At 48.1% G+C, this 71,613-nt stretch overlaps 1 protein-coding gene across 1 annotated transcript; it reads right to left on the bottom strand.

Annotated features, from left to right (window-relative positions):
- Positions 1-14,426: 14,426 nt before the first annotated feature.
- DIPK2B (divergent protein kinase domain 2B) lies at positions 14,427-59,475 on the bottom strand. Its single transcript, XM_047076402.1, has 5 exons — positions 59,243-59,475; positions 52,139-52,403; positions 19,908-20,081; positions 16,188-16,476; positions 14,427-14,767 (listed from the first exon to the last, which is right to left on the bottom strand). Exons 1-5 carry the CDS (start codon positions 59,473-59,475, stop codon positions 14,427-14,429), a joined length of 1,302 nt encoding a protein of 433 aa, XP_046932358.1.
- Positions 59,476-71,613: the final 12,138 nt, after the last annotated feature.

The raw sequence follows: 71,613 nt of genomic DNA on the forward strand, positions 1-71,613 counted from the left end.
GTGTCTGAGCCATTTACGTGAGATTTGTCAGGCCAGAGTCTGAGGAAACTCGGCCAAGCATGAAATTTTAATTAAAAATAAAAACTCGAGCCCAGTCATGGCTTCCATTGCGGTTACATTTCGTTGCCGTCAGACACAGCTGCTTTTGGACTGTGCAAAGAAGCATTGGACAGCTTCTCTGATGCCAGGCCTGTGAAGATGAGGCCATCCCTCCACATTCCTGTTGCTTCTCTGGGGAAGGACCCAGAGACATGGTCTCTGGTCTCTCCCCAGAGAAATGGATTCTTCGCTAAAACAGCAGGTCGCGTGAAGACACGTCCAAGAACATTTATAACAGCTTTATTTATAGTAGCTCCAAACTAGCAGCGGCCCAAGGTCCCTGGACGGATGAGTGGATGAAAACAAGACACCTCCACACGATGAAAGTCTACTCGGCGATAAAAAGGAACCGAGTGCGGATACCCACAGCACGGACACATCTCAGAAACGTGTTGGGCCACAGAAGCTGGGGGCAAGGGAGTAAAACGCTGTGTGGTTCCCTTGATGCGAAGTTCAAAACCAGGCAAAACAACTCTGCGGTGAGAGAATCCAGAATTACGGCTCCCTTCCTTGCAGGGGGGAGGGCGCTCGGTACGGAATGGATGTTTCTTGGGGAATGGAAACGTTCTGTATCTCGATGGCGCTCACAGGAGCGGATGTAGCCAGAAACTCCTCCAACCGTGCCCTGGAGATGCGTGCCTTTTTGGTGTGTAAGTTACACCCCGGTTCAAACGGGAAGGAGAACAGCAAGAGGAGAGACGAGACTTCTGGAAATGAAGTCATCAGCAAAGGCAGCAAAGCACAAAATGAGACTCGCAGGAAGTGCCTTGGGGACGTGTCCTCCAACGAGGGGGAGGCCTGTGAATGGAGCCAGTGTTCTGGGCTGCTTCCCAGGGGTGCCTGCTGTGAATCCGGCCCCAGGGGCGAGGCACGATTTGACCTCGGGGGCCAGAGATCTGGCTCCACCGGGCCCGCGCTCCCCAGCCTCCAGAAACGGTTATCGCGCGCTCTTTCTGGGAAGACAGATAATTCTGTAAAACTTACAGGAGCTTCGGGCCAACTCCATTCAGCCTCCTAACCTCCTGGCAGCTGCTTCGAGGGACGTCACAGAGCCAGTTGAGACAGTTTCCAGAGTGCAACAGAGTGGGCATTAATCCCACGGTTTTGCTGCCAAACAGGAAGAGAAATGGCAACTTACAAAAAAAAAAAAAAAAAAAAAAGCCAAGAAATAGTGAAACAGTTGGAGGCCAAGACTGCTTTCCTGGAGGGCCAGAGTGCATCCCAAACTCCCAGCGGAGTTCTGTGCTGGGCTCAGCCTTTCCCTCGACTCAGAGGGCTGGTTCACGTGACACCCAGCCTGTCGCTTGCACGCCCCCATCCGCCAAAAGCTCTATTACAGGCACTTGGGTGGACAATTATTCTTTATACAAGCGTAGCCGCAAATTACGCGTGTGCAACCTAGACAAAAATTTATGTATTAATACCCCCTTTTTCTCCGAGCCCACGAAGCTGCCCCGTACGACCCGGGCCTCTGAGGCCAGTGCACAGCTCGAATGGAAACCGAGAGAAAGAAGACCACGGATTTAGGACAGTAGCAAAGGAAACAAAAGGAATGATAAAGGTGAAAGTGATTTTTTTCCGACGTTCACCGTCGGTCGCCAGGTTTCGGGAATGCTTCTGAAACTTTATGTTGGTTTGTTTGTAATTCCTGGGACTTAACTTGGAAATAATCAGTAAGCCTGGTTCAGATTGTTTTTTTTCTTTTTTCAATAAGTTTTTATCTCAGTTAAAAAAAAAATAGCCATTTTGGTGCCTCAGATGAAGGCTGTCTCCAAGTTAAGGCCAAGGCTCGGAAGCTTGGTCAAGTCACAGTTGGCCGGCCAGACTGTGGAAGGCGAGAAAAATCCCTGTTCTTTAAAAATGTCTGTGGGGCGCCTGGGTGGCTTGGTGGGTTAAACGTCCGACTTCGGCTCAGGTCATGATCTCACGGTCCGTGAGTTCGAGCCCCGCATCGGGCTCTGTGCTGACAGCTTGGAGCCTGGAGCCTGTTTCGGATTCTGTGTCTCCCTCTCTCTGACCCTCCCCTGTTCATGCTCTGTCTCTCCCCATCTCAAAAAATAAACGTTAAAAAAAAAATTAAAAATAAAAAAATAAAAATGCATTTTTTCGTAATGAAAACAATACATCTAGATGATTTCTATTTTCTTCTTGGTCCCCGTTAATATTTTCAATGTTTCTATAATGGGCACATATGTAGTATTGTTATTAAAATTAAAAAAAATTTTTTTTATTTTTTTAATGTTTATTTATTTTTGAAAAAGAGAGAGAGACCGACAGTGAAGAGGAGGGGCAGAAAGGGAGGGAGAGAGAGAATCCCACGCAGGTTCCACACTGTAAGTGCAGAGCCTGATGTGGGGCTCAAACTCATGAACTGTGAGATCATGACCTGAGCCGAAATCAAGAGTTGGACGTTAACTGGCTAAGCTACCCAGGTGCCCCTAAAATATTTTTTTTAAGTTCCCAAAGCATATTTGTTAAACACAGAAAAGTAGAAATGATTTTTAAACAATCCAAAGCCCCATGATCTAAAGCTAATCAACCATGGCTAATATTTTGGTATCTTTACTTCCAGTCTTATTGCTATGCAAAGCTTTATTTAAAAAAAAAGGGAAAAAAATACACACAAAACCAGAATGAGCTCAACACATACAGAGCATTTGGTGATCTGTTAGTTTCACTGAGCATTGGTTCATAGGCATTTTCTTCCGGCATTATAAAGTGTACATAAACAGTATTTCAATTTAGTTACATACATAATCGTGTGGGTCCAACCCCAAATACTTAGCCATTTCTCGGCTCTTGGGGGGCGCCTGGGTGGCTCCGTCGGTTAAGTGTCCAACTTCGGCTCAGGTCATGGTCTCACTTTTCGTGGGTTCGAGCCCCGTGTCGGGCTCTGTGCTGACAGCTCAGAGCCCGGAGCCTGCTTCGGATCCTGTGTCTCCCTCTCTCTCTGCCCCTCCCCCACTCGCCCTCTGTCTCTCTCTGTCTCTCTCAAAAACAAATAATAAGCATTAAGAAAAAAAATCTCTGCTCTTGGGAATTTAAATTATAGACAACTCTCTGCTATTTAAAGTAATGGTGTGATTATAATTTCAGTGCATAAGTCTTCTGTTTCTTTTATTTAACATTTTTTGGTGTTGCATTAAGAAAAAAAACAACTTTGGACAAGTTATAGATTTATGTAGTTTGGAGAGTCATATAGTGCTGCGGGGTTTGTTACAAAACCCAGCTGCTCCCACCCCCGCCTTTCTGTTTGTCTTGGCCCACAGGCGACAACATCTTTTAGCTAATTCTTTTGCCTACTATCGCCTCTCTAGATAAACAGGTTTGAATGGATGCTCTCGACTCTTCTGTTGTAAGCATCATTGAATCTCCACTGTGGAAGATGAGGATTTTTTTCTTGGCTTTAGTTTTCTTCTCCGTCCCATGCACGCTCTTCCCCTGTAGAGATACGTCATCATTCTGGTTAAGTCGGTATTTCGTGTTAAAAGAAAATTTCCCACAGACAGTTCACTGATCTGGTCGGCTTTTCTTCAGCGATTCATGACTTGGGCAGCATCCAGTCTAGCTGACAGAAGGGAACTCCAAAGAGCGGTACGAGGCAAGAGATTGTCGTATAGACCAAAGTGAGCAGGAACAACGGGGTTGTACTGGGCGTTTGCTACTCGGTTATATGGCAAAGAGGGAAGGTCTAGAAGCTTGTGCTGAGCAGGCTAAGTGCTGATTGGTTGATCTAGGCCTTCGTTTTCTGGGAGAGCTGAGCATAGAAACTGAGTTAAGTTTTGGTTTGCTGTCATGGGGCTTAGCATGAGTGACTCCATCTTGGGTGACATTAACAGTGTTTAGATAACGATGCCTATGTAAATGCCATTCAAAGCTGCTCCACGTAGTATACAATGCTCACTTTTCCTTTCCTGGATAACTTAATTTTCTCAGAAAAAAATTTTTTTTAATGTTAATTTATTTATTTTTGAGAGAGTGTGAGCAAGGGAGGGGCAGAGAGAGAAAAAGAGAGAGAATCTCAAGCAGGCTTTGCACTGTCAGCACAGAGCCCGCTGTGGGCTTGAACTCACAAACCACAAGATCATGACCTGAGCTTAAATCAAGGGTCAGACACCTAACCAACTGAGCCACCCAGGCGCCCCTCTATGTATTTATTGTTAATTCAAATCCAAAGTCTTCACCAATGGTCTAAATCTTCTCTCAAAATATTCAGATGCATCAGGTTGGCATGAGTTGCATCTTCCTGACAGAATGATCGAAGCCTTCCGACCTGCTCCCCTGTGGACTGGGTGGCCCCATGCCTCATGCACAGCTGTCTCCTGGGACCACCTTTTGCCATTTTCTGGGGACTCCTTTCCCCTTTCTCCCATGCTGGATCTCTTCTGTCCTACACCTTGGGTCTCCTTTATCTTGGTCTATAGCAGTCTTTGGTAGAACACATCCTCCAACAGCTTCCTAAAATACACTGTTTAGAAATGGAAACTTCTAGAATTCGGATGTCTACAATTGGTAGTTTGGACATAGGAGTGATCGATAGTGTTGTGGGTAGAGAATCGAAGGCGGAAATAATTTTCTTTCAGAAGTTTGAGTTGCTCTCTTCTGGCTTCTAGTGTTGGGGAGAAGTTTGAGACCATTCTAACTTGTGACTCTGTCTACGTGACCATTTGCCCCAGCCCCAGCCTCCTGAAACTTGCAGCGTCTTTTTGTCCCCAGGGCTCTAAACATTCATGCATTGTAAGGGGCACTCCACGAGTCCTTACAATGTAAACACGAATGACCTTTTCCTTCTGGGAAATTTAATTTTCTTGTTGATGATTTCCTCCCGTGTGTGTGTGTGTGTGTGTGTGTGTATCTATTTGTCTCTGTTTCTGTTGGTATGTCTGTGTGTGATTGTGTACATATGTGTGTCTCCACATCTATGTCAGTATCTGTGTTTGGGTACATGTGTCTGTGTGTCCGTGTGTGTCTTTGTGTATGTGTTTGTGTCACTGTGTGCGGTCTATGTTTACGCACGTATTTGTGTCTGTGTGTGTGTGTGTGTGTGTGTGTGTGTTCTCTTTGGGACTCCTGTTATTGGATATTGGACCTCCTGGACTAATTCTGTAATTAATTTTTTTCTCATTTTTAGTCTGACTTTTTGCTCCACCCCCTGGGAATTTTCCTACTGTTCAACCCCGGGAAAATTCGGAGCACCAAAATAAATGATAATCATACATTATAACCTATTGAATAAAATAAGAATCCTCCCCTTGTTACTCGGGACATAAAAGAGATATGAAAGCAAAAAGAAAACAAGAATCCACAAGTCCATATTTATACAAAGTATTAATTTTTATTAATTTTATTTAATTAATTGTATTAATTAATACAAAGCATTAATAGGTAAGTAGGGAAGGGGGGCGCCTGGGTGGCTCCATCGGTTAAGCACCTGAGTTCCGCTCAGGTCATGATCTCGCGGCTCATGAACCAGATCCCCCAATCGGGCTCTGTGCTGACAGCTCGGAGCCTGGAACCTGCTTCAGATTCTGTCTCCCTTTCCCTCCGCCCCTCCCCCGCTCATGCTCTGTCTCTCTCTCAAAAATAAATACACATGAAAAAAATTTTAAAAAGCCCAAGTCAGTAAGGAGGAAGAAAAGTTCTTTTGTTTGACAACAGAATGCCGACTCACACGTGCAAAGGGAAGAGTAGAATTTTTACAAAATCGTCATTTGGCAACCCCGTAGTAAGAGTTATTTGGGCAAAATCACCAACGGATGCTAACGCAAGTGGGTGAAAGTTTGACGAATACAGGATATTTGCATAATCTCAGAGGATGTCTTCTCCAATTCCCGTTTAAACTTACAGGGCAGAAACTTGGTAGACTTCATGTCAGCCACGTGAGTGTCACCAGTGATGAGACAAGTTGACCTCACGTGTTTTCTTATTTTATTTTATTTTTATTTTATTTTATTTTTATTTTTGGGACAGAGCGAGACAGAGCATGAATGGGGGAGGGGCAGAGAGAGAGGGAGACACAGAATCAGAAACAGGCTCCAGGCTCCGAGCCATCAGCCCAGAGCCTGACGCGGGGCTCGAACTCACGGACCGCGAGATCGTGACCTGGCTGAAGTCGGACGCTTAACCGACTGCGCCACCCAGGCGCCCCATCACGTGTTTTCTGATCGGATGCGAAGAAGGGAGCTCAGCCTCACTTCTGAGGCCTCCCTCCCCCAAATGAAGAGGCTAAATTGAATCATTACGGATCAACAGACAAACCCAAATTGAGGGAAATTCTACAACATTCCTTTCCTCTTCAGAGATGTCAAGGCGATCTCTCTCTCTTTCTCTCTCTCTCTCTCTCACACACACACACACACACGGGCTGAGAAAATGTTCCAGATGAAAGGAAGGCAAGAGACATGCCAACTAAATGCAATCTGTGATCCTGAATTGTATCCTGGACCAGAAAAAAATTTCTATGAAGGACCTTACTGGAGAAATTAGAAACATTTGAATAACGGCCATGGTTACGAAATAACGTGGCATCAGGGTTAACCTCCTGGTTTTGAGAACTGTACTCTAGTTATGTGAGCCTTTCTTTGTTTTTAGGATATAAACCCTGAAGTATTTAGAGGCACATCTGTAACCTATTGTAAGATGGTTCAGGAAAAGATGGTTGGGGGGCGCCTGGCTGGCTCAGTCGGTTGAGCATCCGGCTTCGGCTCAGGTCATGATCTCACGGTTCGTGAGTTCAAGCCCCCGAATCGGGGGAAGAGGAGGGGAGAGAAAGAGAGAGAGACATGGAGGAGGAGAGACAGGGAAGGAGGGAGAGAGAGAGAAATGAAGAGGGAGAAAATGATAAAGCAAACATGGAAAAAATTAAATAGTTGAGAATAGCAGTACAGGGTATACGGCAATGATTTGTACGTTCCTTTCAACTTTTCTGAAAGTCTGAAAATATTTCAAAACAATATTAGAAAAAAGGCAGAAAAAAAATGGAGTGGGGAACTAAAAGGATAACTAGGTGCTCTGGACGACCAGTGGGGTTTGCCAGCTGTGACCTTCCCTTAGAGACCTGAGTGGGATGGTTGAGGGGCTTCCGATGTCGGGAGTTTTTAACCTTTTCCCTGGAGGCTCACTGGTCAGTTCTCCTGCCTGGGGTGGGGATGGGTTTCAGCACACGGGACGGCACAGAGCATCTACTGTGCACACATGCCCTTGATCCCCTAGTTTTCAGTGTGACTTACTGTTCTACTCTCCCTGCTGTCCCTGAAGACCCTTTGATTTACTCTTTCCAGGCAAGGAGTTTCCAATATTTTGTTGCGGCTTGGAGGGCCATCACCTGGCAACGAAGGGAGAGGGAGATCGGGTTCCATTTGCTTTTTATTGGTTGATTGATGGATTGATTTACTTTTTAATGTTTATTTGTTTATTTTGAGAGAGAGAGAGAGAGAGAGGACAAGCAGTGGAGGGGCAGAGAGAAAGAGGGAGAGGGAGAATCCCAAGCTGTCATCGCAGAGCCCCATGTAGGGCTCGATCTCACGAACCTGAGCCGGAATCAAGAGTCGGACGCTTAATGGACTGAGCCACCCAGGTGCCTCCATTTGGGTTTTAAAGTGGCCTTTTAAGACTCATCCTTATTTCAGCCTTCCCTCTTACTTCCTGAAGGATCCAGTGCTGCTGATTCCTCAACTTTTTGAGAGGTTTCGTGGTGTAAGTTGGGAGGGTTCTCAGCATTCTTTGCTGCCAGCTCAGGATTCTGTTCTCTGGGTCCTGCTAAGTTATTTGCTTTCCAGCTTTCAAAATTTTGTTTCTATTTTTCTCCTTTCGTTTCCCCCTGTGTGATAGTCTATGCCTATTAAAAATTCCACTTACTCTCATTTTTGTAGAGGTTACAAGTGTTCAATCCGTGATTTTTAACAGTCAGTCTGTGCATAAATCTCTCTGCATTCTTGATTACTTCCTTTGGATAGCATCCCAGAAGTGAAATTATTGGGTAGAGTGTGCAATCTTTTTTGAGGTTCTTGATGAACTTTGCCAAATTACTTTTCAATAGGATTATATTTTCACCAAATTTCCATGACGTGCCTCTTTTCCTGAATTGTTGCCTGCCTTGGGTAGGATCAGTAAAAAAAATAAAATACAAAAATGTTTTTTGACAAGGGGAATATCAGCTCACTTTTGACACAATTCCCCCTCAAGAAGGATTTTTCAGAGAGAAGCTCCAGGTAGGGGTAAGAGGCCGAAAGGTGGATTCAGCCAATTGGGGAGGGGGGTGCAGGGGTGTGAAGGGGGATCTTCATTTGTGCTACATGCTCTCTGTACATGAGGCGCCATGGTTTGTGGGTAGAAGGGAAGGAATCAGGAGTTATGTGAGCCCTAAGTCTCTATTGCTTTCCAGTGTGGTAAGGACAATGAGCATCATTCTAGAGTAAGCCCCAAATGGGAAACTGGAGTCTTCCCTTTTTTTTTTAAGTTCTATTTTCTTTATTTGAGAGAGAAAGAGACAGTGTGAGTTGCGGGGGCGGGTGGGGGGGGGTTGGCGCAGAGAGGCTCTACACTGTCGGCAAGGAGCCCAACACAGGGCTCGGTCTCAGGAACTGTGAGATCATGACCTGAGCCGAATTTAAGAGTCAGACGCTTAACCAACTGAGCCACCCAGGCGCCCCGAGTCTTCTTTTTAACTCGACTCAGTCTCCATGTGTTTTTCAGAGTCAGGACCATCTTATCACACAGGTAATGCCTTCACGTTTTGGGATATGTCTTTCGTTTCATACAGTACAACTCCACTGTGCAAGCCAACTTCCTCACCTGGTGGCCAACCAATTTCTGCCTCATTCACCGAGTTGCTTTTCCCCTTTTTATTTTGGGGGGAATATTTGAGACTTTAGACTAGAAATATTTTAGACTTATTTTAGACTTACAACAAAGTTCCAAACTGGTAGACAGAATTCCCACCCGACATCCCTCAAGCAATGAACACTGATGAGATACTACGCGCTAATCCAAGAGACCTTCTTGGAATTTCATCGACTGTCCCACTGAAAAGCAGCCAAGCAGCCCACAGTAGCTGGGCACTGGCCTGGCATCGCGAAGCCTTCCCCTTGGTGGTGCTCAGAGCCGGCCTGGCCCTCACAGCTGGGCCTCCGTGTTTTCTTTGAACATAAACAATTTCTCACATCGCTAACATCAAACAAGGCCACTCGGTGACCACAATGAGTCAAGACAAACAACAGGATCATTGTTCAACCAAAAAGAACCCAACATGTCCCCTACCCTGGCTACTATGAGTGACTGCTGCTTTGATAACTACGGCGTTAGCCTGCTTCATTCCTCCTGCCCTATAGACGGGATTTATGGAGATGGGCAATCATGGATTTACCCCCACTTCTTGACAGCATCCAATCCAGAGCGAAGCCCCCCTTCCTTGAACCGTCCCCAAACTCACCCAACAAGCTCTAATCCTCTAAGAAGTCCTTTCTGACCCCCTCTTATTGGGACACCTTATGTTGCTCCTCGGGGTGCATTTTCTCCTTGTTCCAAGGAGCAATAGACCCTACTTGTTCAACTTGTGGGTGGGTTCCTGGTAAGTCTTGGCTGGTGGCCATTGACACCACCGATGTCCTTCTTCTGGGTCAGAATCCAGACGAGGATCCCACGTTGCATGTAGTTCTCAGGTCCCGTTAGTTTCCCCCTCCCCACCCCCACCCCCCAATCTGTGACAATTCTCTAGTCCTTCCTTGCCTTTCATGGCCAATTGTAGGACGTCCCTCAACTTGGTAGATGTTATCTCAAGAATTCGATTGAGGTTTTGCATTTGGGGGCAAGAATACCACGGAAGTGATGCTGTGCCCTTCACGGGGCATCATGGTGGGGAGCACACGATGTCTATGTGACTCATCACTGCTAATGTTGACCCTGCTCACCTGGCTAAGGTCGCGTCTGCCAGGTTTTTTCACCATCAAGTTCCTATTTTTCCTTTCACGCTTAATGAGTATGTTGGTGGCAAGATAACTTTGAGATGATGCAAAGGCCCTGTTTCTCATACTTTCATCTACTAGTTTTAGCCCCCACTGGGAATTCTTGCTTACAACTACTATTATTACTTTTTTAAGTCTGTTTATTTATTTTGACAGAGAGAGCGAGCGAGCAGGGGAGGGGCAGAGAGAGACAGACAGAGAAGAGAGAGAATCCCAAGCGGGCTCCGCAGTGTCAGTGCGGAGCCCTGTGCGGGGCTCGATCTCACCACCGTGAGATCATGACCTGAGCCAAAGTCAAGAGTCGGACGCTTAAGCGACTGAGCCACCCATTGCCTGCAACAATTATTGGTGTGGTGTTGGCCAAGTGGTCATTTTCCACTCCCACCCTTCCTTCTACATTCATGAGTTGGAATTCTGTAAGGAAGAGCCCTCGCCTTCCCCGTTTATTTACTTATTCGCGTATTTATTTAGATCAGTATGGTCATGTAAGAATGGATGTCATTTCTGGGTTATGATATGTTGCTAGCATTATTTATTTTGTGGCCCTTTTGGCTGAGAGACCCTCTGTTCGTGCCCTACACTGGCAAACACAGAATGCCTGTATGTGCCAGGCTCTCGAGACACACTCTCTTATTGAAATAAGACAGCAACCCCGAGAAGGTAGATCTCCACCCCCCACCCCCCTGGACTCCGCCCCCGCCATTTTATGGAGACTCAGAGACGTTAAGCAACTTGACCCAGGTCACATAGGAACCAGCAGAATCATTGTTTGAAACCAGGTCTGTCTGATTCCAGGGCTGTAGATCTTTCCAGAAAGAACACAAATCCAACAAAGTATTTATGTTGAACCCTAGAGGAAATGGTCAGGCTCACGGAATCACTTACGGGCGGAAGTCAGATGTTACAGGAGAGGTCTGGAAGGCGAGGGACCTAAAAACTGTCACTCTGAGTGAATTGCCTGAACTAGTTTTCTCATTTGAAAAGTAGGACTCGCCCACCTCATAGCTGCAGCCGGTGGAGTCCTTTCTCGTAGATCAGTTCCTTGGCCATGGTGGTGATGAAGTGTTTTGTATATCACCTCTGATCCCACACCTAGTCCCCTTGGTTGTGGAGGTCGAGACCCCAGTGAATCCCAGGAGCCCTCTACACCAAGGTTAACAATTAGTATTCTCAAGCACCCAGGACCAGCTTCACGGGCCATGCAAACTGTACAGTCTCACAGGGCTTGCACTTAATTTAATGCTCTGTGGTCTCGCAAATCTCAATACCGGGAGGCCCCCCTGTTTCGTTTTCTACTAGCCCCCCCCCAAATTATGTAGCTGGTCCTGCTATAAAATGGCGGTGGCTAGCAAAACTCAGCAATACACTCTGAGGCCTCCAGTAGGATTCCCGAGGACTGAGAATGTACCACAATGATAATCTTTGTGACCCAAGTCTCCTGAGTGCTGACTCAACCCGTCTCCCGGCCGTTGAGGGGAAAGAGCCGTTCTCAAGGAAGCCCCTCTGTCCTGTCTATGGCCAGCATAATGTCGTAGTCTGTTCGGGCTGCTGTAACCAAATACCACAGACTGGGGGAGGCGGGGTGGGCTTGTGAGCAATCGAGAGTCGGTTCTCACAGTTCTCACAGTACTGGAGGCTGGGAAGTCTGAGATCAAGGTGCCGGCAGATCTGGTGTCTGTTGAGGGCCCGCTCTGGTTCGTGGGCGGCCATCTTCTCACTGCGTCCTCATTTGGCACAAGAGACAAGAGGGCTCTCTGGGGTCTCCTTTACAAGGGGACTAATCCCACCCACGAAGGTCCCACCCTCAGGAGCTAACCACCTCCCAAAGGCTCAGTACCAAGCAGCATCACACGGGGGGGGGGGGGGGTAGGATTTCAACGTAGGAATTCTGGGGCGACGCAAACATTTCGTCTAGAGCACACGGTCTGTGACAAACACCAAGCCAGAAGGGCTGGAGAATGCAGTCGTTGTCCTCAGCAAGAGCATTTTCCAAGCACCCGCTCTGTGCCCAGCCCGGTTGCCGTGGGGAACACAAACGGACCCCATGTCACCGCCATGCTGAGGGAGCTCCCAGCTGGATGGCAGGCTGGGACACAGATCTGGAACCATCTGAACCTCAGCCCTGGGTACAGGCGCATACAGTGGGCAGGTCCGGCTTTGGAACCTGTCACTATAGACTGGCGTTGGGGAATACTGCAGGTCGGGTTCTTGAGGAGCAGATGCTAAGACAGAGTGTGGGGCGCGTGTCAGTTTCCTGTGGCCGCTAGAACCAATTACTACAAAATGGGTGGCTTTCAGCAGCTAGAAATGTATCGTCTCGTAGTGCTGAAGGCCAGAAGTCTAGAATCAGTTTCGCTGGGTTGAAAGCAAGGTGTTGGGAAAGGTGGTCAATCCTTGCCCTTCCAGACCAAGCCGGAGGGCAACGGTCTCAAAGACTCTCAGGCAGCCCAACCCTGCCCTTCCAGAAGCTTGGCCCGTCATCCTCACTATTGTCATTGCCCTGGGGATGGGGGGTGGGGTAGTGCCTGGAACAGTCGAAGGGCAAACCCCAAAGACAACCAATCTGGTGGACCACGAATACAACTTTTCTTGGCCCATCTTTAAATGTGAGTGAAGGGACCCAAAGTGGTTAGGACAGGGTGAAAATCAACAGGTGACGGGGAAGGTAGGAGGGGCGTGGACTGGTAGCAGGAGTTCTGGAACTATCTCAGCGAGTCGCTCTTCCTCCTTGGGCCTCAGTTTCCCCGTCTGCCGTGTGAAGCCTGTTAAGTCAGGCATTCTGACCTAAAGGTGGTGATTCAGGGGGAAGAAAGAGGAGGACGACCGGGAGGTCCCTGAGAGGAGAGGGCTGACAGGGAGGCTGGACAAAGGTCCAAAGGGCCCCCCACTGAGGTTTGAGGTGCCGGGGCAAGACTACACACAGGGACCCACATAGTATGATAGTATGTGGCTACATATTTCAAAGGTAGAAAGCAAACTAACAGACTGTCGAATAGAGTATGTTTTGTTGGCTGACCTTGAAAAACTATTTTTTAAATGTTTATTTTTGGGAGAGAGAGAGAGAGAGAGAGAGCACGCGAGCAGGGGGAGGGGCACAGAGGGAGAGGGAAACAGAGAATCCCAAGCAGGCTCTGTGCTGTCAGCACATTCCCCGACGCGGGGCTCGATCTCACGAACTGTGAGATCATGACCTGAGCCGAAGTCAAGAGTCAGACGCTTAATGGACTGAGCCACTCAGGCGCCCCCCTCCCCCCCCAACCACCAAAATTTTTATCACGACCTGTAAGGTCAAGTTGGAATGCACATTCTCAGACTCCTTAGCCTCCCGCACTGGAGGCTGTTGGTGACGACAGAGCTGGCCTGGGGCCCTGGCTGTGGCTGCGATGTCCTCACAGACCTCCCGCTCCAGGGAGAAATCCATCTTGGCGGTTAGGCCAAGGCCACGCTCGCGGCAGCCTGTTTTCCTGCCAGCGACCGAGTGCAGCCGGGATATAAGGGCCGTCTGGCCTGGGGAGACTCGGGGCTCCTCTGACGGCTGGCTTGTCCTCCAGGAAACCCCAGCAGCCCCGCCGAACCTTCCTTTAGATTGTGCAGCTGACCGTCTCTCCCTCACTTGGGCTCAGACTTGAGTTGCTCCTTCTTGCCTTCCACGCGGGCATCTTCTTGAATCCGATTCTCGCCCCTCTCACCCCTGTCCTGACACCTGCTTCTCGGAGCTCCTGGACCGACACATCGCGCCCCCCCCCCCCCAGCCCACCCGTCATCGCTTCTCACCCTTGGCTCACCCGGAGTGTGGCCCTGTCCATGTGTCTCCTCCCCCCGACCCGTGGCAGTGTGGGGAGCACGGCAGGAGGGCCAGTGGGAGCACACGGAGAGCAGGCAGGGGGCCCCTCTCGTTGGAGTCTAACAGGGTCTTGGCCAGAGGGCCTCCCCCTCCCCCTGCCTTCCTTCCCAACGGCCCCCACCTCCACGGCTCTTTCTCATTTGCCCTGCCTGCACACACTTCTGGAACACTCTGTAACCACCGGCAGGTGTCTGTGACCCTTCACATCCCCCTGTCTTCTTTCACGAACTCGTGAGTCTGATGGAGAACAGGGGACACTGAGGCTCCGAGAGGTCCAGGGAGTGTCCACACCCGAGTCTGCCACCGACTGGCCCTGGGACAATCACATCGTGTGACACAAGCCCCCTCTGGCTGTCAGCAGGTTCCTCGGGTCCTGGGAAATGAACGTGCATTTCTCCTAATGTCTGGGGACACAGCCGCCTCTTTGCACCCTGCAGCCACGCGACTGGGGGGGGGGGGTGGGAGGGGGGGAGGAGCCAAGGATGTGGTCCCCCGCCGGGCCACCAAAGGCCCCGGGCCCCTCAGAACTTCTCATTATACTTGCAATCCGGGTAGCGGTAGGCGAATCTGGGGTCGCAGGTTCTCAGGGGCCTCAAGAGGTCCTTCAGGCGGCTGGCGGCCCCGAGGACTTCGGGGTCTGGGCTGGCGTCCTCCCCACATCGAGCAAGGGCGGCGTCTATCTCGTCCTGCACGGGGGAGGGGAACTTGCCCTGGAGAAGCTGAGGCAGCACCCGCCGACACACCAGCACCAGGCTTTGCCTCTCGGGGACGGCGTCGCAGGAGGGCAGCGGGGCCCGGCAGCCGGAAACCAGGCAGCTGAAGATGTCTGGACTCTCTTCTGCCCCGGCGGCTGCCGGGCTGCCTGCAAGAGAGATGGGAGATGTTAGACGCCCTGCAACCGGCCGGGGGCGCCACTGGTTAGACTTGCGGGGTGAATGGTGCGGCCAGCGCCCCGGCGTGTCCCGTCACCAGATGCAGAGCGTCGGGGACACAATGGTCCCGGCTGGGAACAACAGTGGGACGGGCTCTCTGTGCTGCGGTAGGATGAAGCCTGGGCACGGAGCGTGCGCTTGTCCCTGCCACAGGCTGGGTTCGAATCAGAGGGCTCGCATCCACACTGCGATGCTCCCATTATAAGGACTCAATAGGCGAGCCACAGAAATCGCTAGAACGGGATCCGCTGGCCCTTTTTGAGTCCAGAGTTGGGAGAAACAACAGGTGATTCAGAATATGCATTCAGTGCGACCGACAGGCGCAATAGTTTTCGTATCCCCAGTATTACGGAACCAGACTCATTTCTTCTAATTTGATTCTTTTTTTTTTAATGTTTATTTATTTATTATTCTTGAGAGAGAGAGAGAGCACAAGTGGGGAAGGGGCAGAGAGAGAGAGGGAGACAGAATCCGAAGCAGGCTCCAGGCTCTGAGCGGTCAACACAGAGCCCGACGCGGGGCTCGCGCTCATGAACCGTGAGATCACCACCTGAGCCGAAGTCAGACATACAACTGACTGAGCCACCCCGGCGCCCCCTGACTTGATTCTTCTTAATAAAGGCAAATCAGGAAGCAAGTGTGGCTTAACCCGGCCTGTCTTCGTAGGCCTTCTCGTATAAGCAAAATCGGAGATCAGAGAAGAAAATCCTCTGTGCTCTGATTGGGTTCGGAAAATCCGGTCACCGCTAGAAACTGGGATGTTCCAAGAGTTCTAGAACCCTGGATGAGCCGGGGCCCGTGGGGAGAAACATGATTCACTCATACACCTCAATTGATGCCGTGGTTTTTAGTCTGAACATTTTTACAAAGCGAAAAGTGCCGAAATGGATGGCAACGTGTACCAGTGAATCAGCCAGATATGTAAGTTTCAGATAAGGGCTAGAAGCATCTGATGTGCAAGGCTCTGAGAAAATGGATCCGGTGGTGGTGTGTGTGCGAAGAGGGGGCAGGGCGAGTCCCAGTGTGCCCAGACCGAATTGGGTCAACAGCAGCGCCCTGAGGGTGCAGTCGGGGCCGGGCCACGATGCAAAATGCCTCCATGGCCAAGGTCCAGTTCCCCTTTAGAGATAGAGTCGGAGCACAGACTCAAACGGGGGAGAAGGACATTTTACGTGACAGCTGACACCCCCCCCGCCCCCCCGCCGACCGTGGGCTGCTGTCACTGTGACACCCAGAGACTGGAAAGACCCGGGGGTGCGACCTCCCCCTCCCCACTCAGTCACCCCTCCCTGCCTCCTGTCACCCTGACTTCCCCTCTGACAGCTGCTCAGCCGGGCCCACGCTGGGTACCTTCCTGCTTGTCGATGACGCCCAAGGCGCTGGCATCCCGGATGAACAGATGCCCGTTGTTAAAGATGCCAAACGTGCCCGCATCGACGTGGGTGAAGTAGAAAAAGTAGTTCAGATCGTTGCTCCTCAGGGACTCCAGGACCCCGAGGAGCTGGTAGGCCAGGTCGGCCGCCTGGTCCGGGGCCGCGCCGTAGAATTCCCGCAGAGGGCTGGTGCTGGTGCTGACCAGGAATCTGCCGCAGGAGCCCAGGTACTTGGGCAGCGGCCAGCCCTCGGCGCCGGGGAAGATCTGGAAGCGGGAAGGAGGACGCATTAGAGGATGAGAGAGAAAAACTTGCCGGGACACCTGTTCCCCTGCCTCTCACCGGCAGCACCCAGAGGGATCAGCCTTACCGGGCACCCTCCGTCTCCAAACACGTCCGCCACGGGGCCCTCAACCCCCCCTTTTTTTTTAAGAGTTGAAGAGTCGAGAAAATATGACCAGTATTTGGGATTTCACAGACACTAGTGCCTAGGAAGAGGCCATGGGCTTTAAAAAAAAAAAAATAGGCTGATTTAAAAAGAAAAATATTTTTAAATGTTTATTTATTGAGAGAGAGAGAGAGAGAGAGTGGAGAGGGGCAGAGAGAAAAAGAGAGAGAGAGAATCCCAAGCAGGCTCCTCGCTGCCAACGCAGAGCCGACTCGGGGCTTGAACTCACGAACCGTGAGATCACGACCTGAGCCGAAAGCAAGAGTGGGATGCTCACCCAACGGAGCCACCCAGGGGCCCCAGAGAAAAATATTTTTTAAAATGACAGCACAGGCACCAGGTTCTGGGATAGAGCAAAAATCATGAAAGTGGCCCCTGGTGGCACAAGTTTTGGGAACCATGGCACTGACTCTGGGTGAATCTGCCTGGTTTGGGTAACTACCTAATCACAAATGCCCCCCTGCTCCCAAAACTGGAACCTTCCAACAGCCTGACACTGATCTAGGGAAGCATACAGCCCCCAGCGGATGTCCTTTGTGTCCTCACAAGAGCACCGCTTGTGTGGATTTGGGAGATGACAGAGGGAGGCGGGAATCCTGGCTGGTCTTTTCTTGACTCTTGAAGCAGCTGTATCTAGAATAGTTCCTTCCTTCCTTCCTTCCTTCCTTCCTTCCTTCCTTCCTTCCTTTTTATTTATTTTGAGAGAGAGAGTATGAGCCGGGAAGAGTGCGAGGGAGAGAGAGAGAGTTCCAAGCAGGCTCCGCACTGTCAGCACAGAGCCCGACGTGAAGCTCGATCCCACGAACCGTGAGATCGAGACCTGAGCCGAAATCAAGAGGCGGATGCTTAAACGAGCCACCCAGGCGCCCCTAGAATGGTATTTCTTTAAACCAGGGGGAAATGGCAGAAAGGATAAATACCGCTTTTTGTTTCTTATTTTCCTTCTTTAAGAAAAAGAACTGATTCCCCTCTCTGATGATTTTCTGTGGCCTTCTGCCCCTTTTAACCCATCCTCATGTTGTGAGGCTCTCCCACTATTGCCATAGAGGGAGGTCTTGCCCTCCCCTCCCCCAGCCCTGCGTGGATGGAGGGTCCCAGCCCAGGCCTCTTGGGAGTTGGCTGCCACCACTGAGGTTGGGACAACGGGAAAGAAGACCCTCGGGGGTCACTAGGCAGGTTTTAGCGGAAAGAGTCCGGACCCGGCACTGGATTTGGGTCCCAGACGGCTCTGGGTTTGGGTCCCATTGCTGACCTTAGCTAAGTGACTTGTGGTCAGGTCACCTCATATCTCGGAGCCCCACCCACCTCATCTGGAAAGGGGGACAATGATAATATTTCCGTGCAGTTGTCGAGTGGTTGTGATGTAAAGCATTCAACACAATATCCAGTACCTGGCAGGTGCTCAGGAAGTGAGAGCAGCTCATTATATTTCAAAATAGTAATCATGTATGTATTTATAAATATACATTCACGACACAGTAACTTATACAGTAATATATTAATGGTTATATAGCAAATCATATTATGATTATTAATATATTATTATATATGTTATCATAGAATTATAACTCATTTTATATATTTTATATTATATTCTATTATATTTTACAAATTATATTACACATGATGATTAATTTTATATTATAGTCTATTATTATATTTTACAAATTATATTACACATGATTAATTTTATATTATAGTCTATTATATTTTACAAATTATATTACACATGATGATTAATTTTATATTATAGTCTATTATTATATTTTACAAATTATATTACCCATGATGATTAATTTTATATTATAGTCTATTATTATATTTTACAAATTATATTACCCATGATGATTAATTTTATATTATAGTCTATTATTATATTTTACAAATTATATTACCCATGATGATTAATTTTATATTATAGTCTATTATTATATTTTACAAATTATATTACCCATGATGATTAATTTTATATTATAGTCTATTATTATATTTTACAAATTATATTACCCATGATGATTAATTTTATATTATAGTCTATTATTATATTTTACAAATTATATTACCCATGATGATTAATTTTATATTATAGTCTATTATTATATTTTACAAATTATATTACCCATGATGATTAATTTTATATTATAGTCTATTATTATATTTTACAAATTATATTACGCATGATGATTAATTTTATATTATAGTCTATTATATCTTACAAATTATATTATGCATGATGATTAATATATATTAATATATGATATATAATAAATAATTATATATCAAATAATTATAGATGAGAAATATATTAATATATCAATTAGTTACTAATATATGATAGAATATGCAATCTAATTAATATAACAATAATTATTAATTATGCACAATTAACAACAGCATATGATTATATTTAAAGTTACATTAACATGATGAAATTAATAATTATAGAATTAATTGTGATCATAAATATCAAGTGTCTTTGCTGGGGCGTCTTCTTCCTCCACTTGTACCTTCTCCCTTTCCTTCTCTTTTCGTTCTTTTGTTTTTTTAATTGCTTTTTCATGTTCATTTATGTATTTTGAAAGAGAGAGACAGAGCATGAGCGGGAAAGGGGCAGAGGGAGGGGGAGACAGAATCGCAAGCAGGCTCCACACTGTCAGTGCAGAGCCCGACAGCAGGGCTCGAACTCACAACCCACGAGATCATGACCTGAGCCGAAATCAAGAGTCAAGAGTCGGATGCTTAACCGACTGAGCCACCCAGGCGCCCTTCCATGTCTTTTCTGTCCCCCTCCCTCCTCTTTCTCCCTCCTCCTCTCTGTAGCCCTCCTCCTTTTCCTGCTCCTTCCCCTCACTTCCTAGTTTCCTTTGTGCCCATGGTGTGAGCATCCTGATTCTTGGCATTTGGGGGAAATGGGTGCGACGGGGCTCCCCATGTTCTGTGGACGCTTGTTGACTTGCTCGGTGGCTGCCTCCACCACTGGATTGGAAGCTACAAGAAAACGGGGAGCCACCATGACTGCCTTACTGATCAGTGTATCCCCAAGTTCAAGTGCACCCTCATTTATTTGCCCATTCCCCTATTGGTAGACATCTAGGGTACTTCCACGGTTTTGTCCTTTCTAAGCATCGCTCATCTCCAGGAGGTGTGGCCCCAAGGCTTGCTGTAAAGGGGAAGAGAGCTAAGCCCGGGGCTGGCCCCCTTGGAGCCCGACCTGAACCCCCTCCCCAGGGTGGGGGGGTCCCCGCGTACCTGCAGGAGGATGGGATGCGCGTTGACAGCCAGCGTGTAGAGCAGACGTAGCTTGTCGCGGTCCGTGAAGTGGTCCATGAAGATGCTGCCAGCATCGGCCACCTCGGCGTAGCGTCGGACCACACGGTCCAGGAGTCGCTGTGACGGGCAGCGCAGGAAGGGACTGGGCAGGCCCTGTGGGAGGTGGGTGGGAGAGACCCCAGGAGGGGGAAAGGCTGCTGAGGTCTTGTGGGGAGCCATCAGGACGGGACACAGGCAGGCCCTGATGGTGGGAGGAGACACTAGATTTGGAGGATGGAGAGAGTAAGGGGCTGCACGGGCTCAGGCTGGGGGGGGTGCTGGTGGGGAGACCCCGAGGGCCAGGGAGAAAGGATGAGCTGTCCTAGGGGCAGGGTAAGCAGGCGCTGGGCAGGTGGCACAGCCCAGCAGGCAGTGAACGTGTTAGAGATCCTGCATTTGGCCACCGTCACACCCCCACTGTGCCCCTCCACGGAGAGCCAATCTCACACCGAATTAACCAGAGCGGCCCTCACTGACCTTTCCGATTCCTTCCACCGTCTTGTGACACCTACCACGATTGTGGTGTTACACGTGAGCATCTTCTCGGGATCAAATTGGGAGGTCCGGACCTATGCTTACCTTCCGTGACCTGCCACCCCGCCGCCATTTTCTCTTCACGCTGAACCAAGAGAATGAACCCAACCGACTGATAAAAGCGAGTTAAAAATAGCGGCCTGGGGCCCAGCTGGCCACAATTCAGCCCCAGCCCCACACCTACCGGCTAGCTGTGTGACCTTGGACGAGTTACTTCATCTCTCTGTACTTTGGGTTAAGGTCTAAAGCAAGGATGCCAGTAATAAGAGATCGTGAGGATGAAATAAACCAATAGCTGTAAAATACTAGAAGAGCGTCTGGCCAGCAGTAAGCACTCAGTAAACGCTATCGGCTCTTATTACATGAAAGAAGTTTAAACTCCCAGCACAGAGGATAGGGGTGATAGCCAATGATAGCAGCGGGAACAGGAGTCAGGCTTTGTGGCTGAGAACAGGATTTTCAAGCTCTAAGAGCCTGGCTTTGAAGATTGCAAACCAAAGCCTGAAAGGTCCAGGGCCAAAAGTGTCCCACAGGTGTCTGTCGACCGTGTTTCCGGGCTGCACGCCTAGCGGAGGCTCTGGCTGATTGAGCTGTTGGGGTAGGTGGCGAGTGGGGGGGGGTTCTCCAGAGCCCCCAGACACCCTAGCACGGGGCCAGGGCGGCAGCCTGGAGCCCGCCATCTCCACAACCAGAACCCAGGAGGATGGAAGGATCACTGGGAACCTTGAGATGCCTTGAGCGTCTTGGAGGTTGAAGAGGGCACAGATAGACTCAACCATCCCCGTTTGCTTGGGACTGAGAGTTTCCTGGGACATGGAGCTTTCAGAGCTGAAACTGGGAACCCGAGACAGTTGGTCACATTCCCACGTGGCTAGACCACGGCCGAGGCCACGGCATGCTTCTGCCCCCTGATGACGACCAGAACTGACTGGTAGAAGCCAGTGTGGATGGTTGTTGAACTACCATGGACAGTACTATGGTACCATGTTGAACTACCCAGTGAGCCCTTGGACTCCCCAGGGAGGGAGGGGGCTGGTCCAAATTCTGAAGTGACTGGGCATGATGGAATGTGACTGGGGTCATCTGACGGTGTTCAGATGCCCCGGCTTACTCCCCAGAGGGGTGACAGCACAGGAGTTGAGCTCAGAGAGAGAAGATTAAAGACCATTCCATTTTTGCACCTCTGGGTCTGTGAGGGTCCAGTTCATGTGTGTTCCATCCTTCGGGAATGTTCATAGATGGGAGGAGTGGGGACTAACCCACCACCTGCCAGGCAGTGGGCTGGGTATTCCCGGTGTAGTAGTTCATTTCATCCTCCCAGGCACCCACGAGGTAGGTGTCATTATCCATCTTGTTTTGCAACCGAGGAATTGGAAGTCTTCAGAGTGTGGGCAAGGGTTGGATTCAGGATTTGAACCGGGTAGGGACTGCATGTTTGTCCCCCTGCCCCCCCCCCAAATTCATATGTTGAAACCTTCATCCCCAGCGGGATGGTATCAGACGGTGGGGCCTTTGGGAAGTAACTAGGCCACCAGGGTGGAGCCTTCATAAAGGGATTAGATAAGAAGAGACACGTTGGGGCACCTGGGAGGCTCAGTCTTGATTTTCGACTCTTGATTTCGGCTCAGCTCATGATCTCATGGTCGTGAGATCGAGCCCCGATTTGGGCTCTGCATTGGGCGTGGAGCCCGCTTAAGATTCTCTCTCTCTCTCTCTCTCTCTCTGCCTCTCTCGCTCTCTCTCAAAAAAAGAAGAGACACGGGAGCATCACACAAAGAGAGAGCTTTCCCTAGGAGCTGATGGACCGGCACCTTGACCTGGAACTTACCAGCCTCCAGAGGTGTGAGAAATAACCTTCTGTTGTTTAACCCCCCCAGTCTATGCTACTCTGTTACAGTAGCCCGAGCTAAGACAGGACCTGATCCGTTAGATCCTCGCCATTTCCCCTGAATAGGTCCTGTCCCGCTTCTGTCCCCATAAGCTACCCAGGTGGAGTCCACAGAAGATGATTTGAAGCTACAAGAACATCTCTTTGCTTCTGATCTCTGTCCCGGGCAGCCTGAAATTCCATTTTTACAGATAGTCATTGGGGACAGGGGGAGATAAGTAATCTCTTCTCTTCTGTGAGCCCAACGCCAGGGAAAATACCTCTGGAAGAGGTAGGACACGACTTGGCCATAACAACCACAATAATAATAGGTGATAATTATTGAGCGCTTCCTGTACAACAGGAGCCGTTCTCAGCCCCTCACAGGTAGTGGCTTCTTTCATTTACGCCTTCCAAGAGCCGAGGGAGGCACGTAGTATGAATATTGAGAAACGCGAACATTTTCTTGAACCCAAAAGCTCAGTTTTTCTGCGCGATTCTAAAAGAAACGAAAACACATCTATCGGCTCATCAAATCTTGGAGGACGGGGACGTCTCGGCTGAGGCCGGAAGCAGGGGTAGAGTGACCCCACAGAGAGGGTGGGAGAGGATTCTTTGCAGACGGAACACCTTGAATAAACCTTGAGATGAGAGAGAATACACTAGTGACAGTGGGAAGAGAGGGGGCCCGATGGCGGGAACCTTGGGGTCATTTTAAGGAATGTTAATTTTATCCCGAAGGGCTGGGAACCACTGAAGGCCTTGAGCAGGGAAGTGATATACTCACATACGCACTTGAGGAAAATGATTCTGGGTGCAGTGTGGATAGATTCAGAGAACTGTGTCTTCTAGTTATGGGCTCTTAGATGCTAGTGAGGCATATGGCTGCCTAAAGATTGCATTCTCTCAGCTTCTTTTGCAGCTAGGTGTGGTGATGTGACTGGGTACTGGTCAATGAAATATACGGAGAAAGTTCTGGGAAGGACCCTTAAAGGGACAGGGTGTATCCTTCTTCATTCTTTCCCCGCCCCCCCCCCCCCCCCCGCTGGAATGCGGAAGCGATGGCTGGTGATTAGGCAGCCATTTTGGACCAGGGCATGCTGAGTGTTGTAGAGCAGCAAAATGAAAATAGCCTGGGTCCTCGAGAATCACAGAGTCACTGTATCATCCCTGGACATTCAGGTATCAGTTTCTTTTCTTTTTTTTTTTAAAAAAAAATTTTAATGTGTATTTATTTTTGACAGAGAGAGAGAGGGAGAGAGAGAGAAACAGAGCATGAGCAGGGGAGGGGCAGAGAGAGAGGGAGACACAGAATCCGAAACAGGCTCCAGGCTCCAAGCTGTCGGCACAGAGCCCGAGGCGGGGCTCGAACTCACCGACCGCGAGATCATGACCTGGGCCGAAGTCGGTCGCTTAACTGACTGAGCCTCCCAGGCGCCCCTGGATCTGTTTCTTTTACGTAAAAGGGTGTGAGCCACTGTGATTTGAACTTCTTGTCATATGTGACTGAACTTAATCCCAGGTGTCACAGGAAGAAAGAGTGGACGCAGGGAAATCAGGAAGATGCAGTGGTCCAGGTGTGAGAGGGGAGGATGAAAAGCTTTGATTTGAAGATATTCATCGGTAGTAGAATCCATAAGTCTGGGCGATTGGCTGGATGGGGGAGGAGGGGCAAGAAAAAGGGACATGTTGGAGATAACATCCAACGTGAGGGTGGATGCCATTTGCTGAGTTTTTTTTTTTTTTTAATTTTAGAAAGAGAGAGAGTTGGGGGGGCAAATGGAGGAGAGGGGCAGAAGGAGAGAGAGAGAGACGGGGGGGGGAAATCTCAAGCAGGCTCCCTGCTTAGCACAGAGCCTGACATGGGGCTTGATCCCACAACCCCGGGACCCTGGACACATGCTGAAATTGAGTCAGGCGCTTAATGGCCTGAGCCACACAGGCACGCCAGCTGTGGTCATTTTAAAACATGTTCGCAAACTCTTCGACTCTCCTCCCCTCAAGGGGTGGAGTCTAATTCCCCTCCCCTGGAACATGGACTGGCCTGGGTGACTCACTTTTAGTGACTGGCATGCTTAGGGGAGTGATGACACATGACTGCCGAGCCTTGGCCATGAAAGGTGATTCAGCTTCTCCTTGGCTGTCTCTCGCACCCAGCTACCATGCCGTAAGAAAATCCTGGCCGCAGGGAGAGGAAGCAGCCCTCAGTGGAGTGCCTCGCTGACACCAACCCCAACGTGCCACCGCGTGACTGAGCCATCTTGGAAATGGCTCCTGGTGGCTGTATTGAGCCACCCCAGCGGATGCCACGTGGAGCTGGGTGAGCTCGCTCCTCTAAGCCCTGCCCAAGTTGCCTATTTTTGGACAAAATCGATGGTTGTCGTTGTTTGAGGACACTAGGGTTTGTTACACAGCAATACGTAACTGATACATTTGCCGAGAAGGTTCTGAGCCCCACCCCCCCCCCCCGCCTCTAGAACGATGGCCAGAAAACGCTCTGAAGCTATCTCGTACCCCAACTCCCTTTATGGTGGAGGCGGCTGCTTCTCGGGGTCCCACCCGCAGAGTGGAGCTCCAACTAGTTCCGTCTGGGGTGTATTCTGGCCAAGTGCAAGCCCGCGATTATCTTGGCTCACGGCGAACAGAATTGGGAAACGAAGCATTTTCAGTAAAACCATGATTCATCCCCAGGCCAAAGGCACCCTCTTCGGGGATCACCCACTGCTTTGGAATTTCTAAGCCACCACTCCCTTCTCAACAGGGCTAACGCAGCACCTGCCAGTGAGAGGTTAAAGGAAACGCAAAGCCTGGTCCTCTGTTGCCCCGCTCCTCCCAAGCGCGCCTGGATTCCTTATCTTTGCATTTCCTGCCTCATACCATCTCCTGGGGCACCCGGGCAGCCGGTCAAAGTCTTCATGCTGTGCTGCTAGTGACTGGGCTTCTGCTCTGCCACACGGCCACTTACCAGGGGCCATCTGTGCTGGGTGGTACTGACAGCGATGGTCACACGTCTCCTCCGCAATCCCTAACAATCTGTACATCGGCCAATACAATCTAACGGGTATGTCACCGTGATGGCGTTTTACGTGTCAACTTGGCTGGGCTATGGAGCCCGGTTTTCAATCAAACGCTGATCTAGGTGTCGCGGTGAAGAGATTTTGGAGATGTGGTTACCATCTACGGCCAGCTGACTTAAAGGAGAAGGGATTATCCTCCATAGAGTGGGTGGGCCCGATCTAACCAGCTGAAAGGCCTTAAGAGCAAAACTAAGATTTCCCCGGGGAGGAAGAAATTCTGCCCTGTGGATGTGGGATTTGCCAGCCCCCCATCATTGGGTTCTGCTCCTGAAGCCAAGACTAGTCTGTCTGTTAAGTAACTTGAATTTAAATTAAGAAAGACAAAACAAAACAAAACAGAAAAAGCTATGCATGGGTTCGCCCGGGTGGCTCGGTCGGTTAAGTGTCTGACTCTTGATTTCGGCTCAGGTCATGATCTCACAGTTTGTGGGCTTGAGCCCCGTGTCGGACTCAGCCCCCCATCATTGCATAAGCCAATTCCTTGAACTACATCTCATATGTATGTATATATATGTACACACACGTGTATTTGTATATATACATGCATATAAAATATTAGATGTTATGCAAAATATTTGTATTATAGTAATAATTTACACCATGTGAACTAATATTAATTCATAAATGATTAATATGGCACTGAATATAATCTATTAACACGATACACAAGATATGTTACATCCAGATTACACACTGGTGCTAAAGGAAAAGCGTTTGTTCATTGTGGACAGGACAGCAACTGAGACCAAAATCTGGAGGTGCTTCCACTTTTGAAGCCTCTCGGGAAATCTGAGTACACAAGACCTAACTTCCCCGATGAGTTCTTTGATGTTTGGTTGGCTTTTATCCACATTCTCGCGCGTGTTTGCTCAAAAAACATCACCAGCCGCCAACAGGGTCCTCATTGCAAGGGTTCTTACGACAACAGAAACATCAGTGTCGAATTGTCTAGACAAATGATCCCATGACTCTGTTGGAGGTACTTAAACAGTGAAGGGTTCGTGTCCAAAATCTATAAAGAACTTCCCAAACTCAGCACCCCAAATCAAATCATCCCGTGAAGAAACGGGCAGAAGACACGAATAGACGCTTCTCCAAAGAAGACATCCAGATGGCCGACAGACACATGAAAAGATGCTCCGCGTCACTCCTCATCACGGAAACGCAAATCAAAACCACAATGAGACACCACCTCACACCTGTTGGAATGGCTAACGTTACCCCTCAGGCAACAGCAGACGTTGGCGAGGATGGCAGGAGAAAGCGGAACCCTTGTGCGCTGCTGGTGGGAATGCCAACTGGTGCAGCCACTCTGGAAAACAGTGTGGAGGTTCCTCAAAAAATTAAAAATAGAACTACCCTACGACCCAACAATCGCACTACTAGGAATTTGTCCAGAGGATACAAAAATGCTGATTCAAAGGGGCACATGCCCCCCAATGTTTATAGCAGCCCTATCAACAATAGCCGAACTATGGAAAGAGCCCAAATGTCCATGGATGAATGGACAAGGATGTGGTATATATAATATATATATATAATATATATATATATATTATATATGGTATACACACACAATGGAATATTACTTGGAGATGAAAAAGAATGACATGTTGCCATTTGCAACAACATGGATGGAACTAGAGGGTATTATGCTAAGCAAAATAAGTCAGCCAGAGAAAGACGGGTATCATATAATTTCACTCATATGTGGAATTTGAGAAACACAACAGATAAACATAGGGGAAGGGAAGGAAAAATAAAGATAAAAACAGAAAGATAGGCAGCCCGTAAGAGACTGTTAAACACCAAGTATAAACTGAGGGCTGCTGGAGGGGAGGTGGGTGGGGGGGATGGGCTAAATGGGTGACGGGCATTAAGGAAGGCACTTTTTGGGATGAGCACCGGGCATTATATGTAAGTGATGAATCATTGGGTTCTGCTCCTGAAGCCAAGACTAGTCTGTTAACTAACTTGAATTTAAATTAAGAAAATAAAAAAAACCAAAACAAAACAGAAAAGGCTATGCATGGGTTCGCCTGGGTGGCTTGGTCGGTTAAGTGTCTGACTCTTGATTTCGGCTCAGGTCATGATCTCGCGGTCCGTGAGTTCGAGCCCCGTGTCGGGCTCTGGGCTGATGGCTCGGAGCCTGGAGCCTGCTTCGGATTCTGTGTCTCCTTCTCTCTCTCTGACCCTCCCCCGTTCATGCTCTGTCCCTCTCTGTCTCAAAAATAAATAAACGTTAAAAAAAAAAAAAAAAGAGCTATGCATGTTGTTCCTTTCTAGAAGCTAGAGATAAGAGAGTTCATCCATAGGTGGAACAAGACGGGACTTTCCCTCGGAGCAGATCACCACTTCAAGTTATGTGGTGCGACTTCTTCTCAAGTTCCATCCCATGGGTGAGATCTGCCCAACCTGAGGGTTTCCACTGGAAGTGAAAGATGGCAGCCAAGGGACCGCATCTGGTGATTATCACGGGAGCTGCTTGTGCCGAGAGGCCTCAGCAGCGATCACTGTTTGACAAACAGGGTTGGCATGATACCATCGGGGTAAGGAAAGTAACACCTTCTACAAGTTATAAGCGTCAGGCTCTATGGCCAGCCTTGTCGCAGACATTACCTCGGCGTTTGCAGGGACTTTGAACCTTTAGCTCTCTCTTGCCCTGGTGACGATCCTGGACATTTAGTGATTGCTTCACAAAGGGCTTCCAAAAGTTGTGGAAAATTCTGTGACGTTCATTTTCACAGCCCATGCTGCCAAATGCAAATGGTAGGCTGTATCATCAAGGCAGCTAGTAAAATGCACCCATTTTCCAGAGAAGTGTACTAAGGTAAGAACCAGGAAACAGAAGTGACTTGTTAAAGATCATGCTGCTTACTGGTACCCAAGCCTGCTTTCATACCCAGATCTCAGTAGGGGATTTAAAATGACTGCATGGAGAGAGACAGACAGACAGACAGATGCTGGGAGAAACTGGTGATTTCAGAGTAGGGTAGCATGTCCCAAACTTGACCGACAACTGAAGCCTTCAAAGTGCGATAAAAATACAGATCCCTGGGGCACCTGGGTGGTTCAGTCGGTTAAGCATCTGACTTTGGCTCAGGTCATGATATCATGGTTCGTGAGTTCAAGCCCCGCATCGGGCTCGCTGCTCTCAGTGGGGAGCCTGCTTCGAAACCTCTGTCTCCCTCTCTCTCTGCCCCTCCCCTGCTCACTCTCTCTCTCAAAACTAAAATAGACACTAAAAAAAAAAAAATACAGATTCCCTCGGCCCCATCTGAATAGGTAGGTCCTGCATTTTTTGACAGGTGTCCTGGGTCATTCTTGTTATCAGGCAGGTGGGAGATGCGGGGTGGGGGGGGGGTGGCGAGCTTTATTTTGGATGCAAATACAGTTGTGCACTTTGGATGGCAGAGTGTGGACACCTGGTGGAGAAACACTTCCCAGACACTCCTCAGACCGTTTGAGACCTTCTTCCAGAAGAGCGACCCTCTGAAGGGGGTGCTGTGCATGCCGTAAAAGGGATGCGGGGACCACCTTCAAAACCCAACTGGATGAATCTCTCAGGAGGGAATCAGATGCCTGGAGGAGGGATAGGTGGCTGACCCCTGCCGTCCCGTCTCAGACCTGCTCTGTTTTCTCAGGAGGCTGGAACATCTCTTGCAAACAACATCTCTTCCTCGGGGGGGGGGGGCGAGCTACAGCTGGAAAGGCCTTGAGTGTCCAAGGGCCGCGTACTGACCCAGACTGCCCATTGGTCTCAAGCCACAACCCAGGGGGACAGGACCAGAAGGGGGGGCTGGACTCCTAGACGCCTCCATTTTTATGCTTCCTATGTTGGGTCAGGGATGGGTGAAGACTCTAGGATTGCCCCTTTGGTTATTTTGGCCAGGAGATGGCTCCAGAAGTCACACAGCTGAGTTGTCCATTTTCACATGGTAGACAGGCTGGAGAAGTTGTTCACATTCGCCACTATGGCCTGTCCTCCTATCTCTTTGAGGACTGGGCACAGACCCAGTTTACAAGCCCCGCAGAACACGCGTGCAAAAAGCTTGGTGTGGCGGGAGGTGCGTGTTCTGTATTCAGTAAACGGTACAGATCATTGTCGCCCTCGTTGTCATCAGCATCAACGACATCACTGCCACATTATAGACGCGCCTTCTAACCAGCCATGGAACTCTCCATGCACTATGTCCCCGTTTAGCTGAGGCTTCCCTTCCCCGGGCTACACGCCAGGGGGAGGCCATCTTTGATGGGATCGGGGTGCCTGGTGTGAATGGGGTACAAGTGAAAGACTCTGTCTTGGAGTTTAGATTTGGATTCCATCTGAGAAAGAGGGAATGGGGCCGAGCTGTGGAAAGAAGGGGTGCCATGAGCCGGGGTGATTGGGCGCCCACGAGAGACTGGCTGATGTGCTAGACGCACGGTAGCTGGATGTCAGAGTTGCCTCGGGTCCCGGAAGCTTCCAGGCCCAGTTTTAGGCCAGGATGAGCCTTACCACAAACTCCTTTTCCAGAGAGTGGGTTCACTGACTCTTTATTCCCAAGCAGCCTGATCAACCCAGAGAAGGTGGCCTCGTCGAAGCACGAGGGAAAGTCAGTGGGTCCGGATCAGAATCTTGGCCCAACTGAGACTCAGTTTCCTTCCCTGCCAAAGGAGACGATGGTGCCTCTTCTGCTTCACAGGACGGCAGGAGGGCTTGGGAAGATAATGCGGGTGAGTGTGAGCGCATTATCGGAAGATAATGCGAATACTCTGTAAAGTATTCGACGCGAAAGGGGAACCCTCTTGCCGTGCTGGTGGGAATGCAAACTGGTGCAGCCGCTCTGGAAAACAGTGTGGAGGTTCCTGAAAAAATTAAAAATAGAACTACCCTACAACTCAGAAGTTGCGCTACTAGGGATTTATCCAAAGGATACAAAAATGCTGATCCGAAGGGGCGTGTGCACCCCCATGTCTCTAGCAGCACCAGCAACCACAGCCAAAGGATGGAAAGGGCCCCAATGTCCGTCGGCGGATGAATGGATGAAGAAGATGTGGTTTATATAGACAATGGGATACTACTTGGCAGTGAGAAAGAATGAAATGTGGTCATTTGCAACAACATGCATGGAGTTAGAGTGTATTATGCTCAGCGAAAGAAGTCAGAGAAACATAAATCTGTGATTTCACTCATATGGAGAATTTAAGAAACACAACAGACAAACGTAGGGGAAGGGATGGAACAATGAGATAAGAGAATGGGAGGCAACCCACAAGAGACTCTTCATCATAGAGAACAAACTGAGGGTTGCTGGAGGGAGGGGGTAGGCGGGCTGGGCTAAATGGGTGATGGGCACAGCATCAATTGAGGTGTATGAGTGAATCATGTTTCTCCCCATGTGCCCCGGCTCATCCAGGGTTCTAGAACTCTTGGAACATCCCGGTTTCTAGCGGTGACCAGATTTTCAGAACCCAATCAGAGGACAGAGGATTTTCTAAAATTAAAACACTAAAAAAACAAACAAACAAAAAAATTAAGTACTCAACACCTTGGGCCGCTTACAGCCGTACTAACCCCAAACTCGTTTCCCAGATTAATCGTCCCACTTGGTTCTGGATAACTTTTGGCTGTTTCCCAAATGCAAATATGACTCAGAAGACAAAAGATTTACCACCACCGGACATATTTGAACACTTGCTCCGATGGAAATAAATGTGTCGAAGAAAGAGCGCTAACTGCTCTCGGAAAGAAAATCTACGATGAGAAGGGTGGCTTTCCTTTTCAGGATTGGAGGTCCGCCATCTGAGGTCATAGAGATGGCTGAAGGCGCAGTTTCATTCCAAGGTCGCTTTCCAAGGACATCGTTAACGGACCAGTGGAGAGCTTCATGTTGAAATGAGAATTAGTTTTCACTTGTCAGATAGAACCTGTTCTTTTAAGGTTTTACAGAGCATAAAAATAAGGCAAATAAATACGATTTTTCTTCTTATTGTTTAAATTATTCCTTTTTTGTATACTTATTTATTTTTGAGAGAGGGAGAGAGAGCATGGGCAGGGGAAGGACAGAGAGAGAGGGAGACAGAGGATCCGAAGCTGGCAGAGAGCCTGATGCAGGGCTCGAACTCACAAACCGCGAGATCGTGACCTGAGCCAAAGTCGGATGCTTAACCAACAGAGCCACCCAGATGCCCCCAAGTAAATATTATTTTATGTGCATAAATTATGGCACACGTGCTTAAGTCCCTTCCCCCCGCCTCCCGGCCCCCCTTTTAACCTTCTCCACCTCCTTCGCCAACAGTTAACCAGTGCACTTTTTTTCCCCATGCACTGGGAGGAAACAAGTTTCCAAAGTTGGCCATCCCGTGCGCACTCATCGTGGGACATTCAAACCATTTCCAAGCAACCATTGTTACACGTGGGGATGTAGGAATACACTCATAGTGATACCCGGAAAAAAAAAAAATCAGAAGTCAGCTTTTCCAGTAAGAAGGCTGCCCTGCTCTGATTTGGCGGGATTGGGAGGGCTGAGGGAAATCTCGAACACGTTTTTGCTTTTAGTGAATTCACTGTTATCAAGCTCTCCTAGCACCCAGGGAGAAGAAGAGAGCGTTCGGGTGCTAATAAAGCCCTGAGTGGGTTTTCTGGATACACACCCGAACACCTTGTACATGATTTAGTTGTTAAATATGCTCGCGAAGCGGGGTTTAGGTTAATTATGTATCAGAGTTAATCAATGTGTCATAATTAAAACAGCGATGATTCACTGGCTGTACCCGTTGTTCTGGATAATTAAGTCGCAAGTTACTGAACGTTTCTTTGAGCTGCATTGTATTTATTCAAAACCAGGAAAACCCACTCGGCTTTTGTTATCACGAGAAACAGCTCCCAGTTCTCTCCTACTCCAGTAGACGGATCTCTGACCCCCTTTTACTGACATGCTTTCTGATCGTCTTGTGTTTTTTGCTTTTTCATCTAAACTTTTTAAGCCATCCAGCACAGCGATTATTTGGGAGAAACCATTCGGATGATTTAAAAAGTTTAGATGTCTAAAAATGTCCTCAGGGGCACCTGGGGCTCAGTTGGCTAAGCGTCCGACTCTTGATTTTGGCTCAGATCACAGTTCATGAGTTCGAGCCCCATGTCATGCAGTTCCTGGCACCAGAGAAGGGAGGGGACTTTGTACGGTAGGTAGTCCCTTCTTTCGATTTGGCTTTGGAACCCATGATAGGGTAGATTTATCACAGATTTATCACTTCCCCATGAGGAAGTTTCTCTCTGCTACAGATTGCCTGGGCTTCTCAGTTCAGGGTCCATACAGGTCAATCACTGATGGAAAGTCAGGCTCGACGAGTAGAAACAGAGACAGGAAACGAGCCAGGAGCAGGTCCCGAAGTTAGAGTTTGCTGTGGATCAACTCAGAGTGGACAACACACCCAGGAAGGTTGTGTAGATATAAAAACAACATTAATTTAAAAATTGGGGCGCCTGGGTGGCTCGGTCGGTTGGGCGTCCGACTTCGGCTCAGGTCATGATCTTGCGGTCCGTGAGTTCGAGCCCTGAGTCGGGCTCTGTGCTGACCGCTCAGAGCCTGGAGCCCGTTTCAGATTCCGTGTCTCCCTCTCTCTGACCCTCCCCCGTTCATGCTCTGTCTCTCTCTGTCTCAAAAATAAACGTTAAAAAAGATAAATAAATAAAAAATAAAAAATAAACAGGGAGGCTGATGGGTAGAAAATGTTTCCCTTGCACAGGAAGGTCCGTCTCTGGCCGAGCTCTGGTTTCCACGGAAAACAGGGCCTCTAACTCTGGGTGACATCCTTTCCTTGCAGAGGGCTTCTGTTTGCTTGGATTCGTGGTACTCTGCGGTTTCTGGGTTGAGCCCTGGTGGAATGTTCGAGAAGTTCTGTTTGAATCGATGGACCAGGTTCAAAGGAGAAGAACGATGAAGACTCCCCCCCCCCACCCTCCAGAGGGCGCAGTGGGTGGCCTTTTCCTTTCTCATGCCTCTACCGCGGCTCCTCTGCCCGAACGGGCGGACAGCCTTCACCCCAAACTATGAAGGTGAAAAAGTGACACCACGACAAAGTGGTTCGGAGCATGTCCTTTAGAGACAGGCTGCCGGGGTTCACATCTCCGCTGTGTCACTTAACGACCTGGGCGGAGCTCTTGAATTGATCTGTGCCTCAGTTTCCTCATGAGTAACTGAGGGAAAATAGTTAAGGAGACCTTATGACCCATCTTCTAAACCAGCATAGTTTTGAGAGGGAAAGGGATGATATGAGTAATTACATCGGCACAACAGGCATGCGCTGGGACTGTCTCAGGCAACCCTGAAGGTATGGTTACCCTAATAATTAGGGCACCCACCTTATCCGGGTGCTGGGGGGTTTTAGATCTGTGCGAAAAGTGTCTGGTGTGGGGCAAAGGCTCTATAAGTGTTTGTTGTTGTTTACCCCAAAGACAGCACCTTTCCTGATTTTTCCCACTCCTGTAAGTGAGCTCGTGATTCTCCTTGTCCTCCAAGGTCTGGGCCTGTTTCCTCGTCTCTTTATGTGGGCACAGTGATGGCTGCTCAGCTTATACCAAGGACATCACGCCATTGCTTGGCTCTCATGGGACTCTGGACATTGTAGGCACCTGATACGGCTTTCCCGAATGCGTGATGAACAGAGACTGTGAAGGGCCTTGCGAACACAAGAGACTGTGGTCAGGTCGGGGAGTCGATGGGCTCAGTGGCCATACACCCCCTTCATCAATTTCACAAGCTATCATCAGATCTCTGGGTAGGAAACAAGGTTGCTTTTGGAGGCTGCAACAAATGACCTCCACGCTGTGACTATGATTGACCCCGGACTGTCTTTAAACATGGGAAAACCAGTTGGGAGCCCCGGGAAGCCCGAGGCAGAGAGGTCTGGAAGTAATTTCAGGGAGAACAGATGGGAAATGAGTGTTATTGTCTTGTTCCCCATTTGCAAAGGCCAAGCGGACATAAAGGGTTGGTCAGGTTGGGCACGCGGACAGGAAAATCCGAGGATCAGAAGTCAGCCTTGGGGTCAGCCTCCAGCACTGTGTCCCACGGGCAGGTGGCTGGGCCACTGACGATCCGTTGGCAGAGCCCTTCTCGAATGGGCACCCACCCACCACCTTTCTGACCGCAAGCTGTCTTCTACGGCGCTTGTCTTCATGCACAGAGAAGTACATTCCACTCTGGGTGACGGTAACGCTGTTTTAGTGGCCATTTCACTTGGTGACCCGCGTAAACGCCAGCCTGTGAGGTTCTTTAGGAGCTGGCAGAAAGGATGGCCTTTCCGGCGACACACCCGCGCGTGGCTGTGTTTTACATCCTTTGATGACGATAGCAGCCGCAGCTAACGTCATCGGGGGGCTTGCTCTGTTTCGGGCGTGGCGCTCTGTGCCTCACATGGGTTGCTTTGGTGACAGCCCACGGTGAGGATTCTGTATGCCGGGATGTTTAGGGATACTCAGGGTTTCCTACTAAGTGCTGGAGTTAGGATTCGAACTCAGGCCCGTCTGAGTCCCAGACCAGACCATGCTGGCCTCTTGCGTGGGCCCCTGCAGCCTCCGTATTAGGCCTTCTCTCCCAGGTATTGCCAGGTGGTCATGACCTGGATCCCAGGTGTGCTTGTTCCTCCAGGAACCCTGGGCATCAGCCGGCCGGTAGCAGATGCCATGCATCGTGGATGTGCCCTCCCCTCCCCTCCCCCAACTTTCTTCACCAGCAGCCGTTGTATGTGTATGGCCCTGTCTTACTTTTGCTGTCCAGCCGCCCCGACCCCACTCTAGACTCTTGTCCGTCCACCCCGCCTACTCCTTTTTTAGGCCCATTTCTGGAAAGATCCACTGTCCTTAAGCCACGTTCCTCTAGAAACGCAAATGCTGGGGCGCCTGGATGGCTCAGCGGGTTCAGCATTTGACTTCGGCTGCGGTCATGATCTCACGGTTCGTGAGCTCGAGCCCCGCATTGGGTGAGCTCGAGCCCCACTTCAGTAAAAAAACAAAACAAAAAAACCCACGAGCCCCGCTTCTCTCTCTCTCTCTCTCTCTCCCTCTCTCTCCACCCACGCTCATTTGTGCTCTCTTTCTCTTACAAAAAAAAAAAAAAAAAGAAGAAGGAAAAGAAGGCGGGGGGGGGTGGGGAAGAAATGCAAGTTCTCAGCCCCTGCCCCAAACCTGCTGAATCAGAACCCCCGGAGCTGGGTCCCAGCGATGCCTGTGTTAACAAGCCGTCTGGAAGATTCTGCCGCAGGCTCAAGTTTGAGAACCCATGTACCCCTGTCTTACAGAATGAACTTCAACACCTCCCTGCCTCTCAGTCCTGCCCTTACGATGTTACCCACTGCTGTTGACACAGACTGTGATCACGGGGCTTGACACTTTCTACGTCCTTAACAAGCAAATCCTGGGTCACGGACTGATTGATGTGTCAGGGCGTGCTTACTTGGGGTGTCTGCTCCAACCCACAGTTCCTGAGAGGCTGAGTCAGGTGGCCGGTGTCTGCCTCCAGGTGCCTTAGAACTTTCTAGTTTCCATGAGGTCCAGAGGGATGTACTTCCAGCACAATAAGTCCCCCTTTTTTTACTTTAATTGTTCTAAGGTCTTTCTTTCTTTCTTTCTTTCTTTCTTTCTTTCTTTCTTTTATGTGTGTTTAGTTTTGAGAGAGAGAGAGAGAGCAAGAGAGAGCAAGTGGGGGAGGGGCAGACAGAGAGGCGGACAGTGAGCCCGGCGCAGGGCTCGAACTCACGAACCATGAGATCAGGACCTGAGCTGAAGTCAGAAGTTCAAGCGACTGAGCCGCCCAGGCGCCCCTCTCAGGAGGTTTCTGATCGCTGCTTAGGTTACAAGCAAATGTTTCCCTTTTGGAAGACATGTATCATTGTGGTCCCGTAGGTGACTGTCTTAGCTGCACTCCCCACCGTGTGACTCCTGGCATCTGTGCAGCGGAAGCTGTGATCAGGGCTCCTCCTTTCCTTGCCTACCTGGGCTCCTTGCTGTCAAACTTCCGGCCGCCAGAGGCTCACTTGGTGGCAATCGTGGTCCCCTCTTCCGTGGGGGGAGCTAAAGTCTTCGATGACCCTGCCTGTGGGGTTGGTGACTAGCTTCGTCCTATTGGAGTCTCTCTCTTTCTTCCCACCTCATGCTCCGTCTTCCCCCATTCTGGGGCCCCAGGCTTTGCCCCTGAGGGATTTGTGAGCTGCTCAAAGCTTCTCACTGTGGCAGATGACGTCATCGCGGCGGCGGCAGGCAATTCAGCTGATAGTTGGGACAGACAGGGCAGCTGATGCAGAGTAAACCACATTATTTCATGGTCTGTCATTCTGATTCAGGTATGCCAAGGTTGGTCATAATTCTCCACGGGGCCGTTCCATTTTATGGGCTGCTGGGTTCCCTGCCACACCCCGCCCCCCACCTTTCTTTTTGAATCAGAAGACAGGACACCAAGTGCTTCTGACAACTCATTTGAGCGTGCAAGCTTGCAGAAACTTCCATAGGAGCTCAGTGCCTTCTGCCGTGCAAAGGTCCTGTGGTTCAGGAAGCTCAGACAGAATCCCGATTGTCAGGGAAAGCTTCAAACTAGCCTTGTGCTCGCCTGGGGGCGGGGATGCCAGGCTTCTTCTTCTCTCCGGCCCCTCTCTGTTGAGGTTGTACCACCCGTATCGGCCACGGTTCAATCAGAGAGGCAGAATCACTAGGTTCTTTGTTTTTAAAAGCAGAGATTTGGCCTCCCACAATGACAGGAGCAGGTTAAGCAGTCTCTGTGGGGCTGCTGTCCCCCTATCTGATGCTGCAGCTGAAGTCCACAGGCAGGCAAGATCAAGGACAAGGCTGAACCCACCAGCACAGACTGGAGCTCACGAGGCTGGACTGAAACCTATGTCAGATCTTAGCTTGATGTTGCGGTGACCTGTGGAAGCCGGGGTCCCGTGGGATGGAGCTAAACCCAGCTGGGGAGTCAGAGAAGCTGAGGCCACCCTGTGTGTAAGCGACGAAACGGTCACTCTCTCCCTTCTGCCGTCCAAAACTCCCAATCGAATCTTTCCGTAGGTCGCTTGAAACAGACATCGACGGGGAAGGGAATTCTGGGAAATGCAGCTCGGCCCCGCCCAGGCGACACCTGACAAAGCCACCGCCGCGCCTTGACCTTTCTGTGGGTCTCGCCCGGTGACTTTTCTCTTCATTAACGATATAGGAGATAGTACGAGATGCAATATTAAGTTACAGGGGAACGTGCCACGATCCACGCATTGAATATTTAAAGATTATTCTTGTAAGTTTTCAACTTATTCCACTTAATAAGTATTTGACTTATTTTCATTTATTTAGTTTTTAAAATGTGTTTTACTTATTTTTGAGAAGGAGGGCACAAATTGGGAAGGGGCCGAGAGAGAGAAAGAGAGAGAGAGAGCAGGGGAGGGGCAGAGAAAGGGAGACACAGAATCTGAAGCGGCTCCAGGCTCCGGGCTGTCAGCACAGAGCCCGACGCGGGGCTCGAACCCACAAGCCGCGAGATCATGACCCGAGCCAAAGTCAGACGCTTAACTGACTGAGCCACCCAGGCGCCCCTGGACTCATTTTTAATGAAGTTAATATGACTAGAGGAAAGACTAGAAGAAAGAACTCCAATGGGTTAATGGTGGTTGCCTCTGGGGGGCAGGGGGTGAGTTGTGATTTTTCCCCCCTACTTCCTTATGGGTTTTTCAATCTATATACTTTAGCCATTTTTATAATGAATATATGTTCCTTTGATGATTAGCAATAACATTTAAACATTGAACATGAAAGGAAAGATCTGGTTTTGGGGGTGACGGGTGACAGGTGGCCGGGGTGAGAATGTGTCCGGGAACGGAGCGGTGGGGAAGAAAGGGACAGGTCACAGGGCTCCCTGCAGCGGGCCGGAAGTGGTGTTCTCCAATCCTACGGCGGGCGGGGAAGGGCTGGCACGTTGTGAAGGGGAAGGGCTGGGTTGGAAGAGCTCTCTGTGCACAGCCAGGGAGTCGGAACAGAGGGGAGGCGATCTGCCCCAGAGACCTCCAGGGGGAAAGTGTGCTCAGGCAATCCGATGGCCTCCAGACCCGCGAGCCCTTGAGGAATTCAGCTGAAACCGACAACCGAAAGGGGAGGCCTTACATAGAGCGTTCGCTACTGGGCCATGGGCAGGATATCTGGGAGGACCGGGGGATCACACGGACCCAGGAACAGATAGACTTCTTTAGACCAGAGCCCTGGGGGAGGACCATAACTTTAGGATGACAAGAAGATGCCAACTTCGAAATGCTAGAAGGCCGTTCTGTTTGTTGGCTAATACCCAAAAGTCATCTATGTCGTCGAAACTGCCTGCCCCACGAGAAGCACACAGGCCGTCTACTGTCTTGTCCCCAGGATTGGAAAATGCCAGTCCGAAATGCCACCTGCTGAATCTGAATAAATGATGGTGTGCAGAAGGTCTCCACCACATCCAGTGGTGCCATTTTGGGGGCCCTAGATGCACGGTCACCCCGGCCCCCTGACCTTCCCAGAAGTGGTTCGTAGGGAGGCAGTGCTGACCCTAGGAGGAAGAGTGATGGAAGGGGGATTAGTCTTTGCACTTCACCTCTCCTTCTGGTGTCTCACCTTCCCTTTGAAGTACAGTCCTCGGAAGTGCTCAGTCCAGCTTATCGGGCAACCCCCTGGAAGAACCACCCCTTGTTGTCCCGAGTAAAAGGCATCTACTCCCTCCTCCCCTGCCCTGGGTCAAAACGCCTTCGTGGTCTCTTTTCCAAGGCCACAGTGGAGAGATCAAGCCCTGGAGAAGGTTAACGGATAACCAGGTCACCATCCTTCCTCACCTAAATCTGGTAGACGTTTCTGGCAGTGAGAGTCACATTCCAAGGAGTAGGGACCATGATACTTTCGGACGTGTTAACACCTGGGGCAAGCCGGTATAGAGGTTCTTTGGGGGAAAGTCAGGATTTTCAGGCTCTGAAATCCGACGGCTTCTAGAGCTGACCAGGGAATAGGCGCTGGCTTGGACTGAGAGTCACCCTGAAGCCACGAATAGCAAGTGGTGAATGATGTCCCATTCATCCCCTCATTCTATCACTCCTTCATCTCCCAGACTTTTCTGAAGTGTCTACTCCATGTCAGACATGCGTGAGGGAAGACATTGATGAATAAGACGCATCCCTGGGGTGCCTGGGTGGCTCAGTCAAACGTCCAACGGCAGCTCGGGTCATGATCTCAAGGATCGTGAGTTCGAGCCCCGCGTCGGGCTCTGTGCTGACAGCTCGGAGCCCGGAGTCTGCTTCCTGTTCTGCGCCTCCCTCTCTCTCGCCCCCTCCCCCGCCTTGTGCTCTGTCCCTCTCTCTCTCTCTCTCAAAAATAAATAAACATTAAAAAAAGCTAAACAACAACAACAAAAAGATGCCGTCCCTGCCGGCAAGCAGCACCCTGTCTGGCTGGAGAGGCAAAACCCGAGAGACAGAAAACCAATGCCATGTACTCTATAGAAAGTGCCTTCCTGGTCTGCTGTGTGTTAGCAAGTCAGATTCTCCTCTGGTTCCCAGGCCAGGCTTCCTTCCTTTCATTTTTGCTGGGCGGAAAGCCACAGGTATCCCCTGCACTTCCTTCAGCCTTGAAATAGTATCCCAAACGCCAAAGCCTTTGAGAATAAGGTGAGATTTTCAAAAGCAAGAAAGACGGCTTTAATAGCTATATTTAGGATTTGGATAATATGAATGCAATAGCACCAGTTTGTTTTTTTTTTCCCCCTCTCCTGGAAAGTAGATCATTCTGAGATTCCTAGCTCTGATCGTGGCAGAAACACTGGTATCAGTAAATAGCTCTAAAACCTGGACGAAATATATAGAACAACAGCTTGTGGGCATTGGATCACGACCAACATAGGGCAATGGTTCTTGAGAAAAAGAGTGCCCATGAGCCAAGCCCCATATTCACACTATCTTCTTTCCCTGAGGGCATTTTCCAAGCGACAGTACAGGGTCTTCCTGGGTAAAGGAAACAGTTTGGGGCTGCAGAGTAGCTGGGATTGGGCGGGGGGGGGGCAGGGTCCCGTAAAAGAGAAAGCCACAAAGAAGGACCCCCTCTCCCCTCCCGCCATATATGTAAAAGTGCCGGTCAGGTCTTTGGCCACACACTGCTGGCAGGATGGAGGCTGGACCTTGGGCATCTCAGCACCCTGGGCTTTGAATCGGACCTCAGCAAGTCCTACCGTGTCCGTGGTCCAAGGAACATGTGCTAGGAGCAAAAGCAAAACTGAAAAAGATCTGCATGAACCAAGTCTAACGCCCAGCCTCAACAGGACGAAGGCAGTGGCTCTCAACCGGCGGACAATTTTGGACCCTACGAGATGTTTTGCAACATCGAGAAACGTTCTGAGTTGTCACGGTTGGGGGTTGTGAGGCTACTGGCGTCTAGTGGGCAGGGGCCAAGCACGCTGCTAAACACCTTACAAGGCACATCCTCCCAACAACGAATAACCGTCCCCAGATGTCAACAGTTCCAAGATTGGGAAACCCCGGATTTGGGTCATCTGCAAGCCACGTCATTGGCTCCTGGAACAAAACTCAACAATCTTTCGTGGAGGGCGATGTAATTCGGAATCTCTACAAAGCTCCCGAAAATCCGGCATCTAATAAAAAATTAGCAAAAAAAAAAAAAATGTGAAGAAGCAAGAAAAACTAACTGACAATCAAGAAAAAGGAAAACAGCCCACAGAAGTGGGAGTAGAACCGATAAAATTAATGAAGAGGAGAGAATTTCAACAGAGAATTGGGATTTATAAAAAGAAAAAAAGTACGTTTATGATCGCGAGGTAATCAGGATGCTAACAGCATTAACTTTAAAATACACGGTGAATACATTGGACTACACTGAAATTTAGAATTTCAGTTCATCAAAAGATACCACTGAGAAAGTGAAACGAGGAGAAAACGAGGAGAAAACGAGGAGAAAGTGAACTAGGAGAAGATATTTGTAATACACACACCCAACAAAGGGCTCGTGTCTTAGAATGTAAATGCAACTTTTACGCATCAGCAAGAAAGGCAGGTGACCCGATAAAAAATGGGCAACTAAACCCAGCATTTTGCAAGGGACGAAGTCAAAGCGGCCAATACATCTACAAAAAGGGTCTCTGTATTATTAGTTAGGAGAGAAATACAAATTCAAACCACGCAACGAGATACTGCCAGGCACCCACCGAGATGACGAAAATGGAAAAGCAACAATATGAGTGTTGAGGGCGACGCGGGACAATGGAACCCGCTTCGGTACCACCGCTTTGGAAAACTGGTAGTATCTATTGAATGAGTCCACACGTACATGCTATCGTCCAGCACTTTTAGCTCCGTAAGTATACTGATGGTCGCCAGTTGACATACACAAGAATGTTTGCAGCAGCTGTAATTCACAATCGCCCAAACTAAATACAACCCTAGTGTTCATCAACCGCAGAATGGATAAATAGCGACATCATCACACTGCAGAATAAAAAAACCCCCAGACTACGGATTCATGCAACAACATGGATAAATAGTACAACACCGTGCAGGATATGTACTGTGTGATTTCATTTCAACAAAGTTCAAAACCAGGCAAAACCAATTCATGGTGAGTTAGGTCAGAATAGTAGTTGCCATTGGAGGGGGTGGGGTGATCAATGGTTCTGGTTTGCTTAGGACTGAGAGGTTTCCTGGGATGTGGGTCTTTCAGTGCTAAGCCCAGGATAGCCTCGAGAAAACCGTGCCATTGGTCACCCTGGGGGGGGGGGATGTCTTTTTAGGGAGGGGACATAAAAGAGCCTTCTAAAGGGCTGGAAATGTTCACAGTCTTTTTTTTTTTTTTTTTTTTTTTTATATGAAGTTTATTGACAAATTGGTTTCCATACAACACCCAGTGCTCATCCCAAAAGGTGCCCTCCTCAATACCCATCACCCACCCGCCCCTCCCTCCCACCTCCCATCAACCCTCAGTTTGTTCTCAGTTTTTAACAGTCTCTTATGCTTTGGCTCTCTCCCACTCTAACGTCCTTTTTTTTTTTTTTTCCTTCCCCTCCCCCATGGGTTCCTGTTAAGTTTCTCAGGATCCACATAAGAGTGAAACCATATGGTATCTGTCTTTCTCTGTATGGCTTATTTCACTTAGCATCACACTCTCCAGTTCCATCCACGTTGCTACAAAAGGCCATATTTCATTTTTTCTCATTGCCACGTAGTATTCCATTGTGTATATAAACCACAATTTCTTTATCCATTCATCAGTTGATGGACATTTAGGCTCTTTCCATAATTTGGCTATTGTTGAGAGTGCTGCTATGAACATTGGGGTACAAGTGCCCCTATGCATCAGTACTCCTGTATCCCTTGGGTAGATTCCTAGCAGTGCTATTGCTGGGTCATAGGGTAGGTCTATTTTTAATTTTCTGAGGAACCTCCACACTGCTTTCCAGAGCGGCTGCACCAATTTGCATTCCCACCAACAGTGCAAGAGGGTTCCCGTTTCTCCACATCCTCTCCAGCATCTATAGTCTCCTGATTTGTTCATTTTGGCCACTCTGACTGGCGTGAGGTGATACCTGAGTGTGGTTTTGATTTGTATTTCCCTGATAAGGAGTGGGAAATGTTCACAGTCTTGATGTGGATAGTGGTTACATGAGTGGATACATGCAAAACTTTAGGTGTTCACTGAAGATTTTTGCATTCAAGTATATACTTTCTCCTTTGATTTTAAAACTTTGAAAATAGCTATATTTTATAATATAGGATTCATTGAATGAAATCATCCTAGACCAACTTCAGTTTTTTTTCTTTGACCTCATTATTTGGTTTTTAATCCGAGAAATGCAATAGACTTAGAAAATATTGACTTCAGTGAGGCATTCAACAGTAATGAGAATTAACGGATTAATCCTCATCGAGAAAGACTTTCTCTTTCTCCCTGATCTGTTTAACATTTTTATTTATGACTAGGACCTAGATAAAAATTGCTTTCATCAACATAAGATGATGATACATAGTTGGGGTGATAGTGACAATGATAAGTAACAGAATCAAGTTGACAGGCTCTTAGAGTAATGGATTTAATCTAAGAAGGTCATATATAACAGGATAACTAAAAGGCTGTGTTTTTCAAAACTAAAATCTAGCTGTGGAAGGGGCTTTAGCTGACCCAATGTTTAATATGCATCAATTTGAGGGGAATGACCTAGATAGGAAAGGGAATTGGGGATTATCTAGACTGGGAAGCCAGGATTTAGGGGGCAAATATATGGGAGGGGGAAGTGTCATATGTAACTCCAAGGAGTAAAAATAATTTAATAATTTAAATGAGCGAAAGCCACAAGAGGACAGATTTGAGATGAACTTTCTAATTATTTGGTCGGTTCAAAGAAGGAATCGGCTGTCTCTTTCTTTTAATTTATTTATTTTGAGGGAGAGAGAGAGTGCGTGAGAGAGAGCAAGCACGAGCAGGGGAGGGGCAGAGAGAGAGGAGAGAGAGAATCCCAAGCAGGCTCCAAGCTGTCAGGGCAAAGCCCGACTCGGGGCTCAACCCCATGAACCGTGAGAGCATGACCTGAGCCGAGATCAAGAGTCAGATGCCTAACTGATTAAACCACTGGGCGCCCCAAAGAATAGGATGTTTCTGAAGATAGTGAGTTTCCCAATTTGTTTGGCAACATAAAAGATGCAAAGATGTTGAGATTTCAAGTTTCTTTCAACCCCAAAGGTGTGGTTCAGTGGGTAGAGATCTATCTCGATCTTTAACAGGTTGATACATTGTTCTGTGGTTTGCTCTCTTATATGTAAACCAGGGGTAAATAATCCACTTATTTCATACTTAATCTACCGAAACGGCTTACAACTCAAGCCTTCCATAGAATTCTCGGTAATCCTTAAAGAGAAGGGCTAACAAAACTGGAAAATTTTTTATTGTTATAAGTGGCCCTAAGTCAGGACCAAATTGACATGTAATTCCTCGTTTTTATGTCTTTTTGTATCATTACTCCTCTGCATTAATGGCCAAACTTGTATCGACAGCTGCCTAACACAACAATGGAGCGGTTTCCAGTTTTCCTCTGAGCAGTGATTTGGCAAAGGTTAAATCATAGATTGGGGGTATATAGAGTTTTTATCATTGTTATTTTCTCGATATAATTACAATTTCAGTTATTTGTGGCTCCAAAGATAATGTTTTGAAATTCCGGGGTTGGCAGGGTTCTTTTTTCTCCCCCTTTTTGTTATTGTCAATGTCTGCTGTCATTGGCTTTTAATCAGAGAAAATGGTCTGTGATATTTCGACGTTTTCAAATTTATTGAGAGGTTTTGTGGCCAAATAATAAACAGTTTTCAGAACACCACCAATACATCAATCAGTTTCGGCATCGGTTTTTTCGAGTGAGAACCTTTGTAGATATCTATTATATACTATATAGTTTAACCTCTGTTTACTTAATATTATGTGGACATGTGTAGAGGCACAGCCAATTATCAGGCCGCTGAGCCAAGCAAAAGCATTCATTCCAGCATATGGAAAAATAGGGATATTGAGGGGTGCCTGGGTGGCTCAGTCGGTTGAGCGTCTGACTCTTGGTTTCAGCTCAGGTTATGACCTCAGGGTTGTGAGTTCAAGCCCCGAATCGGGCTCCGTGCTGAGTGTGGAGCCTGCTTGGGATTCTTTCTCTCTCTCTCTCTCTCTCTCTCTCTCTTCCCCTCCCGATCATGCTCTTTCTCTCTCTTTCTCAGAGAAAGCTGAAAGCCTGCTTTGAAAGCACGGCCTGCTTTGGCTGGTCCATCTTGATGACTGTCCAGGCTTCAGTTAGGCCTTGGCTGGGGGCTGCGTCTATTCTGCATCTGAGCCCTTCGGGAGGGAACCCCTGGTGACTCATCTCACACCTCCCTTCCCTGAGTCTTCTCTTGCCTCTTTTTAATTTCCCAACTTGTTTGTGTCAAGGTGGGGAACACCTTTCACCGTCTTCCTTTCACTCATGAGCTCCATCAGGAGTCATTTAGGAGTCATTTGAGCATGACGGGCTGAGTGGTCCGTCAGTCCTTTTTCTATGAGCCTTCCATACAACGGAGGCCTGGAAATTAATAGGTTAGTCTCTACCCCATGCCAGATAACCCGTTTGCCCCAAATGCCAAGGTGATGAGGTCTCGGTGGCTGTAACCCTCAACAAACCCCATGATTCAGTGTCTTAGTTGTTTCAGCTGCCCACAATTCCGTGACTGGAAGGAGAAAGTGGGTGGGGCGGGGCTCAAGCCCAGGCCATCATCTCTCTCCAGTTGACTCCCGACACCCCCACGGGCAACAGGCAAAGCACCAGGAAGACTTCCAAGGGTCATGGCGAGCAGGTATGTGCTGATGTTCTGGGAATATCGACCTACGTGGGACTGGCGAGGCACTTTTAGTAGCTTAAATTTCCTTTTCTACGAATACTCATTTCATCTTTGATGCCCAGCATCAATCAAGTCATGTCATGTTTAAAAAACAACGAAGGTTGGGGCACCTGGGTGGCTCGCTCGGTTAAGCGTCTGACTCTTGCTTTTGACTCACGTCCTGATCTCACGGTCGGCGAGTTCAAGCCCCGCCATCGGGCTCCACGCTATCATTGGGGAACCTGCTCTCTTCCTTCTCTCTCTGCCCCTCCCCTGCTCTCTCTCTCTCTCTCTCCCTTTCTGAAAATAAATAAATAAACTTAAAAAAATAAAAATAAAAACACGACGGTAACTTTTCGGAAAGGTCTTTGACCTGGTAGCCTGTGACACATGAAAATATTTACACTCTGGAAACTAGCTGTGAGCCCAGTATAAAATTTTCATCTTCCTTCAAACACTTTATCATAACCTGTCTTGTATCACAGTGGGTCAGATGGGGCCTGTCCCTCCCCAGTGTCCCTCTCCCAGAGTGCAGGGACGTTGTCTCCACACCTTTATGCCCTCTCCCCGGCCCTAGGGTAGGTCTCGCAATGACCCCTGAAGTGTTTTTGGATTAAGTTTAAGCAAAAATGAATTTTATTTTAGTGTTTATCTCTCAGACCATGTTCTGAGTAGATGGCCAACGTGCGTTTTTGCTTAATGTCCTTATTTCCCATATTCTAGCTATGAAAAAAAATAATTGAGACGGAGGAAGTAACATTGCCGGCCATCCCTGTTTAAACAAAGCTGCCTGGACGCTCTATGCTGCCATCTAGTGGGAGAAAAGGATTCAAGGCCATGGAATCCGGTCCCGCGAGAGGGCAAAACAGGGTCTGTGTTTAGAACAAGGTCAGCGACGCCAGAGTGGAGGGGATGGGAGGGACACACGATGGGGGATATGTGTTTTCCTCCGATTAGCCACGCACCGCCGCCGAGGGTGGCTGCCTCTTTGCACTTGGCATAATAGAGGAGGAAGCCTTCTCTGTGGTTTCTCGAACAAGCACATCACGATAAACTGGGTGGTGTCCTTGGCTGTGATTCTATCTGTGGGCTAGTAATTTAGGCTGTGGGACATTCCCATCAGAACAATGCCGTTTTTAGAGGAGAAAAGTCATGGTTTTATTAGCATAAGTGACACACACACGCACACGCACAAGCACGTAGACACAATGCATTGTTTCAGCCTCTGGCTGGTTTCTGGTCCTGCGCTATCTCCTTAATCCAAAGCAGCACTTGGCCCTACAGGAGGGAGCCGCGGGGTCCCTGGCTCAGCCTCTGATGATGACTACTGGGGCTTTTCATCCCAGTTGACTTTATTTATTCATAAGCAGAACGCACACTCAAGGTTCTGTGGGCCCTGTCCCGGTCACATCCCCCTTGCCTTCAATTTTCTTTTATTTCTTTGTTTCCCTTCTCTCCCTTGCCGGTCCTCTGAGCAAACCGGTGAGTTCCTCGGGGCCCCTTTTTCTTTCCCCAAACACACACCAGCACTCGTGCGCACGCGCACACACACACACACACACAGAAGCACAGTCTGGAGGGCCCTGGCCTAGATCTTTGTTGGAAAGTGGCTTTTGAGAAAATCAGAGAAAACCCACTTAGGTCACGGTCAAGAGAATCCCTGGGGCCAGCAGAGCTGTTCAGCCAAATCTGGGACGAACGATCACTGAGAAAGAGGCTGCTTGGGGGCGCCTGGGTGGTTCAGGCAGTTAAGTGTCTGACTTCGGCTCAGGTCACAATCTCGCGGTTCGTGGGTTTGAGCCCCGCTTCGGGCGCTGGGTTGACAGCTCGGAGCCCGGAGCCTGCTTCGGATTCTGTGTCTCCTTCTCTCTTGGCCCCTCCCCCACTTGCACTCTGTTTCTCTCTCCAAAATAAATAAACATTAAAAAAATAAAAAATAATTAAATAAAAGAGAGAGGAACAGGCTGCTTGCTCGGAACATCATTGAGAAGGATTCTGGGGGCACATCTCGGTCTTGTGGGGGGAAGAACTCAGGGATGTATCAGGAAGGCGTGACGGGTGGACGAGAAGGAGTATTACCCTATGGGCTTAACACAAAAACGGTTTCTTGGGAGGCTAACAGTGAGATGCTGTTAGCTGTTAACATCCTGGCTCGAATCAAATTATTGGATTAGCTGCCCATCAGGGCTCCAAAGGAACACACTCACAGAATTGGTGAAGTTTCTTTGGGGCTGAGTCTCCCTTTTTTTTTTTTTTTTTTTGCTTTGTTTTTAGGTGAGATGCAATTCACATAACATGCAATGTACAACTTTCATTCTAACCATTTTAAGGTATAAAATTCAGCGGCTTTTAGTATCCTCACAAGGTTGTACACCTATCACCACTCTCTAACTCCGGAATTTTTCCATCACCCCCAAAAGAAAACCTGTACCCATTCAGCATTCTCGCCTAATTCTCGAACTCGTGCCCTCTGCTCCTGGCGGCCGCTAATCTGCTTCCTGTCTCCATGGATTTGCCCATCCCGGACATTTCCTATGAATGGGACCCTCCAATATTTGTCCTTTTGCATCTGGCTTCTTTCACTCAGTGTAATGTTTTTAAGGGTCATCCGTGTCATAGCAGGTGTCCGTTCTTCACTCTTTTTTACGGTCAAATAATATTCCATTGTATGGATATAACCTATTTCGTGTTATTCCCCCCTCAGTTGATGGAGGTGTGGATTGCTTCCACTTTTTGGCTACTGCGGAGAGCGCTGCTCTGAAGGTTCACGTACAAGTTTTTGTGTGAACACACATTTTCAACTCTCGGGCAGAGAGGTGAGTTTCTCCCCCCATCTTTGGTGATGACGGATCCATCAGAAACTGTCTGGTAGGTGAGTTTTGTTAAGAAGAAAAGGGCAGGAATTTCGGTGCTGCCCAGATGAGGGAGGTCTGGGAGGGAAAGGACAAAGCATCTCCGGAAAGGAGAACAGGAGAGGGAGGAGACGGTGCCAGACGGGATGCCAATTAACTTTGAGCTTTGGTGGGTGGAAGAAAAAGGGGGTTTGTTCCGAATTTATAAAATGGCTGCTGATATTTTTCTGTTTTTTTTTTTGGTTTTGTTTTGTTTTACAACGAAAGGAAAGATCTCTGGTGGGGATGATAAGGTGGGTTAGCAGAAAAGCAAAAACGGTTATGGCTTCGGCAGTGTCGTAGGGGGGAAGTCCTGGGCTTAAATGCGAGATCAATTGGTTAGTAAGCGAAGGACCCACGTCAACAGTTTGTCCTTCGCTCTCTTCCAGGGTGTCATCAGAACATAACACGCGTTGCTTTGCGGTGGTTGTTGGTGTTCGAATCTGTCCTCGCTAGTGGGCCGCGTGCGCCTGGGGGTGGGGCTTGTGTCGCAGTCATCTCTGTGTCCCCAGGATACAGCGCAGTGTGGAGACTTGTTGACCAGAGGCACCGGAAGCGGAAGCCCTGTGCTCTTCCTGGTTCTCTGCTCCTTCTCATTTTGCGGCAGCTTTTAGCGGCAGAGTCGGGCCTCAAGGCCAGTGTCCAGGCCCCAGAGATCTATTCCCAGGCCCTCTACGATAATCCCCACCGTAGTGTTATTATGGAAATCTCTGGAAGCTGAGGGAAAGAGGAAGCTTTCTTCAGTTCAGAGCCTAAGGTCAGTCTGGCTCCTTTCCGTTGGGGTCTCAAGTGTATCCTGAACACCGGGATGCCTTCTGGTATGTTGTCCAGGTCCCAAGTGGAGGTCGTCTGGAACCAGGGTCTTGGGGGAACTTTGTCCTTCAGCACGGGACCTGACAATGATGGGGACAGGAAGAGGTGATGGGGTTTTCGAGGGGCCCTGAGACAATTCCTTGTGTATCTTGTTTTGTTCTTCCTGGGGACTTCTGCTTGCTCCTGAGCACATACTCGAGGCAAAGCAGGAAAGGTCTCATATCGGTTCTCCTGTGCCTCAGTACTTGAGGGCAGCCTGCCAATGGCAGATGGCAGGTACCCAGGCCAGCGTGTGGAGGGTCTGTCGGCGAGTGCAGAAAAAGAGGTGCGGGGAGATCGTGCCTAGGGTGTGGACCCTGGCGTGGGCTTTGTTATCTGTCTTCTGTCGCCAGGTTCCGCTCAGCGTTCCGCTCCCTGGCCTGGGAACAGCTTGACTTCCTCTGGCTCATCTCTCCTCACTCCGGTGCCAGTGACATTCACAGAGTCTAGAGTGTAGATTGGTAAGCTCAGCGTCAGATGACGGCCATATTGCCAGCCACTCGATTCCTCCTGATGTCGAAGCGGTTTCTGCACAACCTAAGAGCAAAGCCAGATGGCCTTCTCACGCCTCTTCCTTCCCATCTTTGCTGAAGGGGAGTCCCTCCTCAATCCTCTGGGGTGGCATCTTTGCCCCCAAGAGGCCCAGTGGGGGGTGTGTGGAAGCACATGGGCATGATGGGGGGACGATAGTGCAGGAGGGGAACAACGCGCGATACGACAGCATTGGCAATTTCCGAGGCAGCCTACTCGTGCGAGTGAGTGGGAGCTCTCAAATGGCAAGAGGGAGCTGGATTACCAGAGCCTCCTTCTGTCGTGACTCAGATTGGGTTCTTCTTTATGGTGGGAAATTGATGAGAATCTGATTTTCTTTTTCTTTCTTTTTTTTTTAAATTTTTGCATTCGATTTAAATCAAGTTAGTTAACACACAGCGTCATCACGATTTCAGGAGTAGAATTTAGTGACCCATCGCTTCCACATGACAGCCAGTGCTCATCCCAACAAGTGCCCTCCTTCGCGCCCATCCCCCATCTAGCCCATCCCCCCACGCGGCAACCCTCTGTTCTCTGTACTTAAGAGTCTCTTATGGTTGGGGCCCCGGGGGGCTCAGTCGGTTAAGCGTCTGACTCTTGGTTTTGGCTCAGGTCATGGTCTCATGACCACATGGCATTGTGGGTTCAAACCCCGCATCAGGCTCTGCACATACAGCGGAGTTGCCTTGGGATTCTCTCTCTCTCCCTCTCTCTCTGCCCCTCCCCAACTCACGCGGTCTCTGTCTCTCTTAAAATAAATACGTACGCTTAAGAAATTTTTTAAAGTATTTATTTATTTTTTAGAGAGAGAGACAGAGAGAGACAGAGCGCGATCAGAGGAGGGGCAGAGGGAGAGGGGGACACAGAATCCGAAGCAGGCTCCAGGCTCTGAGCTGTCAGCACAGAGCCCGACGCAGGACCGGAACTCACGAACTGCAAGATACCTGAGCCGAAGTTGGACGTTTAACCGACTGAGCCACCCACGCACCCCAAATAAATAAACTTAAAAAAAGTCTTGTGGTTTGACTCCCTCTCCGTTTTTATCTTACTTTTCCTTCCTTCCCCCATGTTCTTCTGTTTTGTATCTTAAATCCCACATACGAGCGAAATCATCTGATATTTGTCTTTCTCTGACTGACTTATTTCGCTTAGCGTAATACACTCTGGTTCCAGCCATGCAGTTGCAAATGGCAAGATTTCATTCTTTTTGATGGCTGAGTAATACTCCATTGTGTGTGTGTGTGTGTGTGTGTGTGTTTTGAGAGAGAGAGAGACAGAGTGTGAGTAGGGGAGGGGCAGAGAGAGAGAGGGAGACACAGGATCTGAAACAGGCTCCAGGTTCTGAGCTGTCAGCACAGAGCCTGACGTGGGGCTCAAACTCACAGACTACGAGATCATGACCCGAGCCAAAGTCGGACGCTTAACTGACTGAGCCACCCAGGCGCCCCTATACCACATCTCCTTTATCCATTCATCTGTCGATGGCCATTTGGGCTCTTTCCATACTTTGGCCATTGTTGCTAGTGCTGTTATACATGTGGGGGTGCATGTGCTCCTTCGAATCGGTGTTTTTCTATCCTTTGGCTAAATACCTAGTAGCGTTATGGCCGGGTCGTAGGGTAGTTCTATTTTTAATTTTTTGAGGAACCGAGGAAGCTGATTTCCAAAGTGGGCTCTCTGGCTGGTGAAACAGGTTGTGTAATGAGAGCTTCCGAGAGAGGGCACAGTCTGGGGGTTGGCCTAGGTCCCCTGAGAAGGTTGTAGGGAGGGTTGGTGAGGGTCATCCCGTCGGATCTTCAGACCAGAGGTAGCAGCCAGAAACCGTTTGCCAAATGGCTGCTGGGGGTCGCATCAGCGAGAATGGAGGATGACAATGGGAAGGGTCCCTACCACTGAACCTGTTTGGTCACTGTCTTCCCACGAGCCACTGTTTTGTGGCCTTGTTTGGTCCCATTTCCGGTAGATCACGACCCCTCTTCCCCCACCCTGAGATGTGAGGTGGGAATAGACACCTCCCCCCCATCTCACCCCTGTGACCAGCACACTCACCTGCACCAGGTCCGGCGTGAGGCGCTTGGCCTGCAGCCATTTCTGGAACCTTCCTGTTTTCCGCAGGATGCGCTCGATGCTGCAGGTCTTTGGGGCTGCCGCAGAGGCACAGATTCTCCTGTCCGAGATGTCACTTTCCTGCTTGCTGACCAGCCTCGAGATCTCCACAGGGCGCCAGGTTTTGGAATCATCTGAGTAATTTGCAGGGTAAGAAGGTAGGGGGTCGGGAGGCAGTCCGAGGCGGGAGGCCAGCCGGCTGTCAAACCTGGAAGAACGGACCCAGTCTGCTCCATTTCTCCTCCTTACTTTCCTTTCCTCAAACTCAGGAGGTAAATATGTGAGGCCAGAAGAGGTGACATAGATGCATGCCAGACGCAAACTTTCTCCTCTTCATGCAGCTGGCAGGTAAAGACAGCAGCTTTACACATGCCGGTCCCTTAGGATTCTCCTAATACCCCCTCCCCACTTCACAGATGGGAAAACTGAGGCTTCTCGAGCTCACGTACCTTGCCCAAGGTCAGGCGATACGTTGCCGGGCAGAGGGGCAAACCCAGGGCCCTCTGTCAGAAAACCCCAGGGTCTTTCCCCTTCCCTACACCAGTTCTAGAAACAACCTACCCTCTGACCAATGGCTGGGTCTTGGAAGCATAGTTCGTGAAGAGGCTTCTCGGCCTTCACTCGGACGAGCGCGGCTCTCCATATCCCTCCCCAAGAGGCCCCATCAAATTTGCTTTCAGTTGAAAGATTTAAGTCATCCGTACCAACCAAGTCACAGGGAGCGGCGGCTGCTAAACGGTCACCAGACCCAAAAGCCATCTGGGATCCAGGAAGGGTGTAATTCCAGGGGAGGGGCACTGGCCTACGACCTTGACCCTTTTCTCCAGTCATTCTTCTAGCTGTGTGCCAACATTTCCATTAGGGAAGAATATTAAATCTTCTTCCGATTTATGTATGAAAAATTACCAAGGCGCCATCTACTTTCATGATTAATAACATTTGGCTTGTAAGATCTGCTCTATATTTAATTGAAGGAAGAATCTTTAACTTCTTGCTATCAGACATTATGGGACAACCTCTTTCTCTGTCCCTCTCTCTCTGCCCCTTCCCAGTTTGTGCTGTCTCTGGCTCTCTCGAATCACTAAATCAACTTAAAAAAATAAAAGTATATTAAGAAAAAAGATGAAACCTTGTAAACTAGCAATGAGTCCATTTCACTGGCATTTTCAGGACAGCCACTGGAAATGATCCTCCCCCGTGACAGGATAAGGAAGGGCAGAGGGCACCCAGGCAGGGCCGTCTGCGTGTTTCCTGTAGCTGCTTTTGCTCATGGGGTTCAACCCCCTGGAAGGCCTAAGATAGCCATGATAGCAACACACATGTATGAAACAAGCATGCCAGTCGCTGCTGAACGCTTGGTGTGTATTAATTCAGTTAAACCTTGCAGCAAGCCTATGAAGTCGGTACTGTTATTAGCCATACGGATGAGGAAACTGAGGCACGGAGAAGTCAAGTAATTTGTCCGAAGTCCTACAACCAGAAATTGAAGGAAGCGGCATTCAAGGCTCCAGAGCTCGCAACCTCAACCGCTTTGCCGTTGCTTAGTCCTCTGTCATCCTTTTTATGAGTTAGCTTTGGGGACCAGATCGGGAACATTATTAGGGGGTGTAGCTAGCAGGGTCCTTCATGACAGGTGACCTGTAATGGACGCATGGTACACATTCAGGGGTGGCCCTCAAGGCATCCCGTTAAGAACCAACTGAGAGCAAATAAACAGGTTTACAGGCCGCTTAACCCCCTTCCGAAGTGGTACTAAATTTACGGCATGGAAAGGAAAACATGTATATTCTTACAACCTTGAACCCCTACTTTACTGAGCAGAAGAGTGTCGGTGAGAAAACACGGTCTTCCCCTTCACTAACATGTTAAAAATCCCATAATTTGGAAACCTGCAAAACAGACGCAGAATCCTTTTTTTTTTTTCTTTAAGAGAGAGAGCGCGCGCGCGCATGTGTGAGTGGGGGAGGGGGCAGAGGGAGACAGAGGCACAGAGAGAGACAGAAAGGGGGAGAGAGAATCCGAAGCAGGCTCCATGCTCAGCACGGAGGCCAACACAGGGCTCCATCCCACCACCCCGGGATCATGACCGGAGCCCAAATCAAGAGCCGGATGTTCAACCGACTGAGCCACTCAGGCGCCATCCCCCCCCCCCAAAGGCAGCCTTTTAATCTTCCTTCTGAACTGAGATCATGAAAGATACACAAGCAGTATCACAGCTTCCACAGCTGGAAGCAAGCAGAAAGGTCGTGCGGTCCAATCCCCACGAGCCCCTCAACCTGGAGAGCAGGGTGGAGGTGCGGAGGAGAGCAACAGTGTTGCAATGAGAATAAAACACTCCCTTCTAGGGCATGACCCTCAGGCTTCCGTCCAGTCGAACGCCACGTGGGTAGACATGCCTTCCTAAATATTTCTTCCCTGTCTTTCCTCATCTCCATTCGCCAGCTCTGCACAGAACCCTCAAAGCATCCGGCGGCTTCCCAAAGCTCAAAGGACGCAGCTTGCACGCCTTAGGTGTATGGATGGATAGATGAGTGGAGGGATACGCGGAGGGCTGGCTGGCTGCAGAGTGGTGGCTGGGTGGAAGAATGCATGGATGGATGCCCGAATGAATGGGCAAATGGAAGGATGGGTCCATGTTCGGACTATTAAATGTGTAGACGGAAGCTTTGGTCATGAGCTCTGGGGCCCTGCAGCTCTCAAGACTTCCGAGGTGAAAGAGACAGGTGAGGGCAGGGGAGAAGAGAAGGCAAGGTCGCGCCTAATGATTTACTGATTTTACCGTGAGCCCTCCGCTACTCAGAAGTATTTAAAACATCCCTTAAGACGTGGGGAGTGGGGGGCAGGGACGTAAGGCCAAGCGAGTACATTAAGGAAGGGCAAAGTAAAGCATCTGTCTTGGTAGGAGCCCAGGAATCCGTAGGAGCGATTCTGATCAGAAATAGCGCTACTAAGTACCCCCCTTCTTCCCCCCCCAACCCCCACCTATTACCTGCACATACACCAATACCGATCGGTCAGTTCCTGGTACATCTTGCCTCTGGCTGTGATATCACTTGGGATTTCACAGATAGGTATGTTTGCAGGAGGAAGAGTGCGTCAATCAGGTTTACTCTTTCTTTCTTTCTTTTTTTTTTTTTTCTGGCTTCCCTTAACTTTTTTGTTTAGGATTTGAAAGTCCACATGGAATGCATGGGAAAACTGGTACCGAAAACATGGAGACGTTCAAAGGTTAATGGGTGAGTATGGGAAGCATCTGATTGATTTATCGTTAGCATTCTTGCCAAAGAGAAGATAAGGGAGAGAAGGAAACATGACCTTCATCTACGAACTACGCATCTTCAGCTTCCCAGGCTCGCTCTCGGCTGCTGAACAAACATTATCCAATTCGTACAGAGGACCTGGCCTGGAATGTTAATGCTTGCCTGGTGAGGGCATTTCAGTCAAACATCTGCGAGTTTGGGAGGGGCTTTTTCCTAAGGTATCATCGTCATAATTTTTATTATTTTTATGATTAAAAAATTTTTTAATGGTTATTTATTTTTGAGAGAGAGAGAGAGAGATACAGAGCGTGAGTGGGGAGGGGCAGAGAGAGAGGGAGGCACAGAATCGGAAGCAGGCTCCAGGCTCCGAGCTGTCAGCACAGAGCCCGATGCGGGGCTCGAACCCACAAACTGCGAGATCGTGACCTGAGCCGAAGTCGGATGCTTAACTGAATGAGCCCCCCAGGCCCCCATCATCATAATAATTGTTAAAAGCGGGAAAATATTTGGAGATGAACGAGGCGAATGAACACACCATTTAGAGAGAGAGGCAAACGATGTGAACTTGTAGACGATTTAGTGAACGAGAAATAGAAACAGCCAGTAAGCCCGAAAAAAAAAAAAAAAGGCTCGACTCAGAAGAAATACATACTAAAAGTACAAATATTAAATATTTGTGAGTGTGCAATCAGTGAGCTCCAGAGGCAGAAGTCTCCGTTTGGAGAAATATACATATATAAAATCTCTTTAAAATGTGCTGTACTTTTTGACCCAGAAATTCCACCCTTGGGAATGTGTCATGGGAATTTATCACTGATATGCACAAAAAGCCAGCAACAGCAATGTTCAACATAATGTTTTAGAAGACTGAAAAACAAAACAAAAAAAAAACATAGTCGTCTCATAGTATGGGTTGGTTCAATAAATTATGCTTGATTGATGCCATTGAATACCACAAAGCCATTAAAAATCTAATTGTGGACACATCATTTGCAAATATCTTCTCCCATTTAGTGGATTGTTTTGTTTTGTTTTGTTGATGGTCTCCTTCGCTGTGCAAAGGCTTTCTATTTTGGTGCAGTCCCAATAGTTTAATTTCACTTTTGTTTTCCTCGCCAAAGGAGACATAGCTAGAAAAATGTCTCTGTGGCTGATGTCAAAGACAAGAGTTAATAATGTGAAAAGGGCATGCCGGACACATTGCTAAAGAAAAGTTTGCAGGAGGGTGTACACAGGACGATCGCAGTTGTGTGGAAAGAACGTTAAATCCATACTTGGAAAAAAGGTGGCAGGGACACTCACAAGATGTTAACTAAGGGACGATCTCTTGGCGGAGGCATTGTACGTGATTTTCATTTTGTGCTTTCTACTATCAATATTGCCAGAAGATTCTAAAATCAACAGGCACGACTTGTAAAATAAGGAACCAGCTGCTTAAATTGTGAAGAATATAAACGAGACCCACTCGCTGCCTCTCTCTGCTTCTTTGCGCTTGAGGAATGTGCCTTCTCAAGGCGAGAGCCCTCCACCCCAACCTGCCCGCCCCACCCCCCACCCCCCATGCTTTCCTGCGTGTATCTGCACATATCCCTTTCGGGCGCACGTAGAAAATAAATTCCGAGGGAGCTGAAGTGATATCCTGAACTTGAATGGATGAACACAAACCTATTTGGGGAAATGCTTCCCGAATTTGGCTAATACCTGCCCGCTGAGAAAAACTTCATTTACTGCCACTTGGTGAAGAGTCAACTGTAAGATTCATATACTCTTGTTTACTTACCTGGGAGCCCCCTTTAGTCGAATCCCATAATTTCCCTCCCTCCTCTCTGAAAATATGTCCATATTCTCCCTGCCTCCTTTCTCTAGGGAATCAGCCCCAGGTCGCCTTTGTTCACGGTCCTCTCCATCCTGTCTCTTAGGGGGGAAATCTATCTCTTTTTTTTTTTTAATGTTTTATTTACTTTTGAGAGAGAGAGAGCGCACGAGTGGGGGAAGGGTAGAAAGAGAGGGGGACAGAGGATCCCAAGTGGGTTCTGCGCTGACAGCAGCGAGCCCGAAGCGGGGCACGAACCCACAAACCATGAGATCGTGACTTGAGCTGAAGTCACCAGTTCCCCCTGCGCGCTGCTTTCCATCAGATTCTTCCCTAACGCAAGGCACGTCTTGTGCCTACCCCCTAAACTCCTTCACCATCGTCTGCAAGAGCTCCCGCGGTTGGGAAGGTCTTTGAACGTTTCACCATTTGAAATGCCTTTAAAAGGGGCCTGATGGGAAAAGTCCACATCAATACAGTATCTGTCATCTCACAAAAGAAGTTCCCCATTTTTGATCGATGTTTTCTATTTGTTATATCTGTTCGGTACCTTAGTGGGATCATCCAATGTGTCTTTGGTTAATACAGATTGGAAATCAAATTGTTGTAAATGAATGCCTTCTGCTAACCCTAAGATAGGTCCTTGGGGGAGGGCTGAGGAGCAAAGGCCTATTACGAAGGGTCTTTAGTATCGAAGGGGCAGGGAAACACTGGCCCACAGGTGAAGGTCCCAATTCCTTGGCACGGCATTCAAGGTCCCTGCCCCATCTGACTCTTCAAATCTCCTCCTTCTGCCACATATGCCCCATGTTCCAGCCTCTAAGTGCTTCTCACCTGTCCCCACACTCTGGGCCATTGTTTCGCTGGTCCTTCTACCTCAAACCCTTCTCCTGAATCTCAGCTCCTCCTTTAAAGGCCTTGCTCAGAATACCTTCCCCTGGAGAAGCCCTTCCCCCCGTCCCCATTTTACAGTTCCCTTCTGGCCTGCATCAGACCAGGTCATATTACTGTAATTTGTAACACGGCTCCCTCCTCCTGCACCCCTGGAGGGCCATGGCCAGAGTTCTAGGGATGTCCCTAGAGTACCTGCTGGCTCTTGGTTGCGGGAAAGACTCACTGACCGCGCGCTGACAGGCTTGAATTCCAGAGTGTGATACGATCCTTGGGTGAGATCCCCGTGCACCGCCATTTACTAAGCTTGGCTTTTCCTCTGGATCAGAAAATTGGTTCAGGAACTTGAGAGCAAACTGCCCTGATCTGAATCCCAGATCTGCCACTTACTAGGTGGTGACCTTGGGCGAGTCACTGAATCTTGCTGTGTCTCAGTTCATTATCTGAACAATGAGTTGCAACACAGTAACTTCCAGGATGGTGACGAGGGGTAAATACAACTAACTTGGTGGCGCCTGGGTGGCTCAGTCGGTTAAGCGTCCGACTCTTGATTTCAGCTCAGGTCGTGATCTCACGGTTCCTGGGATTGAGCCCCGAGTCGGGCTCTGCGCTGACAGTGCTTGGGATTCTCTCTCCCATTCTCTCTGCCCCTCCCCTGCTCACACGCGCGCCGGCTCTCTCTCTCTGTCTCTCTCTGTCTCTCAAAATAAATAAATAAACATAAAAAATAGCTTTAAAATGTCTGTCACGTAGTAGGCCTTCTAGCAATTTTATTTCCCTCTTTTTATGAGAAACGAACTTGGTAAACTCCATAATCCCAGGCTACTCCATCCGTGGGAAGGAACACTTTAAGCTCCCACCTCAAAAGAAAACTTGGAAGTCAGCATCTAGGGTTAGAATTCAGCTTCATACCTTCCCCCCCTCTGCACCCCAACTTCAACCGATCACCACTATGACTCGATGGCTGTGCCTCGGCTCCCACCCATCCATTACATCCTGACTCCTTTTCAGTGAACCCCTGGATATCATCACGTGAAGGGAACCGAATTTTGCCCCTCCGCGTTAGCTAATGGGGATTCTGACCTTATTTCTTCTTTAAAGAACTTCTTGCAAATGGATGTCCCGATGCAGGCATTGCATTTATCAAGACCGAGGAAAGTCCTTCCAAAATTGTAGCTGGTTCTGATTCGGGGCACCAGAGAAGGAGAGGGAGAAGCCAGCGAGGAAACGCAACAGCTCAGGGCTGAGACCCACAGCAGCAGGTGCGGCCGGCCCGGGCAGAGGCTGGCAGCCGTAGGCCCCAGCTGGGGTTCCATCTCAGGCTCAGGATTCCGGCCACAGCCTTCAGCTGCCCACTCAAGGCTGCGCAGGGGTTAGGTCTTGGCAAAAGACAGGGGGCTGGCTTCAGGGCGCTGAGCCCATCCCAGGCTCCCCGGTTCCTGTCGGAGGATGCTAAGAAGCTTGGGGCGAACGGGGCTGGGGAGGAGGTGAGGAAGTCCATGGAGGATGCTGATAACACAGTTTCCAGAGTTACTCTTCCTTTGTCTGGGGCGGCTGCCGCAGGCTGGGGAAGGGCTGACTGGCAGATTTCGGGAAGGACAATGGTCAGGGCTTTCCCTGTGCGGTCCTTTTGACAAACACAGGATATCCTGGCTGGGCAGGAAAGGTCCATGCAGGATGTGTGTCCCACCTGGGTTCCACCTGGGAGTTTCAAAGGATCCTGAAGGCCTCCGCCCTCCACTGTTTCAGTTCTGAGTACATCTGTCCCTATGGATCATACATGCACACACACACACACACACCCCAATTACATCTGTCCCAATGGATCTCACACACACACACACACACACACACACACACACAGACACACCCCAATTACATCTGTCCCAATGGATCTCACACACACACACACACACACACCAATTACATCTGTCCCTATGGATCACACACACACACACACACCCCAATTACATCTGTCCCTATGGATCACACACACACACACACACACCAATTACATCTGTCCCTATGGATCACACACACACACACACACACCAATTACATCTGTCCCTATGGATCACACACACACACACACACACACACCAATTACATCTGTCCCAATGGATCACACACACACACACACACACACACACAGACACACCCCAATTACATCTGTCCCAATGGATCTCACACACACACACACACACCCACACACCCACACACAGACACACCCCAATTACATCTGTCCCAATGGATCTCACACACACACACACACACACACACACACAGACACACCCCAATTACATCTGTCCCAATGGATCTCACACACATACACACACACACACCCCCACACACAGACACACCCCAATTACATCTGTCCCAATGGATCACACACACACACACACACACACAGACATACCCCAATTACATCTGTCCCAATGGATCTCACACACACACACACACACACACCCCAATTACATCTGTCCCTATAGATCACACACACACACACCCCAATTACATCTGTCCCTATGGATCACACACACACACACACCCCAATTACATCTGTCCCAATGGGTCACACACACACACACACACACCCCAATTACATCTGTCTCTATGGATCACACACACACACACACACACGCATACAACTTCCCCTGTCTGCAGCGGATACTTTGGCCTACCCCTTGACTAGCCAGACCAGCCCCACTTTGACTCTATTTGGCCGTGAACTAACCAGAGGTCAGTTTGCTGGCCCTTACGTGGCACATTTAACACTGATTCAAACGGCAAAAACTTTTGGCTGCTTAGGGAATAGAAACACTCAAGTAAGCCCGTGTTTCAGCTCCTCCCCCAGGTCTAAGAAGGGAGGGGAAAGAATCTGGTGGCCTCTGATGTGATGAGGGAGCATCAGAGAGATTCTTCCGCCTGCCCCCAGCTGTGTCTGTCCCTCTCCCCCGCTGCCGGCGGGTCCCACTTCCCTTCACCATCCTGCCTCGCTTCTCCGCGGCCGGCCTGACTTGGTGGCATTTCCTGCCCCGAGATTGACGGCAAGATAAGGTCCACAGCATGGACCAAATCAGGGAAGGCAGGCTTGGGTTAGGAGAGGGGAGAAAAGGCAGGTAAGACTGGGCCGAGGATGGTCTCAGGAGAATTGAGGAGTTGTGCCAAAAGTTGACAGGAAGAGCAGGTTAATGGCACTTCTCTGATGGTTAAACATGGGCTTATTAGCGAACTGTCTATTCTCAATGAAATGCCTGGTTGTGTGTCTGTTTTTTTCAAGTAGTACAAACTTCAAGTTTGTTTGTTTGTTTAGAGAACATGAGCAGAGGAGGGGGCAGAGAGAGGGGGAGAAAGAATCCCAAGCAGGCTCTGGGAGCCTGACGAGGGGCTCGAAATCACGAGCCTCGAGATCATGACCTGAGCAGAGACCAAGAGTCAGGCGCTTCACCGGCGGAGCCACCCAGGCGCCCCTTGTGTTTGTTTCTAATTCTGGAGTCGTGAGAATTCTTTATGTATTCTAGATACTAGTTCTGTGCTGGATATGTGGCTTACAAATATTTACTCCCAGGTGGCAACTTGTCTTTCGTCTTCTTAAGAGGGCCTTTCGCAGAATCAACAGTTTTTAAAATTTTTATTTACTTATGTATTTTTTAATGCTTACTTATTTTTGAGAGAGAAAGAGAGAGATAGAAACAGAGACAGACATAGAGCACGAGAGGCGGAGGGGCAGAGAGAGAGAGAGAGAGGGAGACACAGAATCCCAAGCAGGCTCCAAGCTGTGGGCACAGAACCGGACGCAGGGCTCGAACTCACAAACTGCGAGATCATGACCTGAGTCGAAGTCGGACACTTAACCGACTGAGCCCCGCAGGGGCCCCAAAAGTTTTAAGGTTTTGTATTTTACACTTAAGTCTATGATCCGTTTTGAATTCGTTTTTGTGTAGGATGTGGTTAGGTCAGACAAGGCTCATATTTTTTGCGGTTGAATTGCTTTTGCACCTTTGTCAAAAATCAGTTGTCTGTAATCGTAGGTGGCTGTGTCCGGATTCTCAATTCTGTTCCATTGACCTATGCGTCTGTTCCTCTGTCAATATCACACAGTCTTGATTATTGTAGCTATAGACTGTGTTTTGAAATCGGGTAGGCTGATTCCTCCAACTTGCTTCTTTTTCAAAGTTATTTTAGCCATTCTAGTTCACTTGCTTTTCCATATACATTTTAGAATAATCTTGTCTATATCTACAAAAAATCTTGCTGGAAGTTTGATAGGGATTGAGTTAAATCTGTGTATCAACTTGCGGAGAATTGACTTCTTTTTTTTTTAATTTTTAATGTTTATTTATTTTTGACAGAGAGAGAGAGAGAGAGAGAGAGAGAGAGAGCATGAGCAGGGGAGGGGCAGAGAGAGAGGGAGACACAGAATCTGAAGCAGGCTCCAGGCTCCGAGCTGTCAGCACAGAGCCCGACGAGGGGCTCAAACTCACAGACCGCGAGATCATGACCTGAGCTGAAGTCGGACACTCAATCGACTGAGCCACCCAGGCGCCCCGAGGATTGACTTCTTTATTATGTTGAGTCTTCAACTGCATAAACATGTTATGTCTATTTATTTAGATTTTTATTTCTTTCATCAGGATTTTGTGGTTTTCAGCATCGAAGTCCTGTACATTCTTTTTTTTTTTAATGTTTATTTTTGAGACAGAAAGAGACAGAGCATGAGCAGGGCAGGAGCAGAGAGAGAGGGAGACACAGAATCCAAAGCAGGCTCCAGGCTCTGAGCTGTCAGCACAGAGCCTCACTCGGGGCTCCAACTCATGAACCGTGAGATCACGACCTGAGCTGAAGTCAGACACTTAACCGACTGAGCCACCCAGGCACCCCTAAGTCCTGTACATTCTTTTCTTTTTTCTTTTCTTTTCTTTTTTTTTCAGAAAGAGAGAGAGAGAGAGAGTGAGCAAGCAGGAGGGAGGAGCAGAGGGAGAGAGAGAGAGAATCTTAAGCAGTCTCTATGCTCATCTTGGAGCCAGATTCGGGGCTTGATCTCACGACCCTGGGATATGACCTGAGTCAAAATCAAGAGTCAGATGCTCAACTGACTAAGTCACCCAGGTGCCCCCTGTACGTTTTTTTTTTTTTTTGATCTACACTTATGTATTTTATTTTGGGGAGAACATTTGTAATTAGTGTTGTGTTTTATTGATTTTTTATTTTTTTAAAATTCTTTTTTTTTAATGTTTTTCTTTATTTTGAGAGAGAGAGAGAGAGAGAGAGAGAGAGCACGAGGAGTGAAGGGGCAGAGAGAGAGGGAGAGAGAGTCCCAAGCAGTTTTCATGCTGTCATTGCAGAGCCTGACATGGGGCTCGATCAAAAAATCAAGCGCATTTGAGACAACTCAAGAGGAAAAGGAAACTATATTGTATTCACCCAGGTTGCTACTCTTTCATTGTTCTTTTTTTTAAATGTTTATTTATTTTTGAGAGAGACAGAGAGAGGCAGAGTGCAAGCGGCCAAGGGGCAGAGAGAGAGGGAAACACAGAATCTGAAGCAAGTTCCAGGCTCTGAGCTGTCAGCACAGAGCCCGATGAGGGGCTCGAACTCACAAACTGAGACCATGACTGGACCTGAAGTCAGACGCTTAACCGACAGAGCCACCCGGGTGCCCCGATCCATTGTTCTTTCTTCCTTCTTGATGATACAAGATTTCTTCTTTTGTCATTTCCTTTCTGCTTAGAGAATTTCCTTCAGTTATTCTTTTAGGGCAAGTCTGTTAGTGACAAATTCTCTTAGTTTTCCTTCATATGAAAATGTTTTATTTGCCCTTTGTTCTTGAAGGATATTTTCTGTGGATACAGAATTCTGTGCTGACAATTCTTTTCTTTTAGCACTTTAAAAATGTTCTGTTGGGGTGCCTGGGTGGCTCAGTCGGCTGAGCGTCCGACTTCAGCTCAGGTCACGATCTCGCGGTCCGTGGGTTCGAGCCCCGCGTGGGGCTCTGTGCTGACAGCTCGGAGCCTGGAGCCTGCTTCGGATTCTGTGTCTCCCTCTCTCTCTGCCCCTCCCCCGTTCATGCTCTATCTCTCTCTGTCTCAAAAATAAATAAACGTTAAAAAAATTTTTAAAATGTTCTGTTTTCTTTTGGCTCATATGGTTCCTAACGAGAAATGCACTTTCACTCAAATTGTTCTTTGCCTACAGGGCAGTCTCTGGCTGCTTTCAGTATTTTTTCCTTGTGTTTAGTTTTTAGAACTTTTGTCTGGTAGAGTGGATTTCTTTGGGTTTATTCTGTTTGCAATTCACTCAACTTCTTGAATAAGTAGGTTTATGTCTTTTGTGAAATTTGAAAACTTTTCAGCCATTATTTATTCAAATACTTTTTCAACCCCTCCCTCTTTCTCTTTTCTCATCCACACTCCGATGGCATGTATGTTAGATCTTTTATTGTATTTCCATAGGTCACAAAAGCCATGTTTAATTTTTTCCAGTATATTTTCTCTGTTGTCAGATTGGGTAATTTTTATCGATGTATCTTCAAGTTTACCAATTAGTTTCTTTGTTCTCTCCATTCCATTAAGTCTTTCCAGTAAGTCTTTTTTTTTTTTTTTTAAATTTTTTTTTTTTTCAACGTTTATTTATTTTTGGGACAGAGAGAGACAGAGCATGAACGGGGGAGGGGCAGAGAGAGAGGGAGACACAGAATCGGAAACAGGCTCCAGGCTCCGAGCCATCAGCCCAGAGCCCGACGCGGGGCTCGAACTCACGGACCGCGAGATCGTGACCTGGCTGAAGTCGGACGCTTAACCGACTGCGCCACCCAGGCGCCCCTCCAGTAAGTCTTAATTTCAGTTAGCGGATTTTTCAGTTCTAAAATTTCTATTTTGTTCTTTGTATCTTATTTCTTTTCTGGGACTTTCTCTTTGTTTACTCAGTCTTCCTGTTTTTTTTTTTTTTTTTAAGTTTACTTATTTATTTTGAGAGAGAGAGCATGCAGGAAAGGGAGGGGCAGAGAGAGGGGGAGAGGAAGAATCTCAAGCAGCCTTCGTGCGGTCAGCATGGAGCCAGATGCGGGGCTCGAGCTCATGAACTGTGAGATCATGACCAGAGCCACAGTCGGCCGCTTAACTGACTGAGCCACCCAGGCACCCCTACCGAACGGTGTAAGTTCTTAATATATTTTAGGTATCGACCCTTTATCAGATAAATGATTTACAAATATTTTCTCCCATTCCGTAGGTTGGCTTTTTATTTTGTTAGTGGTTTCCTTTGCTGTGCTGAAGCTTTTTAGTTTGATGTAGTCCCACTGGTTGATCTTTGCCTTTTTTTTCCCCTTTGCCTTTGCTTCTGGTGTCAGTCCAACAAATCATTGCCAACTGATGTAAAGGAGCTTACCACCCATGGTTTTTTCTAGGAGTCTTACGGTTTCAGTCTTATGTTCATGACTTTAATCCATTTTGAAGTGAGTGGTGTGTATGGTCTAGGAGAATGGCGTACCTTCACGCTTTGGCAGAAGCTGTCCGGTTTTCTCAGCACTATATATTGAATAGACTGTCCTTTCCTCGTGTATATCCTTGGCTCTTTGTTGTAAATTAATTGACCTTATATGCACGGGTTTATTTCTGAGCTCTCGATTCTGTTCTATCGGCCCATGTGTCTATCTTTATGCCAGAACCATACTGTTTTGATTACTAGAGCTTTGCAGTGTAGTTGGAAATCAGGAAGTGCGATGCCTCCAACTTCGTTCTTTCTCGGGATTGCTTTGGACTATTTGTTTTTCGTTTGTTTTCTTTTGTTTTGTTTTGTTATTATTAGTTTTTTGGTTCCATGCCAATAGTAGGATTTTCTTTTAATTTTTGATGAAAAATGTCATTAGAATTTTGATAGGGATTGCACTGAATCCGTAGATGGCTTTGGGTAGCCTTGACGTTTTAACACTATTAACAGTCCATAAACAGGGGATATCCTGCACTTATTTGTGTGTTCTTCAGTATTTTTCAGAGAAAGTCATAGTTTTCAGCACACAGATCTATCACTTCCTCGGGTAAATTGATTCCTAAGTATTTTATTTTTGGTACCGTTGTGAATGGTGCTGTTTTCTTTACTTCTTTTTCAGACATTTCATTGTTAGTGTGCGGAAATGCAACTGATTTTTGTATATTGATTTTGGCTTTTTAAAAAAATTTTTAAATGGTATTTAAGTAATCTCAACATCCAGTGTGGGGCTTGAACTCACCACTCGGAGATCAAGATTTGCATGGTCTTCTGACTGAGCCAGTCGGACACCCCTGTGTGTTGATTTTGAATCCGGTAACTCTACTGAATTTTTTGATTAGTTCCAATGTTTTTTTGTTGTTGCTGCTGTTGTTATTGAAGTCGTTAGAATGTTCTATATATGAGATTGTATCATCTGCAAACAAAGGTAATTTTGCTTTTTTTCCCCACTTAGGATACCTTTTATTTCTTTTTCTTGCCGGATTGCCCTGACTTTCTTGTACTATGTTGAATAGGAGTGGTGAGAGTCAGTATCCTTGTGCTATTCTTTTTTTAAAAATTTATTTATTTTTGAGAGAGTGTGAGAGCATGAGTTGGGAGGGGCAGAGAGAGAGAGGGAGAGAGAAAATCCCCAGCAGACTCCACACTGTCAGTGCAGAGCCTGATGCGGGGCCTGAACCCACAAGTTCATGACCTGAGATCATGACCTGAGCTGAAATCCAGAGTTGAACGCTCCACTGACTGAGCCCTCCAGGCGCCCCCCACCCCCCATGTGTTTTCTTTTGTTGTTGTTTTTTGTTGTTGTGAGAGAGTATTTGAGTATCTGAGTCTTCTCTCTTTTTTTAACTGAATCTAGCTAAAGGCTTGTAAATTTCATCTCTTTGAAAACGCAGCTCTTAGTTTCACTGATCTTGTCTATTGTTTTTTCTAGTGTCTATTTCATTTATTTCTGCTCTGATCTTTGTGGTTTCCTTTCCTCTGCTAAATTTGGGCATAGTTTGTTCTTCTTTTTTCCAGTACCTTGAGGTGCCAAGTTATGGCTGTAAAATTCCCCCTTATAACTGCTTTTGCTGTATCCCATAGGTTTTGCTGTGTTGTGTTTCCATTATTGCTTATTTTGAAATATTTTTTGATTTCCCTTTTGGTTTCTTCTTTGGCCCACTGGTTTTTCAGGCGTGTGTTGTTTAGGTTCTACATGCTTGTAAAATTTCCAGCTTTCCTTTGTTGTTGTTTTCTAGTTTTACACCACGTGGTTAGAGAAGATTGCTATATCTTCTTGATGGATGGATCCCTCTTCTTGACGGATGAATCATTATATCATGACCCTTATTCTTGGTATCATTTTTAACTTAGTGTCTTTTTCTGTCTGATGTAGGTATAGAGCTACCCGGCTGTCTGTTTTCCTCGTGTGTGGAATTTATTTGTCCAGCCCTTTGCTTTGAAACTATGTGTGTCCTTAAAGCTTAAGAGTCTTCGGTTGGCCATCATATAGTTGGTTCTTGTCCCCCACTCCCGTCCAGCTAGTCTATTTCTTTTGATTGGAGAATTGAATCCCTTTATATTTGGAGTAATTAGTCACAGGTTAGGAGTTACGAATGCTGTTTTATTCATATTTTGGGGGATTGTTTGCAGTTTTCTTGTTCCTTTCTTCCCTTCTTGGTGCCATCCCTTGTGACTTTATGATTTTCCACGGTGCTATGTTTCGATTCTCTCTCTTTGTCTGTTGTGAACCTACTGCAGGTTTTGCCTTGTGGTTATCATGAGGTTTGCATAAAACATCTTACTGAGGTAACAGTCTGTTTTATGCCAATAACAATTTAACTTTGATCACATTCAAAAGCTCTAGCTTTTTACTCCCTCCTTTTATGTTTTTAATGTTGCAATTTATCTCTTTTTACATGACATATCCATTAGCAATTATGGTGGCTATAGTTATTTATTTATCTATTTTAGATTTTGGACTGGTCTATCCCTACATGGCCCAGACTCGGGACTGATCCAAAGGAGCCTGGAGGTCAAGTCATGTAACACTCAGGTGCATAACTCACCCCTGCCCTCAGGCATCAAGCCCTCCCAGCCTACTGAACAGGGCCCATCCTTTCCCAGCAGGCCATCATCCTGAGGCCAGCAACCTTCTGCATACTGCCACTGGCCAGGAGGCCTGAATTATTGTCACCATGAGACCCCACACAGCCCTGAGGTCCCACCTTGCCTTAGCTACAGTTATTTTGAGTGTTCTGTCCTTCAACATTTATACTAAAGTCAAGTGGTTAATACACCACCATATTATAACACTAGAGTATTCTGAATTTGTTGTTGTTTTTTTAAAATTTTTTACATTTACTTTTTGAGAGACATAGAGAGACAGAGCACAAGTTGGGGAGGGGCAGAGAGAGAAGGAGACACAGAATCCGAACCAGGCTCCGGGCTCCGAGCTGTCAGCACAGAGCCCAACGCAGGGCCCGAACTCACAAACTGTGAGATCATGACCTGAGCCGAAGCCGGACGCTCAACCGACTGAGCCACCCAGGCGCCCCTAGAGTATTCTGAATTTGTATACTTACCTTTACCAGTGTTTGTATTCTTTCTTCCTGCAAAACCTACCAACAGCCTTTTGGGAGTCTCCTTTTAGGTTACAAGCTTATTTTCTCTTTCTGGTTTAAAACATTTTTTTTTTTTTTTGATTTTTGAAAATACTATTTTAATGTCTTGGAGAGGATCTCTTTGAGTTTGTTTGGTGACCCATGAGCTTGATTAACTTCCCCTGATTTGAGAAGTTCTTGGCCATTATTCCTTTAAATAATCTTTCTTCCCCCTCTCCCTCTCTTCTTCTCCAGAACTGCAATCATTTGCAACTGGTTCCTTTGATGGTATCCCATAGATCCTGTTTTTCATCCTTTTTTCCTTTGTCCTTCTCTGACTGGATAATTTCAAGGTTCCTGTCTTCTAACTCAAAGATTTTTTTTTTTTCTGCTTGATTCATTCTGTTGCTGATGCACTCTAGGGCATCCCCTCCTCCATTCCATTCATTATATTTTTCAGCTCTAGAATTTGTTTTCCTTAAAAAAATTTTTTTTAACATGTATTTATTTTTTAGAGACAAAGAGAGACAGACCATGAGCAGGGGAGGGGCAGAGACAGAGGGAGGCACAGAATCCGAAGCAGGCTCCAAGGCATCATCACAGAGCCTGACGCGGGGCTCGAACTCACGATCTGCGAGATCATGACCTGAGCCGAAGTCAGACGCTCAACCAACGGAGCCACCCAGACGCCCCTAGAATTTGTTTTCTGAAATGATTTCTATCACTTTGTTAAGCTTCTCATTTTGTTCATGTATTGTTTCTCCTATTTCTTTGAGCTGCTCTTCTGTGTCTTCTTGTACCTTAGTGAGTTTCCTTAACATAGCTATTTTGAATTCTCTAGCGGGTAAATTGCAGATCTCCGTGCTTTGGGGATGAGTCACCAGATTTTGTGATCCTTTGTTGGTGTCATGTTTCCTTGATTTTTCATAGCCCTTGGAGTTTTGCATCCCTGCCTTCACATCTGAAGGAGCGGTCACCTTCTCCGGTCTTTACTAACTGCTCTTGGGAGAGAAATATCCTCTGTCAGCTCTGCTAGAGATTCTGAAGCTTGGATCGATACACCTTCTCCACACCCCTCACTCCCCCTTGCGGCAGAATTCTTAAGCTTGTGCGCCTTCTCTCCATCTTGCAAAGGACCAGAGAGAGTGCTGACAGCCTCACTTCCCCCCCACCCCACCCCCCAAAGGTAGCACTAACGCTCCAGTCTGTGGTCTCTTCCTGGGTCAGTTTTCTGCAGGTGCTCCCTAGTCACCCGCCGAAGCTTGCCCTTGACCCCATCAGGAGCATGCACAGCCAGCCAGCCGCAGAGATTTGAGACTGAGGTGCTCCTAGTGGCTCATAGACAGGCTTCTTCTCGGAAGAGGGATGATGCAGGTAAGGTCAAGCTGTTCCTCTAACTGCCTTCAGTGCATCCAAACTTGTATGTATGTATGTGTATATATATATATATATATATATTTTTTTTTTTTTTTTTTGGCCCCAACAACATGCTGGAACTTCTCAGCCAGAGACCTGGAGTTACACAAAGGCCCTGTGATCTGTGGGTGATTGTCCAAGACGGTGTTTTCCAGGGGATCTTGGAATGTGACCAAGAAGGGGCTGGAGCCGGTCGGTAGGTCATCGCAGGGTCCGCAGCCAGGATGGAGGTCTGTATGCCTCTGGCCCGTTCCGTGGGTGGGCGACACTTCTCCTGAATCCGTGGCTCCCACAAAGGCACTTTTGTCTGTGAGCGGACACCAAATTGTCGCTGAGGAGGGGGACAGGGATAAGAAACCTCTCACTCCGGCATGATGCGGATGTCGCTCACCGCGTCTTGGCCCTTGGCTTTAGTTTCAGCCGCGGAGATGGTTTGGATCTGAGAGTTCGTGACTACCAATTTCTGTCTCCCGCAACATGGGCAGACACCGTGTGGACAAAAGGGACAGGGAGGCTGAAAGAGGTACGGGGCTCGCAACAGAGCCCTGGGCAAAGCGTTGGGAATGGTGAGCCAGGGTCAGTGTGATTTGGCTAAATGTTTGTGGTGCTCACCATTACCTCAAAGCCTTACTTTGGGTCCTGCAGGTGAGGTCTACAGTAGGGGAGCCAAGAGCCCAGGGAAATCGCTCACGGCCAGTATAGCACTGGGCTGTGGCAGGGAGGACTTGACTCAGCTCCCGAGACATCGGAAACGGCTCTCCTTAGGGTTACCGACTTTCTCAATACGCCCAGGACTGTCCCTTCATCTTGGGAAAACTTGGACAGGTGCGCCATTTAGCTATGAGATTAGAGCACAACCTTTGGGGTTGGAGGGCTTGAGAGACCCCTTAAGGCAGACCTGTAGATTATACCACACACACACACGTGCGCGCGCGCGCTTTCTTTTTTTTTTAAAAAAACTTAACTTTAACATTTTCTCATGTCATTAAATATTCTTCTGTGAGACCATTTATAAATACTGCATTCCAGGGGCGCCTGGGTGGCTCAGTCGGTTAAGCGGCCGACTTCGGCTCAGGTCATGATCTCACGGTTCGTGGGTTCGAGCCCCACGCTGGGCTCGGTGCTGACAGCTCGGAGCCCGGAGCCTGCTTCAGATTCTGTGTCTCCCTCTCTCTCTGCTCCTGCCCTGCTCACACTCTGTCTCTGTCTCTCAAAAAAGTGAATAAACATTAAAAAAAAAACATTAAAAAAATACTGCACTCCATCATATAGATGTAGCACAAGTTATTTAACAAAGCCCTTATTTTTGACATTTTGGTTGCTGATGGATAGGATTTTGACAGCTGAAAAATCCTAAAAATGATGAAAAACAGTTTTTCTCTCATTTCCAAAATGTCATGAATTGTAAGAGCCACCATCAATTTAAATAGCAGCTTTTAAAGGAAAAAAAAAAAAACCAGAAGAAACACG

This window comes from Lynx rufus, unplaced genomic scaffold, assembly GCF_022079265.1.
Source record: "Lynx rufus isolate CCGP_SWC_20201006 ecotype Redwood Valley unplaced genomic scaffold, mLynRuf1.p SCAF_14, whole genome shotgun sequence".
Classification (NCBI taxonomy): domain Eukaryota; kingdom Metazoa; phylum Chordata; class Mammalia; order Carnivora; family Felidae; genus Lynx; species Lynx rufus.

Excerpts from the sequence above, each read along its gene's own strand:
- DIPK2B (XM_047076402.1), bottom strand. The coding sequence starts at position 59,475 with ATGGAACCCCAGCTGGGGCCTACGGCTGCCAGCCTCTGCCCGGGCCGG. Across the intron at positions 20,082-52,138 it reads TCACGCCGGACCTGGTGCAG|GGCCTGCCCAGTCCCTTCCT; the intron begins GTGAGTGTGCTG and ends CACCTCCCACAG. Across the intron at positions 14,768-16,187 it reads CGTCATCGACAAGCAGGAAG|GCAGCCCGGCAGCCGCCGGG; the intron begins GTACCCAGCGTG and ends TCTCTCTTGCAG.